At 39.2% G+C, this 72,089-nt stretch overlaps 1 protein-coding gene across 1 annotated transcript; it reads left to right on the top strand.

Annotated features, from left to right (window-relative positions):
• Window positions 1–57,743: 57,743 nt before the first annotated feature.
• Window positions 57,744–58,697, top strand: LOC120526687 (olfactory receptor class A-like protein 1). The gene has a single exon (XM_039749844.1). The coding sequence runs from the start codon at window positions 57,744–57,746 to the stop codon at window positions 58,695–58,697; it is 954 nt and encodes a 317-aa protein (XP_039605778.1).
• Window positions 58,698–72,089: the final 13,392 nt, after the last annotated feature.

Raw genomic sequence — 72,089 nt, 5'->3', positions numbered from 1 at the left:
TTTACAGAAGCTCAATAAATAAATAAATATACACACATACTTTGGTCTGAACACACACTGGATGACTATAAAGCAAGAATTCCAAAGAAAGAAAACTTCTGACTTGGCAGTCCCAGTCCCATTGAGGCATTAAGCAGACATACAGTATTGCTGTTGGTATAAAGGAGCCCACTTCTGCTGAATAATTCATTTTGCTGAAAGTCCTCAGTGTCAGTATGTCAGAGAGAGGATGTGCAGCATTGTTTGTAATTTGCCACTTAGTTTTGTCTTCATTCTCTCCTTTGCTACGACCTCCAGGAGGTGTGCCTACTGCAGCAATCAGGACTTACAACATATAAATGTGTCCACAACATGCAGGGAACAAGCTGAATTTGAGTTTAGCGCTGAGTTATCTTTTCCTGGACATAATCAGCTGCCTCTGTTCCTGCAGAGCTTATCTGGTTCGTTATGAGACCCTCACATTTAAGCATCCTTCACTGACTGGACGATCAATTTCAGGTCATTCCTTTCTTCTCCTAGTCAAATGTTGCATGGGGCTTTTATTCCAACTTTAATTTTCATTTTACTTATGGATTTCTTTATCAACTATTAATTCAGAGTGTATGAGACACTTCTTCCAGGTCCACAGTTAAGTTCTAACCCTAACTAGTTATGCCTCTGCTTAATAGAATTAACATTACAGATTCTCTACTACTTACCACCATCCTTTCCTTCTGTTATTTTTTTCCTTCTTTTTGCTTCCAGACATGTTAATGCCCTTAATGAATTTTGAAAATGGCACTGATTACATTTTGATAGATAGATAGATAGATAGATAGATAGATAGATAGATAGATAGATAGATAGATAGATAGATAGATAGATAGATAGATAGATAGATAGATAGATTATGCTAAAGACACTTTAGTAATGTTACTACAAAAGTAACGTTCATCACAGACACACTTACAATGGAGAGTGGGGTCCCCCTTGGGTCATGCACGACTGTATTGTTGTAGTTTGTTGATGGTATGCTTCAAGGAAGGGATCCTTCAGGATTGTCATGGTAATGAGCACCTATGTAAATAGATACCTCCAGGCAATTGCCTGCCTTACCTGTCCTGTCACTAAACTACACTACACTTATGATTCCAGATATTCTGACCTTCTTTAACATCATATTAGCTCTTTTAATTAAGAGTTCACTGTAACTAGACCTACTGTAAATGTGTTAAAGCCTTTTTACCAATAAAACACTCCTAGTTAAACTTGGTTTTCTTATATTCCTTTACATTGACAGAAGAACAATGGACACCAGGTCTATCATCAAAGCTTCAGCGTTCCTCATCTTGACCCTGATCAGCACTCCATCCAATATCGCCATCTGCTGTGCTTTCCTGGACATGCTGCTAACTGATGGCAAACTCATGGCCACCGATGTCATCCTATTTCACCTAGCCCTGGTTAACCTGATGGTGGCGCTGTCCCGCAGTGTCCCTCAGACGCTGACTGCATTTGGGTGCACAAATTTATTTGATGATTTGGGTTGTAAAGTTATTTTCTTCTGCTTTCGCCTTTTCCGTGGCCTTTCCATAAGCCTCACCTGTCTGCTAAGCGTATACCAAGCTGTCATCATCTCCCCTGCCATTACCAAGCTAGCAGTGCTGAAAACTGGACTATCAAAGGGTTTGGTGCCCTTAATCATATTTCTCTATGCCTTTTGCAGTGCTACATGTGTCTACCCAATTCTTTTTGCTGTGTCTAAACTGATAAACAACACTGTGCCACCTTATACGTATAACTTGGAATACTGCTTTATTCCTTACCCAGATGCAACCTCCTATGTCTCAGCAGGCCTCATAAATTTCTTTAGAGATTTTGTATTCATCTTAGTGATGGCCATGATGAGCATTTATATTCTGATTCTTCTCTACCAACATGGCAAAAAAGTCAAAAGCATCAGGAGCTCTGATCGGGGTAATTCAGAAGCAAGGCCAGAAACCAAGGCATCCCGAGCTGTGGTCACTTTGGTTATCCTCTATGTCATTTTCTTTGGAGTTGACAATATCATCTGGCTGTACTCATTGTCTGTCTTGAGGGTGGCAACACTTATTAATGATATTCGAGTCTTTTTTGCCACCCTTTACACTTCTGTGTGCCCAGTTGTTGTCATTGCCACCAATCCAAAGGTTAAAATGAAGCTGAAAAGGTTCAGCTTGAAGAGACTACCTCAATTGGTGAAGACCATTAATCCTGCTATGTAGTAGCTGAGACTTACATCATGAATAAATAAATAAATGAGATACCTGTGGCTATTATGTTCTCAATGACCATCTTAATGAAAATGAAATAAGAACTGTCATATTGGTAATGAATTAAAACCTCTCTTGTAGATACAGAGACAATACAACACAACAGACCTGGTCAGAAGAGTGAGAGGTGCATCACACCAAACAAGTGCTGGTCATTTCAGGCCTGGCTTGATGGACTGAATGTTATTCTCTTGTTTGCCAGGAGTCTTATGTTTTTATGAAACTCTGAGTTGACTTTAATGCAAGTTAGAACATCTGCAATGGAATCACAGGACGAAGATGGTATGGTGTAGTGTGTAAGCCATGGAGTTTAAAAAGCTGCATGACTGGCAGTTCAGTCCCAGGCTTCAAATGACACTGAAGATGACACTTAATTTCCCTGAGGTCCATCTTTTAAAATGTACTTTAATAATTTTAACTCATCCTGATCACCTTGCATACATGTATCAGACATATTAATAATGATAATAGCAAATTGAATGCACAGAAACATTCCCATAAGATGTAGAACTGGGGGACATCTGGGGACAGGTGTTCCCAAACAGAATGTGAATTCCTAAACCTTGAATGACTAAAGTTTGTTGTTGACCCTTAAGTGACTTGCCACCGAATCAAACTTATGGAAAACCCAATGAAAGTAAAACCAAGAGATGACATGGAAAGGAAAAATATAAGAAACTCCACCAGGAAATGCAATAAACCTGGTCAATAAGTAAAAATAGCAATCTGAAAAAGTTCCATACAAGTGACAAATAGAAGGAATTTCCTAAAAACTGATGGGAAATATTAGTGTGTGACAAAGTTTCAGAGAAAAAGCTGCCAGTGAAACCAAAATACCTCTAAAAAAGTTGCCAAAGAAAAATCTGCAATTTCTTAGTTTTAAAAATATTGCAAAATTCCACAATTTAAGTAAATGTACAGATTTTTACATTTAATCTGTAGGTATTCTCAGTCCCCTGATCTCCTGCTTGAGGCTTTCATCATTTAAATGCTTTGATTTTTTCCTTAATTGATAATTTTAAGCCTTTTAATTAACAATAAGAATTAAGGTGAAGGTTAAAGGTCATGTTTTTAAGACAGAGGTAAGACCAGGAATGATGTACAGGGCTGAGACAAGGACAGAATAAGAAATGAGAGGTACAACAATACTGGGAGAGATATCTAAGAATGGAGATGTATGTAGTTTGAAGTAGTATGGACATGTTGATGAAGAGAGACAATGAATATGTGGGCAAAAGAGTGATGGGAATGGAAATACAGGAGAATGAGAAAGTGAGAGAGGCCAAAGCGAAGGAGGAGGCCTGACTGGGGAGGGGTTGCAGGATCGAGCTCTATGGAAAAGGTCGACCAAGTACATCAACAACACCTAGAGGTGGGAAAAGACCATGAGGAAGAAGAAGAATTAACAAAAAGCAGATGTTCAGTCATATGTGGCTCAGTGAACTATGCTGCTGACTTACAGGTCTGAGGACCAGCTCTCATTTGCTATATGGAACTTGAAAATTCTCCCTGTGTCTGTGCTGGTTTTCCCTGAAGTCCTCCAGTTTTACTCCAAAACCTTAAGGATGTAGTCCTGCAGTGAACTGATACCCAATCCAGGGCTGGTTCCTGCCTTGCAAACAGTGATGCCTGAGTGATTCCAGCCTTATTGCAGATTATAGCTTTCTCGGAATAGTATGTTATGATACATATCTTAAAGACATGCAGCTCAGATAATGTGGCCTGCTGTTCATGTTGGTTGTGTCAAGCCTAGTATCCACTGTTACCAAAACAGCCCATATCCACTCCTACCAAGACAGCCTCCAGCTCCCTGTTACCCCACCACTGAACACAAAGGGTATTGATTAGATCTTTATTGTCATGAACACTGTGTGAGCATAGTAAAGTTCTTGTGTCACAGCTGCTTGGAGGGTTGATGGTAGGGCAGGGACATATATACGGGCAAGAACACAATAAGATGATGTAAAATGATTAAATACAATAAATATGAGTAGCTGAAGACTGGCTTAATATCCATTGTGCAAAACAGAACCATACATACATAGAGATCACACAGTTTAATAGTAGTGAGAGAATGGAAAAGTGGAGATGGCAGTCCAGATGTAGTATGCATCAGAATTAGCCATAAACCATTAGGTGGGTATAGTACTGGGTAGGTAAGATCAGGTTATTTAGAGTTCAGTGGGCTTATGGTCTGGCTGAAGAAGCTGTCCCTGAAGAGGGCAGAGCATGAGCATGTGGGGAGGCTCTGCTAACATTTACCAGAAGGAAGAAGTGAAAACATTGGTGAGCTGGATGGCTGGCAATGGATTTGGCCCTCTTTAGACATCTGGTTTAGAAGATTGTATAAAGCTACAACAACAACAACAACATTTATTTATATAGCACATTTTCATACAAACAGTAGCTCAAAGTGCTTTACATATTAAAGAATAGAAAAATGAAAGACATAATTATAAAAAAATAAATCAACATTAACATCGAATAAGAGTAAGGTTCAATGGCCAGGGGACAGAAAAACAAAAACTCCAGACGGCTGGAGAAAAATAAAATCTGTAGGGATTCCAGACCATGAGACCGCCCAGTCCCCTCTGGGCATTCTACCTAACATAAATGAAACAGTCCTCTTTGGATTTAGGGTTCTCACGGAAGGGCTTGATGATGATGATGGTCACGTAGACTTCTTCCTTTTAATCCGTCCATCATTGTTGGAGCATCATGAAGCTTTGAGTAGGTGGAGGTGGCGCAGGCCACCACCACAAAGAAACCGGAAAAAGAAACAGAAAAGAGAGTAGGGGTCAGTACCGATTTTAGAGCCACCATGAATAGTTGTTATGATGAATTGAACATACAGAGTATCAGGATTAAGTTAAATTACGATTAAAATGAAGTTATAAAAAGGCCATGTTAAAGTAATGTGTTTTCAGCAGTGTTTTAAAGTGCTCTACTGTATCAGCCTGGCGAATTCCTATTGGCAGGCTATTCCAGATTTTAGGTGCATAACAGCAGAAGGCCGCCTCACCACTTCTTTTAAGTTTTGTTCTTGGAATTCTAAGGAGACACTCATTTGAGGATCTGAGGTTACGATTTGGAATATAAGGTGTCAGACATTCCGATATATAAGATGGGGCGAGATTATTTAAGGCTTTATAAACCATAAGCAGAATTTTAAAGTCAATTCTGAATGACACAGGTAACCAGTGTAGTGACATCAAAACTGGAGTAATGTGTTCTGATTTTCTTTTCCTAGTTAGGATTCTAGCAGCTGCATTCTGCACTAGTTGCAAACGATTTATATCTTTTTTGGGTAGTCCTGAGAGGAGTGCGTTACAGTAATCTAGTCGACTGAAAACAAACGCGTGAACTAATTTCTCAGCATCTTTCAGTGATATAAGAGGTCTAACTTTACTTATGTTTCTTAAGTGAAAAATGCTGTCCTAATGATCTGATTAATATGTGATTTAAAATTCAGATTACAGTCAACAATCACCCCTAAGCTTTTTACCTCCGTCTTGACTTTTAATCCTAATGTATCCAGTTTATTTCTAATAGCCTCATTGTATCCATTATTGCTGATCACTAAAATTTCAGTTTCTCTTTATTTAACTTGAGAAAATTACTATTCATCCATTCTGAGATACTAGTCAGACATTGTGTTAGTGAATCAATAGAATCGGGTCATCAGGTGCTATTGATAAGTACAGCTGTGTGTCATCAGCATAGCTGTGGTAGCTCACGTTGTGCCCTGAGATAATCTGACCTAACGGAAGCATGTAGATTGAGAATAACAGCGGACCCAGGATAGAGCCTTGTGGAACACCATATTGGATATCATGTGTCTTCGAGTTGTAATTCCCACAACTAACAAAATATTTTCTCCCTGTCAGGTAGGATTCAAACCAATTTAAGACACTGCCAGAGAGGCCCACCCATTGACTAAGGCGATTTCTAAGAATGTTGTGATCAATGGTGTCAAATGCAGCACTCAGATCTAAGAGGATGAGAACAGATAAATGGCCTCTGTCTGCATTTACCCGCAAGTCATTTACTACTTTAACGAGTGCAGTTTCTGTGCTGTGATTTGTTCTAAAACCTGACTGAAATTTATCAAGAATAGCATGTTTATTTAGGTGGTCATTTAACTGCATAATGACTGCCTTCTCTAGAACTTTACTTAAGAAGGGCAGGTTAGAGATGGGTCTAAAATTTTCAAGAGCGAGGGTCAAGATTATGTTTCTTAAGTAGGGGTTTAACTACAGCAGTCTTAAGACAGTCTGGGAAGACCCCAGTATCTAGTGACGAATTTACTATGTCAAGAACATTATCAATTAGCACGCCTGATACTTCTTTGAAAAACCTTGTTGGTATCGGGTCAAGGACGAGGTGGAGGGTTTTAATTGAGATATTATTTTTGTAAATCAGGTAAATCTATCCTAGTGAAAGAGTTTAATTTGTTTATAACAGGATGTTGGGGTTTAGGGGATCCTTAGTGTTGGGGAGATATACTATGTTATTTCTAATATCATTAATTTTTGATTGAAAATACAGCGACAGCCTCACAGGTTTCACTGGAAGCACTTAGGAGGCATTCCTTTGAGCTACCTGGGTTTAGTAGGCGATCAATTGTTGAAAATAAGACTCTAGGATTACTAGCATTGTTATTTATAATCTTAGAGAAATAGCAGCGTCTCTCAAGACGGACAGTGTTATTGTATTCTGTTATTTTGACTTTTAATATTTCGTGGTGGATAGTAAGTTTAGTCTTCCTCCATTGACGCTCAGCTCTACGGCATGTTCTCTTTAAATCAGACACTCTTTGGGTCTTCCATGGTATACCAATGCTAGAAGATTTTTTCACTGTCTTTTCAGGTGCAACTATGTCAACAGCAGCTCTCACTTTAGAATTAAATCTTTCCACCTTACTATTTACATTGTCCTCGCTATTATAGCTGGCACTATAAACGGACTGATTGCTTAAAATGTTTGTAAGTTTTAAAGCTGCTGCGAATCAAAGAAGCGTTTTTAACAATATGCTTCTCATGAGTGTTTTTATCATTATTTCTATATTAAAAGTAGAAGAAAATGGTCTGATAGACCAATATCAATGATCTGTTTTATATCAACTTTCAGTCCTTTAGTAATCACTAAGTCTAATGTATGACCTGCTTTATGTGTAGGCTGATTTATGAGTTGTCTCAAATCAAAAGAATCCAGGAGGTTCATAAATTCTTTTACTTTTAGATCACACTGATTATCTATATGAAAATTAAAGTCGCCAACTATTAGGAGTGTGTCATAATTAGTAATTAAAATTGACATTAAGTCAGAGAATTCCTCAAAAAACGACGCGTTATATTTAGGAGGTCTATACACGGATAGTATTAGAACTTGAGAATCTCCATGAATAACAACGGCGAGATACTCAAAGGACTTGAACTTACCAAAACTGACATCTTTACATTTTAATCGCTCGAGTAAATGTTAGCCAATCCCCCTTTTCCCTGGCGGTTTGAATGAGTAAAACTGTAATCCGGAGGCAGATTCGATTAAAACTGACGCGCATCTGAATTCAGCCATGTTTCATTTAGTGCAATAAGATCTATTTTTTATCACTAATAAGATCGTTGATAAAAACGTTTTGTTAGTTAAAGCTCTGACATTTAATAGTGCCATATTTAATGTTTCGGAGGTGCAGAGATGAGTACTATGTGCGTTATTGTTATTTGGAATAGGAACTAAATTATTATTATTAGCCGCTCTGTGTATATTTTTGTTTAATCTGTGATCTGTTTTATAGTTTTAATACATTGTTCCTCTAAAATAGTGATTTTAATTAGATTATTGGAGTTTATGCCGTATTTCCTAGGTTTTCTACGTGCATTGAGATTGCTTATTACAGTATTAATGGTGTGAACTTTAACGGAAGACTCTATTAAACATTCATCATGTCCTGGCACAGCAGTATTATTTCGAAGGGGTTAAGAGCAGAGATAGATAGTCAAGAAAAACGAATTACCTTCGATATGTTTTCGGAGAGGACCCGGCGCAAACTGTTCGGATGCAGGCCATCACGCTTGAAGAGACGCGCCTTTCCAAAAGAGATTCCAATTGTTGATGAAACCGACATCCTTCTTCTTGCAGAAACCCTGTAGCCAGTTGTTCAACCCTAGCAGACGACTGTAGTACTCGTTGAATCGTCTGACGAGAGGTAGTGGACCCGAAACAAAGATCTTTGCCGATGGGGTCCTCTCCTTCGTGTCTCTAATCAGAGCTGCGAAGTCAGCCTTCAGGATTTCTGATTGTCGGTGCCTTATATCGTTTACGCCGGCATGCAAGACGATTGATCCAACTGCCCTCTCCTTGTGTTTCTCGTAGACTGCTGGCGCACGTTTCATTAAATCTCGGACACGAGCACCGGGAAAACAAGAAACAAACGATTTTGCATTAGGGCATGCGACATTAAGGTTTCTAACGATGGAATCACCTAACACTAATACATCACCAGGTGCTGAAGGCGAAATGGGGACGCGTAGAGGGTCAAACCGGTTCTGAGATAAAATGCTCGCCTGTGCCGATGGAGGTGCTCTGGCCTTGAACCCCCGCCTGCATAGCTGAAATCCACCGAGGTCAGCAGCGGCGTCGCTCCTACGAGACGCGGGGGTGAGGTCGGCACAACGCGGGTTTGATGTTTCGCCGGTTCCAGATGGCAAGGACGGTTTATCCAACAGCCGGGCCTTCAGATTTCTCAGGTATTTCCGTCGGGACAGGAGTTTCTGAATCTTTTCATCAAGTGCTTGGAGTTCCTCAATTACGATTTCAACGCGAGTTACCCCACTGTCGGCCATTTTCTGCCCTAGGTGCCCTAGGAGAAATGAGAGAGAGAGGTTAGCTGAGAGGTCAAAAGATAGATAGATAGATAGATAGAGCTGTGGAATGTCAGCCCCCAGTGATTTTAGAAGTACCTGAGGACACCTAGTAAGGGCAGTCTTTTGGAGGACCATCTTATCCTGGAAAGTCAAGTTACCAAACCACACCAGTCAGGATGCTCTCAATAGTGCAATGATAGTAGTTTTCCAGAATTTTCAGTTCCATCCCAAAGCTGTTTAGCCTCCTCTGTACAAAGAGCCTTTGTGAAGATGCAGGTGGTGTTGACAGACCACAAAAAGAAGTCAGTGTTCAGGACACCCAAGAACCTAAAGCCTGTAAATGGCTGGGCAGAGGAGCTAATGATGTAAAGTGGAGAGTGATTTTCTCTTTCCTGAAGTTATCAGTGACCTCCTTTTTTCTGTCACCATTCAGAAAGAGGTTGTTGTTGTGGCACCTTACAGTCAGGTCTTTTACTTCCCTCTTCTAGTCAGCTTCACCATCCTCATGAGATGACTGTATAACATTTACAAAATGAATGGATGACCCTGTGGCTAAGGTAGTGAACTAATAAACTCTAAGCAGCCATTTTGGTTCTCTGTACTAATTCAGCATAAGTGAGTCACTAAACCCAACTATGCACTCAAAACTGAAATATTGGAGACTGTGTTATATTTTCCTTATGATGCTCTCTATGAAATAATTTGCTTTCCAAATCTCACCCTTGATAACGATGATAATGTTGATGATCACTGAGGTTCACTGACATTCTTTGATAATATACCATATTTTGTATTAAGTAAATATGAAAACAAATTATTTTCTGCTTATCTTTTGTCATCAGTTTTCATTAAATATGAAAATACAATATAATAACTGGGAAGAAATGAATGGCATATCCTGTAGGCTACATTTGATGAAGGCGATAACCAACCTGTAGTATGAAGGAGACATTTAGAGAGAAAAGCTCTGCTTAGATTAAAAAGGCTGAAATCTAACAAACTACTGGAATCAACAACAACAACAACAACAACATTTATTTATATAGCACATTTTCATACAAACAGTAGCTCAAAGTGCTTTACATATTAAAGAATAGAAAAATAAAAAACAATAAGAAAACAAAATAAATCAACATTAATTAACATCAAATAAGAGTAAGGTTCAATGGCCAGGGGGGACAGAAAAAACAAAAAAAAAACTCTAGACAGCTGGAGAAAAAATAAAATCTGTAGGGATTCCAGACCATGAGACCGCCCAGTCCCCTCTGGACATTCTACCTAACATAAATGAAACAGTCCTCTTTGGATTTAGGGTTCTCACGGAAGGGCTTGATGATGATGATGGGCACGTAGACTTCTGCCTTTTAATCAGTCCATCATTGTTGGAGCATCATGAAGCTTTGAGTAGGTGGTGGTGGCGCAGGCCGGAAAAAGAAACAGAAGAGAGAGTAGGGGTCAGTACGGATTTTAGAGCCACCATGAATAGTTATTATGAGGAAATTGAACATATAGAGTATCAGGATTAAGTTAAATTAAGATTAAATTGAAGTTATAGAAAAGCCATGTTAAAGTAATGTGTTTTCAGCAGTGTTTTAAACTGCTCTACTGTATCAGCCTGGCGAATTGAGGAAAAAACTGACAGACACATCTCAAGAATAGAAGTGTTAGGGAACAGTCAGCATGGATTCAGACAAGAGAGGTTGTGTTGTACTAATATGCTGCAATTCTCTGAGGAAGCAACAAAAGGATACAATCAGAGTGGTGCATATGACATTTATCTAGACTTTCAGAAGGTTTCTCATAAGATGCCACATGATAGGTTGGACATCAAACTAAAAGGAGTGGAAATTCAAAGCACATTGTACAGATGGATGCAATATTTGATTTAACACTGGAAGCAAAGGTTTGTGGTGAGAGGAACATTATTGAAATTAAGGGATATTCAAAGGGATGTTCAGTGGAGTGCAAGTTAAGGGAAGGTGTATAATGCACAAGTCAGGCCTCTGTGTTAATTAAATTTCTTTGATTTAAAACATTTATTAATTGTAAACCTTGGCTACTGATCTGATTTTTGTGGCATCCTTGAGAACCCATCTAAAGCACTAAATGTTAATGTCATCTCAATAGTTAATCACAGTCCTTTTCTTGTTCTTGTTCATCTTATCCCCACTTCTATGTGTGCTTGTTATACCTCATCACCTTTCCCCATACAGTTCTGTCCAGCATCCCCTCACTAGTCAGGCCGTTTTCCTTCAGAGTTTCCTTTACTTTACCCATTCATCTTTGATTTGGCCTCCCTCACTCTCCCTTTTCCTGTACTTCAATTCCCATCAATCTTTTGCCCACATATTCTTTGCCTCTTCTCTTCACATGTCCAGACCATTTCACCCTACTTTTCTGCACTTTATTGGATATCTTTCCCACTTTTGTTGTACCTCTGATTATCTCACTTCTTATTCTCTCCTTTTGTGTATCTCCACACATCCATCTCCACATTCTGCCACATCCAACTGCTTCTCATGCATTCCCTTTACTGCCCACATCTCAGCTCCATACATCATGGCTGGTCTTACCACTGTTTTAAAAACCTCACCTTTATCCTTCACCTTAATTCTTTAATCGCACAATACTCCTGATATCTTCATCCAATTAGTCCATCCAAACTTCAGTCTTTGATTTATCTCTTCATATTATTCTCCATCTCGACTACCACTGATCCTACACATTTAAATGTATCCACTCTTTTCAATAGCTCTACCTAACTTCTGAATTCTGTTCATTATTAACCTCATATATTCTGTCTTCTTACTATTTATCTTCAACCCTCCATCTTCCAAAGCCCTTCTCTATTGTTTCAACTTCCTCTCCATGTCCTCTTGTCTGGTGCTACACAACAAAATATCATCAGGAAAAAGCCTGCACCGGGGCACTGGTCAGCACATTCATAACCAGATCAAAGAGATAAAAACTTAAAGAAGATCTCTGGTGCAGACCTCCTCGAACTAGCATCTTGTCAGTTATCCCAACACTGCTTTTAACCAGAGTCCTTACTCCCTGATACTCATCCTGGAGAATCCTCAAAAAAGAAATAAATAGAGAAATAAGTAAATAAATAAATAAAAGGGCGGCACAGTGGCGGAGTGGGTAGCACTGCCACCTCGCAGTTAGGAGACCCGGGTTCACTTCCCGGGTCCTCCCTGCGTGGAGTTTGTATGTTCTCCCCGTGTCTGCGCGCGTTTCCTCTGGGTGCTCTGGTTTCCACCCACAGTCCAAAAAACATGCAAGTTAGATGCATTGGCAATTTTAAATTGTCCCTTGTGTGGGTGTGTGTGGGAGTGTGTGTGTGTGTGTGCCCTGCGGTGGGCTGGCACCCTGCCCGGAGTTTGTTTCCTGCCTTGCGCCCTGTGTTGGCTGGGATTGGCTTCAGCAGACCCCCTGTAGTTAGGATATAGTGGGTTGGATAATGGAATAAAAAATAAAATCTTGTTCCTTTCAGTTTCTAAGGAGCATGAATAATGAGATCATTGCCCTACTTCAGGATGTATCCATCAGTTACTCTTACACGGAGACAACTGGGTGTCATGGGAAAAACATGGGAGGAAACCAAAAGATTCAGAGACACAGAGACAACAAGCAGACCCTGTAACCCAGGACTCAGGCACTCTTAGCCAGGTGTGCCAGCCATTGTACCACTGTGGATGCAGACTGATCATGTCTGTTAAATAATAATACAAAAAAAAATAACAAATAATATTTTACATAAGGATGTTCCTTCTCCTTCTTTGGATATGCATGAGATGAAAACTGTCACCATCTTCATCACTGGTGCTCCCCGGTGCCAACACAGATGTGGCAGAGTGTGCCAAAGTCCCTGCTGGGCCTGACATTTTTGGTGCTTATAAATCAGGATGCAGATAATGAGGAGCAGCAGACTGAAGTGACTGAAAGTCCCATTTCACTGCTGCAGTGTGCTTGATATCAGGTAAGGGTCTCCCAGAACTTCATCACAGTAACAGCCATTAAAGGGTGAATAGACAGGGGTCTCTCCAAACTCCCGTGGTTTCAGTCTCACTATTTTGCACTGTTTGTAGTAGCTTGATTTAAGAATAAATTTTGCCATCTTAAAAACCGACTAACTGAGGTTATCATACCGCAGATGATGATGCCCCTCATGTTTAAGGGGGGAGCTGCAGGTGTGAAGGGGGTGTGGGGACTTCTCCTTTGGCTTTAGGGATAATAGGGACATAAAATGACTTGGACCGTATGGGACCCTCAGATGACCATGTTAATATCTGGAACTGATCAATTTAAATGTAGACTGTGGAATCATCGAATTTATTAAACTTTGGGGCCAAAGGACTAATATGACTAATGGTTAAAGACACCAGCGTTTTTAAAGTGAAGGGGAACTTTGTGGCCTGACTCTATATAGGGGTCTCAGTGGTCACTGAAGAAGAGAAGTTTGGTTTTCAGTTTTGTGGGTATGTGTGTTTTTTTTATCAGAAGGATTAATTAAATGCAAGGGGATTTGGTTTTAAGTGGCCTGGGTTGTCTAAAAAGCTGATGGTCTTGCTGAAACTCCTAGCTGCTGTTAAATTTTTAATTCAAGTTTGTGGGAGTGATGATTTGGTTGCAATGGTTGATTTACACTAATTAGAGCTATATTTTGTTTGTTGTGTTTTTAATCCTTCAGAGTTAAGTGAAATTTGTAATTCTCTTTTGTTCAGAAAGATTCCTGTTGTTATGGAGAATTTAAAAGGGCTTACTTTTTCAAATGTGTGAGCTGTCACACTAAAATCAAACCCACCCTGTAATAAACAGGGGTGGCAGCTGCCAAGATTTAATGCCACTGAGTATTTTGCGCTAGTTGTGCATGCTCTATTATTACACTATTTTATTATAACATAATATTTACATCTCTTGATATGTGATTTGATGAAGACACCTTTCACTGATGACTAGAAGCGTTTGTGCTACAGCCATGTCTTTGGTCATTTGGCTGGCACGCTGTGACTGGGACAGTGGACTTTAGTAAACAGTTTTGAGGGGCCAGCCTGAGCCATTGTGAGCATCCGGAGAATGGCGCTCTTCTGCTTTTCTCATGGTTTTCTTATCTGAAGCATCACTCTTATAATCTGAGCTTTGCATTTCCAAGATGATGAGCAGGTATAGCGAAAAATTGTGAACCCCAAGAAAATTATGGGCAGCGCAAGGCTAAAGGCACATCCAGAGCTACAACGGGCATAAACTGATCTGGTAAAAACAAGTACAGGCATCACCACAAAGATGAGCAACAACAGACAAGACTGAGATGTTGTGTTTAATGCAGTATTTGATAGCAAAAATTACACAAAACATTTCACCTTTAAAGCTGTTATGCAATATTATTTGAAAACAAACAGCGTCAGATCGGGTGAGAATTTATGCTGGCGCTGTTAGAGTCAGATCAGGAGGGGCGAAGTGGGGTGACACTGACTCAGTTTACTATCCTGGGGAAAGTGGCTGTCTGGAACAGAAGCTTGTTGATGTTGAATCCTCCTTTTCTTTTTCCATCGCCTTTTCTAGTAAGATGCGACAACGAAGTTCCTCTGCAAGATGAGTCATGAACACTCTTCTTTTCTCAGTCGCCCACGTGCATGCCTTGCACAGTACATGTGCTTTGATCACCACCAGCATGTTGTAGCGCACAGCAACTGGCCACCTGCATGTTCTTGCGTGCACTGAATAAGCTCTTGATCTGACTCTAAGTAACAGCACCAGCATAAATTCACACCCGATCTGACGCTGTTCGTTTTCAAATAATATTGCATTAGTGTGATGATGTTTTCACATATATTGTCTCTTTCTTTCAGGTGCGTAATAGAAACCGCAGCATTGAGAGAAGTGTGTACATTGTAACAGGTACACACGTTGTAAATGTAGGAAGGACGATCCTTGCATGTGTGTGAACTGTTAACATTTGAATCTGATGATTGCATATAGCGCTGAACTTACTGCTCTGTACTATTTTGTCCTCTGCATGTCCTGGAGTACAAAAAAAAAACCACCATACATATACTAATAAAAGGTAAAGCCCTCACTCACTCACTTATCACTAATTCTCCAACTTCCCGTGTAGGTAGAAGGCTGAAATGTGGCAAGCTTATTGCTTACAGCTTACTTAAAAACGTTGGGCAGGTTTCATTTCGAAATTCTACACGTAATGGTCATAACTGGAACCTATTTTTCTCCATATACTGTAATGGACTTTAGCTCAATGGCCGTGGGGGGCAGAGCTGCGTGTCACATCATCACGCATCCCATGCAATCACGTGAACTGACTGTGAACGCAGTACGTAGAAAAGAAGGAAGAGCTCCCAAAGAGCGCTGAAGAAAAACGCCGAATACTTTATTCACGAGATACAAGTTTAATGAGAAGACATGAGGTATAAACGAGACTTTGGATCACTTTGTAACGGACTTAAAATTGCTGCAGTGAGAAACATTTAAGTGCCGGGTCTTAGCTAAAATTAAATAAAGCCGTGGACATCGCAACATCACACAAGAGAGCAGCTCACGTGAACTGACTGAACGCAGTACGAGTGATCACTTCCATGCATCAAACCTGTTCAAAAAACGCATTACACAATTGACAAGGTAGGAAAAGAATATGCTCCGAGCTGAGCTCCACAGCTAACGCGGTCTTGCGGAAGCAACTTCGTCACGCTGCCACCAAATACTCACAGAAAAATCCACAAGTTAATACACACGCTGTCTCTAGAGTTTCTCCACACTCAATGTATTCCTCGCATCCCCGTTATACCCTCTGATCTCCCATTTCAATTCAGATGCCTCCAATTTCCAGTAAGGCTCTGCTGCGTGATGACAAGTAGTAAGTCTCAGGGACAGACCCTACAAAAGGTTGCCATTGATTTCAGGCAAGATTGCTTTTCTCCTGGACAACTATACATTGCATTCTCAAGAGTGAGCTCGCGCAGCTTCGTCATATTACAACCAGAGTGCTGAACTGACAACGTGATATATGAAGAGAACTATAATAATCGTAATAAACGAACAATAAAACAGCGGAGAACCCGTGGATTAAATAAAAAGGCAGCTTCCTTGGCAAAGCAAGGAAAAAGGATGGCTTTATATGTCGTTCATTTATTAAACAGCGGAGAAGCTGTGTAATGGCTGCTTCACAAAAAACCAGCGGAGCGCCTTATATGAGCAGGCAGTCAGCTAAAGAAGGGAATCAATAAATATTTATAATCGTAATAAACGAACAAAAAATAGAGTTACAGCCGCGGATTAAATAAAGGAAATGGGTACCTGAACAGTAAAGTAAGTCTCAAAAAGCTACACAATAACTATAAGAATCGTAAAAAACGAACAATAAAACAGTACAGAACCGCGAAGCAAGGAGAAACGACGGCCTTATATGGTGTTCGTTTATAAAGCAGCAGAGAAGCTGTGTGATGGGAGCTACACAAAAAAACAGCAGAGGCCACACTCTGAGTGTATTCCTCGTATCACCGTTATACCCTCTGATCTCCCATTTCAAATCAAATGCCTCCAATTTCCAGTAAGGCTCTGCTTCGCGATGACAATTAATAAGTCTCAGGGACACACCCTACAAAAGGTTGCCATTGATTTGAGGCAACATTGCTTTTCTCCTGGACAAAACTATACGTTGCATTCTCAAAAGTAATCTCAGTGCACAGCTTGGTCATATTACAACCAGACTGCTGAACTGACAACGTGGTATACAAAGAGATCCTTAACAGATAGTTATTGGTATATTTTCCCTCAGTTTAAAAAGGTTTTCTTTTCTTCTTAATAAAAATTTAAAAGCAGTTCTTCGTTACTGCGAAGCGGGAATTTTGCTATATACAGTATATATATATGTAGATATATATATGTATGTATGTATGTATGTGTATATATATATGTAGATACAGTATGTATATATATGTGTATATATATGTGGATATGTATATATATATATATATATATATATATATATATATATATATATGTGTGTATATATATATATATATATATATATATATGTATGTGTATGTGTGTATATATGTATATTTATCGGTATGTATGTATATATGTATATGTGTGTGTATGTATGTATGTATATGTATGTATGTGTATATATATGTTGATATGTGTATATATGTATATATATATATACAGATATGTGTATGTGTACATATGTGTATATGTAGATATGTTTATATGTATATATGTTTATATGTGTGTGTGTCTGTGTGTATATATATATATATACTGTATATATATATATATATATATATATATATATATATATGACAGCAACACTCATAACAGTGACAAAACAATACAATTACATTGACAATCATGTTATGTTATTTTTAAAATGTTTCCTTCTTTTTCATAACTTTTTTAACACACTACTTCTCCACTGCGAAGCGCGGGTATTTTGCTAGTATCATATATACCTATGTCTGTGTTTTTTTTTGTTGTTTTTTTTGACATCATAGACCATGAGGTGCATACTAATTCAGCGTGAGCAGGAACACTGTGTAAAACTGAATAAAAAAAAAATCAAGTGACGGTGAGATACGAAGAAGGCAGTGTCTGTGTGTCAGCTTTTATCCCTCCAGATGAGAGAATGTCCAGTTCCATTGTCTCAAAACACCACTCACATCTCCAGTTTTTCCCAGTTTCAAATAAAAACTAACAGCGTCAGATCCCTGGGTGTGGGAGTGGTAGTACGTATCGTGATCGTGATTTAGAGAGAATGAAAGTGAAAAAAAAGGTAACTTTTACAAGTCCTATAAATGTACACCGTGTGTTACAGACGCAACCAAGTGTATGTGTGTACTGTATAATATTAACAATAAGAGCAGCTCACTACTGAAAATGGCAAATATAGGAGGGACTCTTGATTACAAGTCAGCAAATCTTACCGCTACGCCAGAGAAGCTGTTGTCTTTTCCTTGAACCTTTTGTGAAAGTGTTTATTTGATCTTTGGACTTCAGGCTTCATACATTATACAGTTTATGCCTACATTTTGTCATTTACTACTAAAATATGAAAAACGTTTCTGTATTAAAAATGTGTTTACACAGATTATTGTAGAAACGGAACACACATGAAATGCGTGTGTTCCAAATAACGACGTATTATTTCCACTCTAAAATTCCACTTCACTCCCAGATAATCAATCAAGGCATGAGCTGGGAGAAGTTTGTGCATGTTCTAAGTCGGTGGGGGGATGGAATAGCCGGCTGCTTGCCTTTATCTGCACATTTACAGGACAAAGGACGCTGGCGGAGCAGTGCAAACGGATTTAAGGTGGGCCGGATCTATGAGTTTTTTCATAGGCTCTGGTAATTCTAGTGTTAAATGTTCAATAGGGAAATAAATTTGGCTAAAAGTTTAGTTGAAAGGTGTCTACATGGAGATTCTTAACATGCGAATACGTTATTGAATAAAATTTATTATTAAAGAAGCAATATTTAATTATTGTATAATAATATGTGACGTTCTGCACTTGGGATTCTGGCAATAGCTTGACACATTGAAATGATTCCATAGACAAAATATCTTTGTTTTTAAAAGATTTAGTAAAAATTTAAAGTAAAACAGTTCACACAAAAATAGAGAAAAATGTGATATAGTAAAGAAAAGAAAAGTTCTTGTTTAAGAAAAGCTCAATTCAAAGCATATATATCTTGTTCCATTCTTTAAGTTTGCTCATACAGTGGAACCATTTTTAAACGGTCAGAAAACTGTACACCTATCCCATTTACAAACTGTCTTTCAGTCTATGTTAGCAACGAGCCTGTTCCAAACTGACTTAATTAACGCACTGTATTACAGATATAGATAAGAAAGTTCTATTTCATATTAACTTACAGAGGGTGAAAGGCTATAACATAATCTATAGCTATGAAAGAAAATTATATTCTATTCAAATTAAGCAAACACTAGAATGAGTTTAACTTAAAGCATTAACATTTTAAGATTGGTTCTTACAATATTGAGAGACCAAAGGTCTGAAGATGGCGCCGATGAATGGCAGCAGTCCACAAGTTGTCCTGCATTATCTTTTTATTTTTGCTTTTGTTTTACTCTGTGTATGCTCAAGACATGTTTTAGCCTTGCTGAGATATGATCGTCAAACTCTTCTTTCCTTAAGACAATCTATAGAAATTTGGAAAACTAATCACTATTCTGGGGAGCAGTCATCCAGGCTTCCACCACACCTGGTGTCTGTACCGGCCTACCTGTGCCGCTCACTACGCGTCATTACGCGGAGGAGACGCTCCAGAAGGCGAGGGAAGCGAGGAGGCTTTCTGGTAAAGCTTAGGACCCTCATACCGGCCAGCTGCGGGAATCCAGATCATTTTCTTCCGGGTGTATGCCCAGTGATTTGTCGCTCATTGGGGCATCGCTGGATCCAGCAGGTGTTTTCCCATTCTGCCGACCGGAGACTCGTGCTGTTCTCCAGAGGAGTTGAGTCGTCCATGACGGAATCAGAATCGGGTCCGACGCGGCGGCGTGAATCATGTGAACCTCTGATTGCTGCAGCGGGCCTCTCCACTGGCTTGTGAGGAACAAACACTTCGTATGACTCTCCTAAACGCAAGATCAATAGCGAATAAATCGTTCATATTAAACAGTTTCATGAAATCGCGTAAGTTGGATTTCATTTTTTTTTCGGAGACCTGGGTGAAACTGGGTGAGTTGACTGCATTTACTGAACTTTTGCCTACCGATTGTTCATTTTTAAACTCCCCCTGAACCTCAGGCCGTGGTGGTGGACTAGCTACGGTTTTTAAATCGGACTATTCTTGCAAACTGCTACCCACAGACTCCTTTTCCAGCTTTGAGGCTCAGATCTTTGTTGTTAATTTTAATTTTCCTATTCTTTGTGCTCTGATTTATCAGCCACCAAAATTTGACAAGGATTTTATTAAAGATTTTACGTTTTGTTTAATGGATATTTCATTGAACTATGACAGATTTCTTATTCTTGGTGATTTTAACATCCATGTCTGCTGTGAATCTAAACCTTTAGTTAAAGAATTTCTCAGTCTTGTTGATTTTTTCAACCTGACTCAATCAGTGAATACCCCGACAAATGTAAATTGGCATACGTTAGATCTTGTTCTGTCTTATGGTTTAGATCTGTCTGACATTGAGATATACAACACAGGTATATCGGACCATTTTGCGGTTTTGTTTACTGTCACGCTGCCATTCTCCCGCGTTAAACCCCGTGTACCTGCTCTACGTGTGCGCACCATTAACTCTTCAACTGCCGCTCGATTCTCTACTGCTTTTAACGATTCTGAGCTCTGTACCAGTGCATATCGTGGTGATCTCAACACGGATGAAATGTTTGAACTGTTTAACTCTACATATTTTAGTATTCTGGACTCAGTAGCTCCTATGAGGATTAAACGCTCCAAACCAGTGACTGAACCGTGGCTGAATGAGACCACACACACTCTCAGACGGTCTTGTAGGCGGGCTGAGAGAAAGTGGAAGAAGGACAATCTTCAAGTCTCACTGGACATCTTTAAAAGCAGTCTTCAGGAATATCAGGGAGCAGTTAGGACAGCGAAATCACAACACTTTTCAGAGGTTATGTCAAATAACAGTCAAAAACCACGTTATTTTTAATACTCTGAATAATTTAATTAATCCTTCTGATTCTGCTGTTATTGAACCTTCACCTGCACTCTGTGAGCAATTTCTTAACTTTTTTAAATATAAAATTGCAAATATCAGATATGTACCATCTACCGCGGGTTTAGACCCCTCCACTTCGTTTACATGCCAAGCTGTCTTTCATCAGTTTGAACCAGTCTCTCTCTCCACCTTAAGTGAAATAGTTAAGCATCTGCGGCCATCCTGTTGTCCTCTTGACACCATTCCACCACGTCTTTGTAAGGATGTGTTTAGTTCCATCGGGCCACATGTTGTTGACCTAATTAATTCATCTTTGATGTCTGGCTGTGTTCCAGTTGCGTTTAAACATGCTGTAGTACAACCGCTGATCAAAAAGAGCAACCTGGATCACTCAGTTCTCTCCAACTTTAGGCCCATTTCTAAACTCCCTTTTTATCAAAAGTTTTAGAAAAGGTTGTTTATAACCAATTACAGGCGTATCTCGATTTTAATGGGATTTCTGAAAAATTTCAGTCTGGTTTTAAGCCACGACACAGCACTGAAACTGCCCTCCTAAGAGTGCTTAACGATTTGCTTTTAGCTGCTGACTCTGGTAATTCTGCCATTCTGGTTTTATTGGATCTGACTGCAACGTTTGATACAGTAGACCATAGTATCTTGCTATCATGCCTTGAGATATGTGTTGGAATTAAAGGTTCTGTTCTTAAATGGTTCCAATCTTATTTGTCAGGCTGGAGTTTCTCAGTCCATTTAGGGTAGTACTCATCTTCAGTGTCTTCTCTTGGCTGTGGGATACCCCAGGGTTCCATTTTGGGGCCAATCCTCTTTTCATTGTACATGCTTCCATTGGGGTCTATTTTTAGAAAGCATAAAATCGCCTTCCACTGCTTTGCTGATGATCTTCAAATCTATCTATCTATTCCAGCAAATAGTCACCCAGCTATTCAGACCTTGTTGAACTGTCTCCGAGATGTTCAAACATGGATGGAGATAAACTTTCTCAGTCTGAACAAAAGCAAAACTGAAATTATTGCTTTTGGAAAGTCCAATGTCCTCGGCGGGTATGACAGTGTTATTGGATCTCTGGCACCTTTTTCTCATCAGTCTGCCAGAAATTTGGGGGTAATTTTTGACTCTGCTTTTAAGTTGGATAAACAGATCAGCGCAGTTGTAAGGTCCAGCTTTTTTCAACTTAGACTACTTAGTAAAGTCAAGCACTACATTCCCCATAAACAGTTTGAGACAGTAATTCATGCTTTCGTTACATCATGCCTTGACTACTGTAACTCATTATAAATAGGTCTCAGTCAGGCACAAATTCAGAGGCTGCAAGCCGTTCAAAATGCAGCGGCTCGCCTTCTGACAGGGAAGAAAAAGCGTGACCATATAACACCTATACTGGCCTCCCTTCACTGGCTTCCTGTATATTTCAGGATCCAGTTTAAAATATTACTGCTTGTTTTTAAAAGCTTAAATGACTTGGCACCTGTCTACTTGTCGGAGCTTCTTGTTCCATATTCTTCTGTTAGAACCTTGCGATCCTCTGATCTTCAGTTGCTCCATATCCCCAGAATAAAGCTTAAAACCAGAGGAGGCAGAGCATTTTCGGTAATAGCCCCCAGTTTGTGGAACAGCCTCCCCTTGCAGTTGAGAGCGGCCCAGAATCTTAATCATTTTAAAACCCTGCTTAAGACACATCTGTTTTCATGTGCATTTAATTCCTCTTGATTTTATGTAGTTGGTTTCATCTTATTTATTATTATTATTATTACTTATTTTGTTTTGATTTTATTGATTGATTTAGTATAGTAGTGTGCAATGTATATTGAGTATATATGCTCTGTGTAGTACCTGCTAACCTTTTTGTCTTTTAGTTGTACAGCACTTTGGTCAATGAAAGTTGTTTAAAGGTGCTTGATAAATAAAAAAAATAAAAAAATATTATCTGCAAGATGATATAGATGATCAGTAGATGCCATTGCATTGTATTAAAGCTAGGAGTCCCCCATAATATGTGTGGACTATAATGTGGCGATACATATGTTAGTTAAATTATGGTAAATTTTGAATGAGTGGAGCGATGTCTTTAAAAGAGCAATGACTTTTGTTCCACATCTTCCAAACACTGATGCTAACTGTTCATTACTAATGAAGTATTTCTTCTTAAAGGTCATTCCATGCTCATGCATACGTTATGAAGTCACTATTAAGACACTCTTTAAATAAAGTGTTACTGGAATTTCTCACATTATATTAGATAGATAGATTTTAATGTTCTCTATGCAAATTTATATAATTTCTAAAAAAAAGTCACCACTTCAAATATATCAGTGTATGCTAATTCAGTCACGATAAAATTAATATCGAATTGAATCAGGACATTGTGAATTGAAATCGAATCAAACTGGGACATCAGCACTGATGTCCAGCCTTATACATGATGCCCCAAAAAGGTTACTGAAACTTCAAAAGTTTGAATTACTAGGGGGCTGTGCCCTATCATCAACCAACCCACCCCACCACCCCCCCGCACGCATTGAGAAGGACTGAACGCACGCTAAGAAGATGCGGTCGGATCAGCTGCTGTGTTGCTGCTGCTGCCGAGCTGCGTGTTCTGCTTGTCATGCATGCGTGTCGATCATTTAAAAGCCTGAGCAGCAGCTGTCCTTTTGTCTCATGGGACGTTAAAAGTGTCTCAGAGAAAATCACGTATCGTCTCCTTCCAAGGCCTTTTCACTGCCTATCTTAATTATTTCATGGAAGGTATTAGAAAAATCAATGAGAAGAAGAGATACAGTATGCGTTATTGCTGTGCTGAAAAACAGAAATGAAGGTCAGAGACACAAAGGGTCAGGTGAGTGCCTTGTATTATTTGTGTGTATGTAACTTCTATTTCTACTTTTTAAGTGTGTAATTAGCTTTCTTTTTTTTAGTTTGGATACACACAGTTATACAACTTTTTAATGAAAACCCCTTATTCCAATTTCTGGGATGTGGGTGGCTCATTATGGAAGTGCACATTTAAATGAGAGATAGAGATATTCTGACCTCATTCATCACCATATTAGCTCTATTAAGTGACAGTCCACTGTGACAAGATCAGTGTTCAGGCCATTTACCAAAAAAAAAACCTAATTCCTAGTTAAACTTGTTTTTCTCATATTCTTTTACTTTGATAGAAGCGCTATGGACACCAGATCGATCATCAAAGCTTCAGCATTCCTCATGTTGACGCTGATCAGCACTCCATCCAACCTCGCCATCTGCTGTGCTTTCCTGGACATGCTGCTAACCGATGGCAAACTCATGGCCACCGATGTCATCCTCTTCCACCTAGCTTTATCCAACCTGATGGTGGCGCTGTCCCGCAGTGTTCCTCAGACGCTGACTGCATTTGGGTGCACTAGTTTATTTGATGACTTGGGCTGTAAAGTTATCGTCTTCTGCTTTCGCCTTTACCGTGGCCTTTCCATAAGCCTTACCTGTCTGCTGAGTGTATACCAAGCTGTCATCATTTCCCCTGCCATCACCAAGCTAGCAGGGCTAAAAACTGGATTGTCAAGGTGTCTGGTGCCCTTAATCATATTTCTTTATGCCTTTTGTAGTGCTACAAGTGTACCCACAATTCTTTTTGCTGTCTCTAAACTGATAAATAACACTGTGCCTCCTTATACATTGAATTTGGAATTTTGCTTTGTTCCGTATCCTGATGCAGCCTCCTATGTCTCAGCAGGCCTCATAAATTTCTTTAGAGATTTTGTGTTCATCTTAGTGATGGCCATGATGAGCATTTATATTCTAATACTTCTCTACCAACATGGAAAAAAAGTCAAAAGTATCAGGAGCTCCAATCGAGGTCAGTCAGAAGCAAGACCAGAAACCAAGGCATCCCAAGCAGTGGTCATCTTGGTCATCCTCTATGTCATTTTCTTTGGAGTTGACAATATCATCTGGTTGTACTCACTATCTGTTTTTAGGTTGGCAACACTCATTAATGACATCCGGGTCTTCTTTGCCACCCTTTACACTTCGGTGTGCCCAGTTGTTGTCATTGCTACCAATCCAAAGGTCAAAATGAGGCTGAAGAGGTTCTACTTGAAGAGACTCCCTCAATCAGTGAAGACCATTAATCCTACTGTATAAAGGCATGACTCGTATAAGATGAATGAATAAATGAGATGCCTACTATATGTTTATTTTGTGGCTGTTACATACTCAATGATAAACTAAATGAAATGAGAAGTGTCATTGGAGTCAAGACTTAAAAAAAGCCTGTCCTGTAGAGAGACACAACATCTCACAACAGAACTGCCCAGCAGATTGAGACAAGGATCACAGCCCAGGACTGCTGGCCATTAGAGGCCTGGCTTGATGGAATGAGTGCTCTTCTCTTCTTGGTCAAATGTCCTATGTTCTTATGAAGGCCCAAGTTGTCAGAGCAAGCAGTCACAGCCCAAGCCAAATTTGAATGTAATAGACTAGCAGCAAATGGAATGACATGATAAAGATGAGGTGATGTAATGGGTAAATCATAAGGCTTCCACATACTTTGTGACGCTGAAAGTGACACAGCCTGTGTGAGATCAATTTTTTTAATATATTCATCCATCCATTATACATGTAGTTAATCTTGATCACCATGAGTGAAGGTATCAAATGAAAATAAACAATTATAATAATTTATTAAATCATACTAACATTCTCATAAACATGTCGAGCTGGGATACATCTGGGCACCGATGTCCCTGAAGAGAATGTGAATGTACCATGGTGTTATCTTCGCTAAAGACCATTACAGTTGGCCAATAATTGGTTGTAGCCTTAAGAGTCCAATGTCTAATCTTGTGTTTTAGGTGGTTACATGGTGTGTTATATAATGTGTTATAGACAGGGGATCCTCTTAGGCCTGCAGGTAGGTCACCACTGAGGCAGAAATAAGGAAAACTTAATGGAAGAAAAACCCAGGGATGACACAATGCAAGAAACTTTATGAGGGAATACAGTAAACCTGACTATTAAGTAAAGTTATTAGTCCTGAAAAGTACCATACAATAAAATGCACAAAAAATGGTGGAACGTATCCGAGTATGGCAAGGTTTTATAGAGTAGGCTAACAATAAGTCAAAATATCCTACTATCCTATCCTATTAAAAATGTCATAATAACCCACAATTTAAATAGATGCACAGACTATTCTTGAAGCTTTTATGATTTGATTGAGCTTTTAAAATCAACAACAAAAACATTTACTTATGTAGTACATTTTCACACAACAATGTAGCTCAAAGTGCTTTACAAAATGAGCAAAAGAAAGTTACAAGAAGAGGAAACCAATAAAGATTATGCAACAATATTAAAGAAATGAATAACAACAAAGCAAGGTAAGGTCAGAGGGCCGGGAGGACAGGAAAAACAAAAACTCCAGGTAGACCGAAGAAAAAAAATCTGCAGGGGTTCCAAGGCCAAAAGTCCACCCTGCGCCGACTGGGCATTCTACCTAAGTAGAAAACTTAAAATAACAAAAAGCAGACATTCATTCAAATGATCTGTCTATGTGTCCCAGTGAACTGTGCTGCTGCCTTGTAAGGTTTGATTCCCAGAACTCTCATTTCCTGTGTGGAATTTGAAAATTCTACCCATGTCCATGCTGGTTGTTCCCTGAATTTGCACAGTTTTACTCCAAAACCTTAAGGATGTGGTCTTGCAATGAACTGTTTCGCTGTCCAAGGCTGGATTCTTCCTTGCACATTGTGATGTCTGATGGATTCCTGAAGGCCGGTTTTTAGCACAGTATGTTATGGTACGTATCTTAAAGATGTGCAGCCCAAATAAAACGTCCTGCTGTTCATGTTTGTTGGATCCAGCCTAATATCTATTGCTGCTGAGACAGACTTCAGCTCCCTGTAACCCCACCATTGAGCCTAAAGGATTTACAAAATGGATGGAGGGCCAAGATATTCAACTGCAAAATTCAAGGCTGTTCTTCCAGTTCCCAAATATAATTAAATGTGAATTAGTGCTGTCAAAGCTGAAATATTGAAAAGATTCGGTGATATTTTCCTGAAGATAATCACTAAGAGACAATTTGCTTTCTAAACCCCATGACCCTGGTCTGGATTAAGCAGGTTAGAAAATGACATGAGATGACATGAAACCATTAATAAACATGATAAAGTTGATGATCACTGATGCTCGTGGACATTCTTTGATCATACAGAATATTTTGTTGTAAATAAATTTGAAAACACATTATTTTCTGCTTATCTTTTGTCATCAGTTTTTATTAAATATGAAAATACAATATAATAACTGGGAAGAAATGAACGGTATATCCTAAGTGAAAAAGTCGATAACCTCGCTGTACTCAGAGGGACTATGAAAGAGACATTGAAGACATATGAAAATAAACTAATTTCTGCTTATTTTTTGTCATCACTTTTTATTAAACTTGAAAATACAATTTAATAATGGATGTAATGTATATCCTATAAATGATATGTGAAGAACTCAATAATCTTCCTGCAGTCACAGGGACTGTGAAGGGAGATTTGGAGGGAGAAGCTCTGCTTAGATTAAAAAGGTAGAAATCTAACAAACTGCTAGAGAAATTACTAAAGAATGGAAGCTAGCAAATGTTATTTCAAAGGTAGTTGGGCTGACCCAAGTCACTACAGGCCAGTAAGCTTAACATGTGTGGACACTGGCTCAGACACAGACAGGCAGACATTGTGTTAAGCACCACAACACACGTTTATACAGTGATCCCTTGCTATATCACGCTTCGACTTTCACGGCTTCACTCTATCGCGATTTTTTTCTCATACACGTCACTACGCATGCGCTTTCTGAGAACTTTTATCTAAGCCCTACGATGGCTTCTAAACGTGCTGCTTTTTCTAAGCCTTCTGACAATAAAACTAAGCGCCGGAGGAAGATGCCTAGTATCCAGGAGAAGGTGAAACTCTTGGATATGATTAAATATGGCAAAAGCCTCCTCACGCATATGAAAAGACAGCGCCAGCAACTGCCTATCAAGATGTTCTTTAGCCGCGCACCCAGACACCCACTGCCTACTCCTAGTACTTCTTCACTGAAGACAACAACGCACCTGCTGAAGATACTGCACCACCTCTGAAGACTCTCCTACTGAGGTTCATAGGTTAGTGGTTGTGTGCAATTAAATGTACAGTACAATAATCTACTAGATAAAAGCATTCGGGATTGTCCTTCCGTCCCATGAGTGCAAAGCGTAGCGGTATTCCGCTTATTACAGACTTACTACTTGCGGCTTGAGGTGCGAAGCGACGCGATGTGAGCAGAGTTCTGGTGCTGTCACCGTTCCCTTGCTTTTGTGCACAATGCGCTGGAAAAAATAGACAAAATTATGTCTCTGGAAATAATTAATGTTGATGGAGTACAAATGCCTCACCGCGTAGTAAATATCAGGGGAGATGGTGCTTGCTTATTCTCATCTATAGCTTATTTAGTGCATGAAACTCCGTCTTTAGCGGTACAGATTCGGGCTGACATTGTACGACTTTGGACAGGCACTTGAGGGGATAAAAAAAACTTAGGTTTTCGGGAGATGTTATGAATGGGCACTTTGATGTTCTCATTCCCTACACTTACATGCCTGATGTACACATGGAGCGCACAAAAATTGAGGATAAAAGTCGGTCGCCTTAAAAGGCGAGTGCGCCTAGTAATGTGATATTTGTAACGTCTAATATGTCTTATTTTCTCTTATTTTGTCTAATATATTGGGTAATACGAGTGTAATGGTGACTAAAGGGTGTTATTTCATGTCTAGAGGGCTCTAATAATGTTAAAAAAACGTGTTTAGAAGGTTGTAAACAGGTTTTCTATACTCTAACTGTGTAAATATTCAATTTATAAATAAAGAATCCTACTTCGCAAAAATTCATTTATCACGGTAGAGTCTGGAACGGATTAACCATGATGAACGAGGGTTCACTGTATACAATATTCTATATACAAGTGTACACACAACCCCAAAGTTCCCCCAAAGTCCAGGCCTCACAATGCCTCTCTTTACTTCAGGCCGCCTCTTTTCATCTCCTGCCGAGCTCCGTCTTTCTCTGCTCCCAACTCAAACCTTCGAATGGAGGGAGGTGGCCCCTTTTGTACACAACCGGATGTGCTCCAGGTGCCTCCCAATGAGCTTCCGCAGCCCCTTCCTGGTGTGGCGGAAGTACTGAATGTGCACCCAGAAGCACTCTCGGTGTCCCTGGTCTTCTTCCCCCCAGCAATTCTGGGTGTGGAGGTAGTCCTGACGGCCTGCGCTCTTCAGGCATCCAGGCACCCCCGGGCGGTGACCACAGGCCCCTGTAGGGTTGAGCTTCCAAGCTCCGTTCCCATGGTCCTCAAAGCCACCAGAGCGGTCGCCCCCTAGTGATCTGGAGGAGGCGTAAGCCCTCCTCCTGTCCTTCTTGGCATCCAGGCTGGGTACCACTCCCATCCACTCTCCACACATGCACCATGAGTAAATTAATGGAAGCAATTACTGAGGACAAGATTGAGCAGCACATGACAAAAGCTGACATGTTAGGGAAGAGTCAACATGGAGGTCGTGTTTGACTAACGTGCTGGAATTCTGTGAGGAAGCAACAAAAGAATATGACCAGAGGGGTGCATATGACATTATTTATCTGAATTTTAAGAAGGTATTTGATAGGGTGCCACATGAAAAGCTGTGCATCAAAGTAAAGGAAGCGGTAATTAATGGTCCGGTGTACAGATGGATGAAAAATTGGATTAAGCACTGAAAAAAAAGGGCTATGGTGATGTTAAAAATGGTGTCCCTCAAGGGCCCATCTGTGCTGGAGTCACTGGTCTTTTCAATATTAAGTCAATGAAAAACAAACTGGTTAAGTTTACAGATGATGCCAGACTACTGTAGATGAAATCGCTAATAAGTAAAAATCTTCTTCATCTTTTCCCACTTCTATGTGGGGTCGATGTGCTTACTCAGCCTTCTCCATACAATTCCATCATGCACCTCATCCCCAGACAGACCCTATCCTTCAGATAATAAGCTAATAAGTAAAAATGGGAGGTTTGGAACTTGAAATCAGACCTTATAAGAAGGGCCCAGGAGTTGTGGTGGATTAATTACTATCTCCTGTACATCCAGATAGTGCACAGAAGCTAACAGGATGCTAGGTTACATATTACAGTGTGTGGAGCACAAGTCAAAAGGAGGTTATGCTTAAGCTTTATAACAACGGATGAGGCCTCATCTGGAGTACTATGTGCAGGTTAGATCTACTTCGCACCAGATTCACACTTTTTGCTCTGCACAAGGTAGGCCTACATAGCACATTTCTGTTGAGGAGTCAATCATCAGTTAGTCGTGACTTTACATGACATCAATATGCCTATTCTAACCATATGAGCTTAAAAGAGGACAATGAAGTGTCACCAGTCACCATGACCTGCACTTGCTTGAAACATGGGAGGAACCCAAACACCTGGAAACAAAGACACAGAGATAGACACAACAAACAGTCTTGTTACATACCATGAACCAAAATTCGGGCACTCTTTGCCAGCCACTGTGCCATCCTGGTGGCACATCAAAGATTTAAAATCTTCATGATCATATCTGTTAAATAAAAAACAACAAATCAAATTTTACCTCAGGAATTTCCTTCTGTCATCACCATCATCAGCACTCACCAGTGCTAAGAGTGTGTCAAAGTGCCTGCAGGGCCTGACATTTTTGGTGTTTATAAATCAAGATGCAGGTAATGAGGAGCAGCAGTCTGAAGTGACTGCAAGTTCTGTTTCACTGCCGCAGTGCACTTGATATCAGGTAAGTTTCTGCTAGAACTTCATCACCATCATCATTAGTAATAGTCTACCTACTGCAAATAGACTTTGGGAGAAAGGCCTCTCCAAACCGATGTGATCCTTTTATTTCACACTCCAACTATTGTCATGTTTCAGCCAGCATTTTTTCTTTGGTCGTAGTTCACAGTTGTGCTTCATGTCTGTCTTTTTTAAATTTGTATCATTTTATTGTATTAATGTGCATTTTATTTATTATGCATATTTTTCTGTGTGTAGGTTAGAAAAGGGGAAGGGCATTATTTATGTCCCTTGTGCTTTATGGGTGGTCCACAAGGGGTGGATCTTCTGCCCATCACTGCTAGGAATGCCCTCCACACTATTTAAGGGAGTGACTCCCCTTGATTCCTCACTGTTCATTGAATGTGCTAGTGAGAGGAGAGTTCTTGTGAGAATCTGTGTTTTTGCTATTGCCTATTACATTTCTGGATTTCAAACCAGTGCTTTGTTTTTCAGTTATGTTTTTTGGATCCTGTATTAGGACTGTGTTGCTGATTTTTTGAACCTCTGCTCTGCCTTGACTATGATATTTAGATACTGTATAGGGACTGTTTTCTGTATTTACCCTTGCCTTTCAGGCAATTCTTTGTGTTCTTCGAAGTTTTGTGCCTGCACAGATTTATTAAAAACAAGCAAAATACCCGTGCTTTGCAGCAGAGAAGTAGTATGTTAAAGAAGTTATAAAAAAGAAAAGGAAACATTTTAAAAATAACGTAACATGATTGTCAATGTAATTGTTTTGTCACTGTTATGAGTGTTGCTGTCATCAAGGATTTGATTATCATTATTTCTTCCAATCAGGTTCGTATTTGGAGGATGTGTTGTGTTCAAGTTATATTCCGTGTTTGTCAACCATTGTAAAGACAACATGCTTCATTCATCGAAGTGTTCACTACCCAAATCAGTACTGGTGAATCTAAGATGTTTAACAGGAATTCCCGGTATTAAGTTGTGGATTTGCCTGTGAATATTTAGCGGCAGCGTGTCTATGAACGTAATTTAAACTTAAGCTTTACACCTTGCTTTCCTATTGATATGTGTACAAAGGCTTGTTCATATTCAGAGGGTTGTTCCTTTCTTACTGCATCAATAAACAGCTCGTCTTCCTCTTTATCTGAGATATCACATACTGCATGCATGGGTGTACCTTTCCCAGTCCTGCTAAGTCAGTTCACGTAAGCCGCTCGGAGTACATGCATCGAAGCTTCTCAGCTGTGCTTGTGCTGTTTCGTGCGATCTCGCGATGTCCACGGCTTTATTTAATGTTAGCTCAGACCGGCACTTAAAAGTTTCTCTTGCACTTTTGCTGAGTTTGTGCCAAACACTATTCTATCCCTGGCCATCTCATCTTCGTTGGCATAAGCACAGTCCTTCACCAGCAATTTTAACTCTGTTACAAAGTGATCAAAAGTCTCGTTTATACCCTGCGTCTTCTCATTAAACTTGTATCTCGTGAATATCGTATTCGTCGTAGGCATGACAAACGCCGCAGCCTGTCTATGAACTTAATTTAAACTTAAGGTTTACACCGTGCTTTGTTTCCGCAGTAGCTGCACTTATGAATATGCTTCTATGCGTCACTTGCTTCATATTCTTTGGCTGCCTTCTCATTTGTGTAATGTGTTTTTTGAACAGGTTTCATTCATCGAAGTGATCACTACCCAAATCGGTACTCGTGAATCTAAGATGTTTAACAGGCATTCCTGGTATTAAGTTGTGGATTTGCCTGCGAATATTTAGCGGCAGCGTGTCTATGAACGTAATTTAAACTTAAGCTTTACACCTTGCTTTCATATTGATATGTGTACAAAGGCTTGTTCAGCGTCAGAGTGTTGTTTGTTTCCTACTGTATCAATAAACAGCTTGTCTTCGTCTTTATCTGAGACATAACACACTGCATGCACGGGTTTACCTTTCCCAGTCCTGCAAAGTCAGTTCACGTAAGCCGCTCAGAGTACATGCATCGAAGCTTCTCAGCTGTGCTTGTGCTATTTCGTGCGATTTTGCGATGTCCACGGCTTTATTTAATGTTAGCTCAGACCCGACACTTAAAAGTTTCTCTTGCACTTTTGCTGAGTTTGTGCCAAACACTATTCTATCCCTGGCCATCTCATCTTCGTTGGCATAAGCACAGTCCTTCACCAGCAATTTTAACTCCGTTACAAAGTGATGAAAAGTCTCATTTATACCCTGCGTCCTCTCATTAAACTTGTAATTCGTGAATATCGTATTCGTCTTAGGCATGACAAACGCCAGCGGCAGCGTGTCTATGAAGCTAATATAAAGTTAAGCTTTACACCCTGCTTTCCTATTCGTTTGCATATGCACAGCCCTTCACCAGCAATTTTAACTCCGTTACAGCAATTTTAACTCTGTTACAAAGTATCAAAAGTCTCGTTTATACCCTGTGTCTTCTCATTAAACTTGTATCTCGCGAATATCGTATTCGTCATAGGCATGACAAACGCTGCGGCAGCCTGTCTATGAACTTAATTTAAACTAAAGGTTTACACCATGCTTTGTTTCCACAGTAGCTGCACTTATGAATATGCTTCTTTGCGTCACTCGCTTCATATTCTTTTGCTGCCTTCTCAATTGTGTAATGCGTTTTTTGAACAGGTTTCATTCATCGAAGTGATCACTACCCAAATCGGTACTTGTGAATCTAAGATGTTTAACAGGCATTACTGGTATTAAGTTGTGGATTTGCCTGTGAATATTTAGCGGCAGCCGCTCGGAGTACATGATTCGAAGGTTCTCAGCTGTGCTTGCGCTATGTTGTGCGATCTTGCGATGTCCACGGCTTTATTTAATGTTAGCTAAGACCCAGCACTTAAAAGTTTCTCTCGCACTTTCGCTGAGTTTGTGCCAAACACTAGTCTATCCCTGACCATCTCATCTTCTTTTGCATAAGCCACCTGCAAATATTTCACGGCAGCATGTCTATTGGATAGCTGCTGACGGACAGCCTTATATGGGCAGGCACTCAATTACGTGGGAGGCGTGACGATGAGGGACGCAACTCCGCCTCACACGGCCACCGAGCTGCAGGCTATGGCCGTATGTATGTACGTAAGTAGGTTCCAGTTATGACCGTTAGGCATAGAACTTCGAAATGAAACCTGCCCAACTTTTGTAAGTAAGCTGTAAGGAATGAGCCTGCCAAATTTCAGCCTTCTATCTACACGGGAAGTTGGAGAATTAGTGATGAGTCAGTGAGGGACTTGCCTTTTATTAGTATAGATAAACAATTTCTAGATGGGGTATTTTGATGGTGTTTTCCCCCTCTAGTGGACAATTTCGGAAGTGTTTTTGGCAGCTGTGCTTTTGGGACTCAAGCAGTTCATGACTATTTTCTACTGTTTTTTTGTTTTAAATTCTTGTGCCATTCTTTAAAAAGTCATTGCGCCATCTTGTTATTGGTGTTCAGCTGCATTATTTTCAATTTGTCCACATTCACATTGTAATGAATTTGCTAGTGTATGTTGTGATGGACACCACAACTGACTAACTGAAGTATGTAGTAATCATACTCCAGAGGACCCCCCTTAACTGTTTAATGAGAAACGATGAAGGTCTGGGGACTTGTCCTTTATCATTAGGTTGGAGAGGGGCATAAAAAGACCTGAACATTCCGGGGTCCTCAGATGTCTAATTTAATGGAACTGAGTTATCTTAATTTAGACTGCAGGATCACTGATTTTATTAAACTTTGGGGCTAAACAACTAATCAAGTTCTTTTTAAAGATATCCTAGAATGATGGCCTGTTTAAAATAAAATTGAACTTTAAGGATGGATGTTACAGCAAGACTCCAAAGGGGGTCTCAGAATCTCCTCAAGGAAGGAAATTTCTTTTTTAGTTTTCTATCAGTATGTCTCTGTGTGTTTATTTTTTATAAGAAAGACTGAGTAAAGGGAGAGGAGGTTGGTTTTAAGTGAAGCCTAGGATATCTCAGGGTCTGCTATTGTGGCTGAAAGTCATAGATGTTATTTTTACTTTTGCGTATGATAATTGTCCAAAAAATTGACTTCGAGATTTTGATGAATCTCAGCATTTTAGACCTCCCCGAGTCTGATTTACTTTCTCGTAGGGAAAGTATTGTAATTGTCCAAAAATTTTACCTCAGGATTTTGATGAATCTCGACATTTTAGATCTCTCTGATTCTGAAAATACCATATTTGGAATTATGTCCGTGTGTCTGTCTCTGTGTGTGTGTATGTAAACATGATAACTTGAGTACACTTTCAGTTAGGTCAATCAAATTTTGCATACAATTATTAGGTTCAAAAAACTTAGATTTCAATCAACTTCTGAGCTTTTTCCGCTAGCCGGAAGTGGTACTTTTTTAATCATGTAGCTGCATTAACTTTACTTTTTTAATAACCGTTCAATAAATTATTAATTTCATTTAATTTGTTGTTGACGGCTTTTTAATGTACATAATATAAAAATATAATCATTGTCTTGCGGTTTACTCCTCAAATATCCATCCCCATATCTGAGTATATGAGAACGTCTAGAAAATGTTTCTGCTGGTATCTGTTCAGATAAAAAAGAAAACTTATTTAGAAATGTTAACTTGCCATTGCTCAGAAGGTGCCTGTTATAATGTTGTGATTGCGGCTCTGGACTCTGAGGGTAACTTGTTTTTGTATAACAAACAAGAAAAAACGTTAATGCCCTGGCAGTGGCGAATAGCTTTGGTTTAATAGTTGATTTGATTACATTGAGGTTTACAAGAAATATTTTAACTGCTACTATGTAAAAGGAATACTGATGTTAAAATGCACCTTATTAATTTAAAGTGTTTGCAAACCAAATAATTGCAATACACTACTTTTGAGTTAATTATTGAATTTTGCGCATAACAATGTAATTAATCATGCGATTAAAATTTTTAATTGTTGCCCAGCACTATTTAGAACATTCCTGTGAAGTTACTTTTTGCAGTTTAATGTCTCCTAATCCTAATGATTATTCGTTTCACAATACTGCAACTTTACTTTGTTTTGGCATATAGGCACCACCATGTTATCATTCCTGTTACTGGTACACTGATTCAGTGTCAAGGAACATGGTTTTCAAGTGACATGTTACATACCGGTGACATAATTCATTCAAATACGTGATTAGGATTAAAACTCAAAACAAACATAGTGTGAGTTTCTCTCTTGAATACCTGGTATCTGAACTGTCATTTTCCCTCTAACTTTGATTTCTGAGTAGCATTTAGGCTTTGGTGCAACAGGTTTCATCTTCTTGGCTTCAACTTCTTTCTGGTTTTGACTATGTTTCACTTCCTGGTCCTCTGACAGACTTCGGGCAGAACAGATAAAGGCTGAGGTAGTCCTTCAGAAGTAACATAACAGTGACCCTGCCTCTTGAAGGCTCCACACATAAAGCTCAAGGAATACAGCAGAACACTTCATAACCAATAGAAAGTAAATAATAAACTACTTTAAAGGGACAGTACATAATTAATGAATAATAAAAAAACAAAGTAATAACACAGAAACATAAAAATAATGATTCAAAAGTTAACAAAAACAATAGAAATAAAGGAAATAAATGTAAGCCAAGAAACAAACACGGTCTGTGATATAACAGCCATACATAGCACAAACAATAAAAAAGTTTTGGGGAACAAAAGTTGACCCCATTTCATGTCTGGGTGAAAACAGATGAAAACGGACATCTTTAGGATCTTCTTAAGCTAAGGGGTTCTCATGTTTGCTTGAATGACGCAAGTGGCTTATGTAGTACAGGAAGTGTAAGAGGTGGGGCTTTAGTCATGCAGCAAGGAATTAATGTCAGCAGCCCCATGATAACTCCCCTCCACTCCACTCTAGAGACAAAGGAAATCTAATCAAAATGCACACCAAAATGATAAGCTTGGAGATTAAGAAGGCCTTAAATAGTCCCCCAGGGGGCAGCAGCATCTAATCTGCAGGATTAAGTAGGCCCCACCCCTTTTGGTTCAATTAGCAAAACAAATTCAACTAAAACACAAGCAGACAACAGCAGGGAATTATCCAATTTAAGCCTATTAACAAATATTAATGGAAATATTTTAAAGATCGTAGGCCCAAATACAAAGTTATAGGAATAATTAACAACAACAACAAAGCCGCAAGTACAAAAGCCAACTATGTGCATTTGTAGAATCTTTCTAGTGCAGTATGCCTCTTTTCACATTTCACTATAGGGATGTTTGCCTATAAGAGCAGCTTATCTAGCCTTTAGCAGTCCAAACTCTTCTTTAGACAATTTCTTTCCATAGAAAAAAGTAAAATACTTTTCATGTGGCATAGATTGAACACACTAAATATAAATTGCACTCTTGGATATGCTAGTGTCAAGGAATCAAGCCATTTTTGTTTTATAAAGTGTTTAATTAGCAACATGAAAGATACTGTATAGGCAATGAGATTTCTGTATTATGGATCAGTGGGGTTCAGCGATGCCAGATGTTGTGCAAAATAAAAAGTGTCCCTCAGCTGTTTAACTTGTTATTAAAATGTTTATAACAATCCATGAGTGACATAGGGACAACTCTGGGAATGTCCTTGATTGACCCAGTAACAGTCCAGACTTAAATCCAATCAAATATCTCTGAAAATAGTTGATCACTGATGGATGGTCACCATCCAATCTGACAAAGCCTGAAAGGATCTGCAGAGAAGAATAGCAGAAAATCCCCAAATCTGGGTGTGAGAAGATTGTCAAACCCAAGACGACTCCAGGCTGTAATCACTACCAAAGATGCTTCACCAAAGTACTGAATAATTAGATGAGATTTTTATTTTTATTACATTGAAAGAAAAAGTTAAAAAAAAATTAGCCTGTACATGTACTATATTTATATAAAAATCCAATTGGATTTTTTTTCTATAATTTGCTTGAACATTCTGGTTGATTTTGCGACTTCTGTCATCACACTAAGTATCGTAGTTTGCCTGTAGGAGTGACTTATTCACGCTCATCTAAGATAGAGGCTGCGGGCCGAGGGGAGTGGGAAGCGTGACGTCAGGAGAGGGGAGCCGGGCAAGGCCCTCTTCACTCATGTGCCAGCCTCGGAGTTTACCTTTCCTTCCACCTAGTTAGTGAACTACTTAACAGATTTACGTTTTTTTTTTCTATAATTTTAATATTTTGGTTGATTTTGCATCTTCTCTCATTGCTCTAAGTATCATACTCACTTGCAGGAGCGATATATTCACACTAATCCAAGACACAAGCTGTGGGCTGAAGGGAGGGGGAAGCGTTACATCAGGTGTGGGGAACCCAGGCCTCCATACAAATCAGTCTACCTCTGGCCACATTTTGGAGTGTAGCTTGCCTCTGCTTAGCTAGCAATACCTGTTTGTCCTGTTTCACCAATACGCAGGCGGAGCCACGGGGGACTACTACTACATATATATATAGATATATATATATAATGAAACAAGAGTAATTAATAGAGACTCAAAAATAGCTGGATTGCCAGCTGGGCCACCCCGTATAATTGCAAGATAACTGAAACTTTTCAAAGTCAAAGAAATAAATGGGTGCACAAGTGTGCCAAACACACATAGTGCTTATAGCAAAAGGAAAGCATCTAACTCCAAGTTGCCTTGTGCAGAAAGTCTGTGTGACAAGTGCGCAGACAGCTAATTTTATATGCTCTGGTCCAGAAAGAGGTAGGGCTTGCTTGGTGATGGGGCAAAGTTAGTTGGTTTCATGGGGCACTGTGAACTGGAACTGTGGTGGAGAGAAACAAGACAGTTAGCGTCAAGGCTCGCTCTCACTCCAGGGTGGCACCACATACCTTAAAAAGGCCAGGAAGTTGGTTCTCAAACATGCATGTGTGACTATATATATATATATACAAACTGGATTCCAAAAAAGTTGGGACACTAAACAAATTGTGAATAAAAACTGAATGCAATGATGTGGAGATGGCAAATGTCAATATTTTATTTGTAATAGAACGTAGATGACAGATCAAACGTTTAATCCGAGTAAATGTATCATTTTAAAGAAAAAATATGTTGATTCAAAATTTCACGGTGTCAACAAATCCCAAAAAAGTTGGGACAAGTAGCAATAAGAGGCTGGAAAAAATAAATTTGAGCATAACGAAGAGCTGGAAGACCAATAAACACTAATTAGGTCAATTGGCAACATGATTGGGTATAAAAAGAGCTTCTCAGAGTGGCAGTGTCTCTCAGAAGCCAAGATGGGTAGAGGATCACCAATTCCCACAATGTTGTGCAGAAAGATAGTGGAGCAATATCAGAAAGGTGTTACCCAGCGAAAAATTGCAAAGACTTTGCATCTATCATCATCAACTGTGCATAACATCATCCGAAGATTCAGAGAATCTGGAACAATCTCTGTGCGTAAGGGTCAAGGCCGTAAAACCATACTGGATGCCCGTGATCTCCGGGCCCTTAAACGACACTGCACCACAAACAGGAATGCTACTGTAAAGGAAATCACAGAATGGGCTCAGGAATACTTCCAGAAACCATTGTCAGTGAACACAATCCACCGTGCCATCCGCCATTGCCAGCTGAAACTCTACAGTGCAAAGAAGAAGCCATTTCTAAGCAAGATCCACAAGCTCAGGCGTTGTCACTGGGCCGGGATCATTTAAAATGGAGTGTGGCAAAATGGAAGACTGTTCTGTGGTCAGACGAGTCACGATTCAAGTTCTTTTGAAAATCTGGGACACCATGTCATCCGGACCAAAGAGGACAAGGACAGCCCAAGTTGTTATCAACGCTCAGTTCAGAAGCCTGCATCTCTGATGGTATGGGGTTGCATGAGTGCGTGTGGCATGGGCAGCTTGCATGTCTGGAAAGGCACCATCAATGCAGAAAAATATATTCAGGTTCTAGAACAACATATGCTCCCATCGAGACATCATCTCGTTCAGGGAAGACCCTGCATTTTTCAACAAGATAATGCCAGACCACATTCTGCATCAATCACAACATCATGGCTGCGTAGGAGAAGGATCCGGGTACTGAAATGGCCAGTCTGCAGTCCAGATCTTTCACCTATAGAGAACATTTGGTGCATCATAAAGAGGAAGGTGCGACAAAGAAGGCCCAAGACGATTGAACAGTTAGAGGCCTGTATTAGACAAGAATGGGAGAGCATTCCTATTTCTAAACTTGAGAAACTGGTCTCCTCGGTCCCCAGACGTCTGTTGAGAGTTGTAAGAAGAAGGGGAGATGCCACACAGTGGTGAAAATGGCCTTGTCCCAACTTTTTTGGGATTTGTTGACACCATGAAATTCTGAATCAACATATTTTTCCCTTAAAATGACACATTTTCTCAGTTTAAACTTTTGTTCCGTGATTTATGTTCTATTCTGAATAAAATATTAGAAGTTGGCACCTCCACAGCATTGCATTCAGTTTTTATTCACGATTTGTATAGTGTCCCAACTATTTTGGAATCCGGTTTGTATATATATATAGACTTGTGCCTCCTCCAGACCGTGAGGGGGCGTCCGTCCTGGTTATGAAGGGGGCCTTGGGTAAAGGGCTTGGAAGCCCAGCCCTGTAGGGACCCATGGCCACGATGCGGGCTGGAGCCCGGTCGGGACACCCAGGAGGACCGGAGGAGGGCTTGTGCCTCCTCCAGACCGCAAGGGGGCGATTGCCCTGGTTGTATTGGGGGCCAACCAGGTGCCTGAGGAACCCTGGAGCCCAGCACTTCCGCCACACCAGGAAATGCTGGGGGGAAGAGAACAGGGGACACCCGGCCGGCTTCCGGGTGCGCAGCCAGCACTTCTGCCACACTGGGGTGTGGCCATGACTGATTGCCGGGAAGCAGCTGGAGCCTATCCGGGTTCCCATATAAGGGGCCGCCTCCCTTCAGTCGATAGTGGATGTCAGGTGGAAGAGGACAGAGCTGGAGAGAGGACGGGAGGCGGTCGAGAGAGAGGCACAGTGACTGAGAGTGTGGCCTGGACTGCAAGAGGCACTGGGGTTTGTGAGCACGAATTGTATATAATAATTGTAAATAAATAGTGTGTGGTTGGAACTATGTTGTCCGTCTGCCTGTGTCTGGGTCCAAGTTCACAATATATATATATATATATATATATATATATATATATATATATATATATATATCACAAAGAATGAGCCAAAAACATCAATAAAGGTTTGGGGCAGCCGCCCTTATAATGTTCCCTGGCTGCAAATGGGTAATTCTTAGGAGCTGTTTACAGGTTTGATTCCAAAACAGAACTGAGGCAGGTTGTCAAAGATGGTGGCTTTATGTGCAGAGACAAGAAGTGATGTCATTAGAGAGGCTGGAACCCCTTACCATTATTCATGCCCTTTAGCTGCCTCCCAATCACACATGTGTGACAATATATATATATATATTGTCGCAGTAGGGGGCAGTAGTGCTCCCTTGAACCCTTAGGTACCACGCCAAACACCTGGTAAAATTGCCACAATAATTATATTTATTATAATAATGTGCACCAAGCACCCTCCACTCCACTATATTCATAAATCACAATAACAACAAATAACCAAATAATAATCACAATCCTCCACTCCCAGACGCGTTGCCCTCCTACCACCCAGCTCAGCTCGTTGTCTGGGAGTTCCCAGAGTCCTTTTATTCCTCCTGACCCGGAAGTCTTTCTGCCCAACAGTTCCACAAGTCCTTATTCCTTCCGGGTCAGGGTAAACAGTACTTTTCTTCACCCCGGAAGCCCGTCGCTCTTCCTGTGACGAACTTCCGAATCATGGTGCCCGACAGCGACTCCCAGTGGCCCCCAAGGTATCCAGCAGGGCTGTGTATAAAAACTACATAATCCATGAGGCCCTGCTGGAATTCGGGGCCCGTATATGCTCTCAGGAGAGCTCCTCCTAGCGGCCAGGGGGTGAGGGCCGGAGTAAAATGCCGGCAATCCACCACAATATGTATATAGATAGATAAATATATATATATATATATATTTATACATATATATATTTATACACACATACACAGGCATTAGCTATGTTCAACTTAGCTGATAATTTATTTATATTACTATTTACCCCAACAGTGTCAGCCAGCATGGCCTTTGTTCAACTCTGACCAAATATTTATAACATATTCCAGTTAATAGAGTGACAGAAGTATTTATTATCAACATATAGCACCTTTTTTAAAAATATATCATTATAAGGCTCTTTGCAAAGCATTTATTAATATAACTAAAATCAACAGAAATCATCTGAGACTTGAAACAGTAACGTCAGCTCAGTTCCTCTTCACTAAAACATGAGGTTCATCTGTGTTCATCACGCATTACAGGATTAATTGCTTTTACAGTCTTTGCTGTACAGGGTGAAGAGATCTTTGTCTTCAAGTCATCTTTCATTTCCTTCTTCTTTATCAAAAGGCTATTATGTCTGTCAGATTTTGAAGTGTTTGTATCCTGAGCCCATCTTGTCTTCCCTCATTTGGAAGTTAGATAAGTGAATGTGTGTGAGGTGACATTATTACCTTTCTGCCAGCTTGCACATTATGCAGCAAGACAAGAAAACAGCATATCAAAGTCAAAAACAAGCCAATGTCAGTGTCAAAATGCAGCAGTTAATATACTGTACTATTCTGAATTTTATAATAACCTCTAGTCTTTTTCCACTCTTCTCTAGTCTTAGCTCATCCTTCTTCCAAAATGCCACTGTCAAGTGAAAAAAACAAGTCTCCAGTGCCTTAACCAGACGTGTGGTTTTCAAACTGACCCACCTGCCTTTGATTCTCCTCACCTGCCTCATTGTCACACAGCATTCACTTCTTTGTGCTGTGAGCCATGCTTAAACAGTTACATCACTATCTCAGGAGGCTCCCCTTGGTGCTGGAGAGTATAAATGAAGGCTCACAAGCACTCAGAAGGGGAGAAGGAATATTTCTAGGCTTGGATCGTGTTCACACAAAGGTAAGAGCTTTTTGGGACAGAAAGTTGAGGTGAAGTGGGGTCTGGTCAAAAAGTCTCAAACATGTCAGGATGAGATCGCAGCAGGCATTAAAGTAGATCAAATCCTAACAAGAATTTCCACAGCATGTAAGGGATTTGTCTTTCATTTTTCATTGCTACTCTCACACTATTAATCCAAAAGAAAAAGTAATCTTACAAAGTTCAACTCCAGAACATTCACCAACCATTCCTTATTTCCTAAAATAGGAATTTAAGCAATAACACTTATTGTGTACAGAGACATTTGAATGAGATCCAGGATTGGATTCTAGTTGAATTCATGGCTCTCACATAGACACACACACAAGTCATAAGAAGATATCTTTGTTTTCTGGAAGAAATGTGGGCAAGACAATTTTTGCAATATGGTGAGAAAATGTAAAAGACTGAAAAAGTCAAAATTTACACGAGCCAAATGGCTGTCATTGCAAGAGTATTTCTGAAAATAAGCACTCCATCTATCAGACACACTTCATGTTGATTATATCTCCTTGATCAATATAATTTTGAATTTGTGTTAATGGACAGTACTATTCTGTAGTACCTAGTTCATGAGCATGTACAGTACTTTATATATATATAACTGCTCGGGCAGACACAGGACCTGAAATCTGACTTCCTTATTTTATGATTTTTAGATAGCAGACCACAATTACTTGTATCCTGCTTTGCAGACCAGTAAAAATCATATCAGGCTAGTCTGAATAAACTATATAGGTAGTTTGTAGTGATAAAGATATGAAATAGTGATCTTTACATATTAAACATAATTTTTTATGCAAGCCATTCTTATACCAGCTTGTATATTATATATATATATATATATATATATATATATATATATATATATATATTACGGCAAAGTATAAAAAGCCGGCATCCTATAGAATACCTAGGCATTGTATATAATGCCCGGCGTTTTTAGGCAGTGTATGAAATATGTGAATTATTACACACTTTCCCTAGGCATTGTATATAATACCTAGGCATTCTATAGAATGACAAATGCTATTTAGGCAAAGTATGAAAAACGGTTCTGATAAGGCTATTATACAAATGACGCGCATTCCTCAAAAATACAAATGTTATTCTGAAAAAAATAATGAGAGTGCCATTAAAAAAAAATATTCAAAATACGTAAAGAAAAATGAAAGTAGTACAAAACAAAATGTATGCCTTTCTTATTAAGGGAAACAAAATTTTCATATAAAAAATAAGAAATTAAAATTAACCTACTTGTTGCAACATGGTAGGCTTGAATGACATTTTGAATTACATTTCATTACATTTTTCACGCAAAGACATTTCATATTTTGGCACTTTGTTTTACACATACATTTGACAAATCCTTGGCCGCTTCCACTGGACTGAGCAATTGCAACTGACCGGAGAGAAATTTCATGGTCAGGAATATCTTCAATTCTAAGCAAGTTCTTAGGGCATAAAGTGAATTGTGATCTCGCATATACTTGTTTTAAAACTCCTTCAGAAGTTCTAAGTCTGTAAAAACCATCCTCTGTCACACTCATTACAACTGCCAATATATTGCGTGAATCACCTTCATGGAGCACAGTAAAAAAGCAAATTTTTTGTTGAACAAATTTAAGTAAAATTGCGTATTTTGACACTCCCGAACAAAACGCAAAGTGCAACTGGCAAATTGTAAGCCTGAGGCGCGCATTAAAAGTCACGTGCCTTGCCACTTGATATTCAAAATGAATCGGAGATGTATTTCATGCTTTGCCGGTTTCTCATTTGGCATTCTATAAAATGCCTAGGAAATGTGTGAAATATGAATCGTTTCATACATTGCCGGCTAGTTTTGGGCATAATATACAATGCCTAGGCATTCTATAGAATGCCGGATTTCAAACTTTGCCGGTTATATATATATATATATATATATATATATATATATATATATATATATATATATATATATGCTTACTCTATAATGTTATTCATTAGATCCTGCCAGGTTTTAAAAAAATTTTGCACAGATCCCGCTGAGTTAAAAGAGGTGGGATAGGATCCTTCCAGTTGAGCAAGACAAGTCTACTTGCCAATGCAGTAGTGAAGTAATGGCAATTAGTTTGTTTGTTCTTCTCCACTTTAAAACCATCTGGGAGTCCACCACATTGCACCACCAAACACAACTGTTAGTGAATTAGGTGGGATTGTAACACCAAGGCTGTCTGACAGGCATTTAAAAATTTTCATCCAGAATGATGTTAATTCGGTACACGCCCAAAACATGTGACCCAGTGAAGCTGGGGCTCGATTGCAATGTTTGCAGATTGGATGTTGCCCTGGAAACATTTTGGACAATTTCAAATGAGACAGATATGCTCGATAAAAGAATTTGAATATTTTGCACTTGTGGAGCTCAAGTGAATTCAGTGTGTGGCTGCCTTCCACTCCTTTTCCGAAATGTTGAGTAAGAGATCCTTTCCCACTGTTCTCTGGGATCTTTGAAAGAAATGACTTTAAAATGTTTACATACATTATAGAAATACTATCTGAGTCCTTAAGACCGATCAATATTTCTGGAATAGAAAAAGGTGTGAGGTGTGATGTTGACCCCCAGGTATTTAAATTGATCTGCAATGATAAAAGGGAAGGTGTCCAAACTTATTTTGTTTGCTACAGAATTCACTGGAAAGAGCACACTTTTTTTCAAATTAATTGCAAGTCCAGATATCTTTTGAAATTCTGCTAGCGCTGTTAGGGCTGTAGACACAGAATTTAATGGGTTTGATATATACAGTACTATAGCATCGGCATACAGTGATATTTTCTGTTCAAGTCCTTCTCAGAAAATCCCCTTTATCTCTGATGCATTTCAAAAATAAAAAGCCAATGGCTCAATTGTGATTGCAAGTAGCAGTGGTGACAAGGGGCATCCTTGTCTAGTATTGCATTCTAATATGAAGTAGTCTGAAATAATGTTGTTAATACAAACTGAAGCTTCAGGACTGGTATAGAGTAGTTTGATCCATGCACATGCAAAGTGTTGAACAGGTCAAATGAAGACCTATCCAGGTCTAGATTTAAAACACTGGCATGTCAGAGAACTTTGTGAATTGTGGTCTAGCCTCACTTGGGGAGGCAAAATGGGAGGGTATGGGGTCTGGGATGAGGGAGAAAGAGAGGAAGCTAGTTTTGATCTATCCTTTTTATTCCCACAATTTTAAGTGCCAACACACTTCATAGCCATAACTCCTCGCAATATTGGAAATCAAGGTTAAAACTATCATATGTAATAATGTACTACCTTAATTTAGGACTATAAAATGAGAATAGAAGTTCAGAAGCAATATCTCTATGATCACACTGTGAACCTTGTAAGCTGGAATGTCAAAGGTCTCAATCATGAATTAAAAAGAAAGTATTCTCTCACCTAACAGGTCTAAACATCAAGATAGTATTTTTACAGGAGATTCGCTTAATCAGCAAGGATCAGTTTTGATTGCAAAGAGATTGGACTGGCCACATATTCCACTCCAGCTATATAAAGTATCTATCTATCTATCTATCTATCTAAAGAAAACCAAAGGTGTGGGAATCTTAATACATAGAACAATTTCATTTGTAGTATCAGGTGTAGTATGTGATTCTAAAGGATAATATATGACCTTTATGGGTAATTTATTTTAAAAGATTTGTAAAGAGATTTTGATAAATACCTACTCACTCAATAGGGATGATAGAGACTTCATCCAAACACATTGCATCCAATCTTAAAGTGAACATTCATAAAATTATAGTGGCCAGAGACTTTAATTGTGCTTTTGTTATTCATCTGCTTCTGCTTGCATCTCACCCTGTACTTGTCTCTGTGGCTGTGCAACATCCTACATAAACCATGGTCATAGTCATAGCAGCTCACTTGTTCTCCACCTTGAAGGCGATGCAGGTCAGTGACAAGATGTTTATATCTGTAAAAGTAAAAAATGTAAAAAAAAAACAACTAACAGAAAAGTTAAAATTGTATGAAAGATGGCTTGATGACATTTTCTGCTACAATTACTACTTGTGTAACTTATCGCTGTATTATCTAAAGATTTCAATGGTTTAGTATTCATCAGACAGTTTAATTTATAAGCAAAACACCATAATGATGTGCTATCTGTCATGTCAGTAGCAGCCAACATTTTTAGGTTGAGACTAGCAGAGATTTGAAACTTCCATGGGTTATTTCTTTGAAGAATGTTACGTTTAAAAAATTTGAACTCCAATTAGCCACTGAGCATCCACATGCGACATCTAACAAAAGCATAGAAGTCTTTAAGCCACTTGGGTTGGACTCTGCTGTCTGTGAAAACAACTTCACTCAATTGATATTGTAAAATGGTATTAAGAGATGTTTTATGGACACTACAGACACATGAACTTACATTCTTTTATCACTGTTATCTTCTAATTTGGCTCACTATCACAAAATACATAATAAACAAAAAATAAATGTAATCATAAAACATTTTAATGAAGTAAATGCTCTAACTTTCAACCCAGCTAACCAAGTCTATGAATACACCAGAATATTGGTTTAAACCACAACAGAGGTGAAGAAAGGCCAGAGCCTGCAAGACACAAGGAAGGAAACTGTGACAACAAACTCTTTGATTAAGTAACCAGAACATTTAAAATTGTCCCAACGTTGAAAAAAGCTAACCAAGTCCGTGAACTAATTTATGTCCATATTCTTTCTTGTTTTCATTCTGCGGCATTCTTTATCTCCAAGAATTTTGATTTTGCTCTCAAAACTGCACAAGCAGTATCTTCTGATAAGTGACTAAAATGAAATAAGTAGTAAAATTCCAAGATCATTTTCTCATATTTTCAAATATTAGTAATGTAAAATTTGTGCGAACCTTTCTTTTACTGCAGGTTCTTGTGATCCATCATAAAAATAAAATGTTAAATTATTTTCTCTTTAAAACTGTGAAAAGCTTCTTCAAAGGTGTAAAAGGAATAACATTTTCCATCCTGACTTATGGCCACAGATGAATGGCACTTTTGCCTCTGAAGCACTGGATGCCAGGTGTCAATGACTTGCCTATAGAAGTTTGATATCTTATTACTATATTCATTTTTCCTCACACAATTAAAAGTCAAACTATAAGATTCAAAAATGATCAAAGTGAGTATTTTACACTGTTTATTCAAACTTGAAAGACCCCAGGCAGGCTCAGAAAAAGAGACTTGATTAATAGTGGTACAGTGCAGCCAGAATCATTAAAATCTTTGGAATGGAATGGAATCACATTATTAGTAAGGTATGTTTACACGTACAAGAAATTTAATTTGATGATTGCTTCCACATTAAACACACAAATATAACATAATTATTGCAAGAATAAAAATAACTTTAAAAGTAAGAATATAGATCAAGAACTAAATATCATAATTGTTAATAACAATGTAGTGACCGGTGAAACATGACAAGGAAAATTAGAAGCTAAGCATTACCGATATGTAACTTACTAAACTAATAACACTCACCACCCTTGAGGCAAAGTAGAAGCAGCAGCAGATAAACACACAGTAAAACAAACTGAGGAAAAGCCAAAGTGCAAAAACACATCAAGACAACTGATGACAACCACAGGTGGACTTCAAACCTAAAAAGATAACTGATGAAGACCACAAGTGGACTTCAAACCTAAGTACTTTACACCAAAGTTATACAAACACCTCCACACTGATGACTTCTTGACTAATCTGCAGATTTTATAGACTGGTATCCATTTCCCATAAAAAAAAAAACTACCAGATTACCAATTTATATAAATGAAGGTGACCCTCACACTGGAATCAGCTGCTCAGAAGCACTGTCTCATCTGGGCCAGGTCTAAGAGGTTGGATAGATTCTTCAGCTGCTGCTATTCATGGCATTTTTCAAGTCAGGATTTAAAACTTGTTTGCCTCTAATTGCAGTATCCTCAAGTAAGGGTGTAGCCCTGTTTTATTTCATCAATGCATTTTTCTAACCTGCTTATCCAGTTAAGGATCATAGGGAGGTCGTGTCTCTGTTAATTTATTATCTTTGATTAATTCATTTTTTATTTCTTAATAATGATTTATTAATTGCCATTCCTTCATTGAATTTCTTATGTGTTGTGCCTGCAAGACAGGCACTATATGTAATATATACAGTAGATAGCAATCTATTCGTATCCAGGGGGCTCATGCATAATACCATGCGTAGAATTCACATTAAAACATGGCATATGGCAAAAGCGGAAATGTGCGTGTGTACAAAAAAATCCAGATGCATAAATCTGTGCGTACGCCAACTTCTACGTTCTTCCGCTACATAAATCCCGGTCTGCCTTAAATATAACGCTGATGCATGTGCCTGTCGCCCCTCCCAGAATAATTTCAGTGAATACCAAGATGAGGCAAGGAAAAACTTACTATTTGTTGGGTTAAGCAGTGATTTAAACAACAAAAGGAAATTGATTGAATAACAGAGTGGCGATGAAACTCAAAAGTTCAAGTTCAGAAAGTCACAAAGTGCCCGAAATAAATAAGAAGTGGTCAGATATCAAAGTGGCCATGAAAAGGTGAGTCGTAATTCACCGTCTAAGTGTCATATGGAAGCGTATTAGGGTACAGAGAAAAGAAAAACAAAATAGGGACACAGTTGAAAAAAATGTCCAAATGTCAACTTAAACCTAGAAATTTCCACTTTAATCACATAATTTATTTTGTCATTAAAGTAGTACGTTATAAACTTCATCTTAAAATCATTTAAGAATAGACTAGAATTACCAGAGCCTACGAAAAAACTCATACATCCCTCCCACCTTAAATCGCTTCTTAAATCAGTTCACACCTCTCCGCCAGCATCCTCTGCCCTCTAAATGTGCTGATAAAGACAAGCTGCAAGCAGCCGACTATTCCATCCCCCCATTGACTTAGAACGTGCACAAACCTCTCCCAGCTCATGCCTTGACTGATTATCTGGGAGTGAAGTAGAGTTTTAGAGTGGAAATAATAGATCGTTATTTGGAACACACGCATTTCATGTGTGTTGTTTCTACAGTAATCTGTGTAAACACATTGTTAAAACAGAAACTTTGTTACAAAATGTAGGCATAAACTAGAGAATGTGTGAAGCCTGAAGTCCAAACATCAAATAAACACTTTCACAAAAAGTTCAAGAACAATACAACAGCTTCCGTGGCGTACTGTTAAGATTTGCTGACTCAGAGCGCAGCAGACTTGAGTTTGATTCCCCGCTGGGGAGAAATTTTTTTCTTTTTAACCTTCGCCGCTCTGCCTGCCTGCCTGAATTCCCTGTCTATCTATATAGTAATAACAGTAATTTTATTATTATATAGCAGCTTCCCTGTCTGACTATTATATAGTGCCTTTCCTTCCTATCGATCTATATATCTATCCCTTTAGCTATTTTTTTATATATCTATTATGCAGTGCCTATGGGGTGCCAAACAGGCAATTAAAATGATTTTTGGAATATATAAAGTCAAAATGTTAATATACTGTATAAAGTCATTCCCGAATATATAAAGTCAAAACTTGAAAATATAAAGTCAGCGTCAGAATATATAAAGTCATTCCTGAATATATAAAGTCAGAGTTAGAATATATAAAGTCATTACCAAATATATAAAGTCAGCATCTGAACTAATAACCTCATTCCTGAATATATAGATTTAAAGTCAGATTATATAGATATTAATTGAAATGACTGAGGCACATTTTTAGTAAACTCAATGAGTTCCTAATACAATGTAATGAAATAAGTTAACAAAATAAGATACTGTATATAAATTAACAGGTAAGGCACATGTATTGAAAGAAAAAAAATATCAACATGTGCGTTGATTCTGGTGCACTGAATAAGCTTACGCGCTCTAACACCCCCACCCCAAACCCACGGACCCCTGACTCCAAGTATAGGCGCAAACCAAGTGTAATCAAGAGTCCCTGGTTCGATTCCCACTCACTCCTACATTTGCTGTTTTCAGTAGTAATTATCTGCTCTTTTTGTTAATATTATACAGTACACACATTCACTTGGTTTGCATCTATACTTGCACTGTTACTTAGAGTCAGATATTTACCTGTGCGTTGTTCAGCAGGATCAATGCACATGTTGATCTTTTTTTTCTTTCAGTACATGTGCCTTCCCTGTTTATTTATATACTAGCAGAATACCCGCGCTTCGCAGCGGAGAAGTAGTGTGTTAAAGAAGGTACGAAAAAGAAAAGGAAAAATTTTAAAAATAACGTAACATGGTTGTTAATGTAATTGTTTTGTCATTGATATGAGTGTTGTTCTCATATCTATCTATATATATATATATATCTATGTATCTATATATATATATATGTTGTTCTCATATCTATCTATATATATATATCTCTATCTATCTATATATATATATATATACCCGCGCTTGGCAGCGGAGAAGTAGTGTGTTAAAGAAGAAAAGATAAAGAAAAGGAAACATTTTGAAAATAACGTAACATGATTGTCAATGTAATTGTTTTGTCACTGTTATGAGTGTCGCTGTGATATATATATATATAGCAAAATACCCGCGTCACAGTGATGTCATGTGTTAAAGAAGTTATGAAAAAGAAAAGGAAACATTTTAAAAATAATGTAACATGATTGTCAAAGTAATTGTTTTGTGTATTTGGCGGCAGCGTCACGAAGTTGTTTTCGCAGCTACATCAGAAAATGTACCACGACGTCTGACACGCCTCCTTTTTACTGTTTTCTCACAGCTTGGATTGCTGCTGTCATATATACACACACACACACACACACATACATACATACATACATACATACATATATATATATATATATATATATATACATATACATATATACACATACATATCTTCATATATACATACATACCTATCTACATCATATATACACACACATACATACACACACACAAATTATATATATGTGTGTATGTATGTATGTATATGTGTGTGTGTGTATATATATATATACACATACATATACTTGTGTGTATGTTTGTATGTGTCTATATGTGTGTGTATAGGTTTGGTCACTGAGTGCAAAGGAAAAATAATAAATTATAGTCTATAAGTTATTAAACAGTAAAACATTAACGTTTTAAGAAGTACAGGTACATTGAAATTACATGTTCTATGTGAACGTTCAAATTTGTGCCTCTGGTAATGTGCCTTACCGGCATTTAAAGAAAATTAGTTTTGTGTCCTCTGCAGTGTTAAGAGAGAAAGGCTTTGGTTTGGGATAAAAGGAAAAAGGTGTAAAGAAAGGAAAGTTGCCTTTTCTTTTATATAGTATAGAGATGTGTTTGCTGGCGTTATGATCGCCTTTTGGGGACAGTCGCGGTGGGTCTTGTGTAGACTGGTGAGGCGTCCCGCCATTAATCGGCTGTGATGGCACTGTCAGTCCTGCACTCGTGTGCGTGTCTTCATAATTCGAGGTGAGGACCTGATAATCGATATCGTGCAAAGAAAGTGTGAATCGCCTTAATATTATTTTGCCGTGGTGTAGAAAAGGGGTCCGTGTTTGCACTTGTCTGGGCTATAGCGCAGGGGAGGATGAAAAAATTAAAAGTGCTCACTTTGACTTAAGGCAGAAGCGCAGTCAGCGTCTCAAAGGCGGCACAGCTATGCAGCGCTGGCTGCTCGACTTTTGCTGGGCAGGAGACCCCAGTTTGCAGACACGTTCATGATATCAAAAGTCTCAGCGCTCTTTGGAGGTCATTCATATATATATATATATAGCAAAATACCCGCGCCTCGCAGCGGAGAAGTAGTGTGTTAAAGAAGTAATGAAAAAGAAAAGGAAACATTTTAATAATAGCGTAACATGATTGACATTGTCATGAGTGTTGCTGTCATATATATGCCTGCCTAAATAAGTCACCCTCGCTTTGCTCTTACTTTTTACCGTTCATTTAATCATGGCTAGTGGCGGAAAAATTATAAAATGGAAGGAGGATGGCTTTACCAAAACAATTATTGATGGCAATCGATTATTCATAAAGCTTGAATTGGTGATCTGTTTTCTGTGTTAACCTCATATTTTTCATACTTCTTCTCAAACTAAGGTGGTGCGAGGGTAAAATGAATCGGATGCGCTGATCAATGTAATCCGTGTACCAGGAAATCATGCATTGACAAAAGCTCCCCTTTGCTTGTAATGCAAAGTGTGATTAAATGCATTATTTTTAGCGCGTTATGGAGCACATGCATCGAAGCTTCTCAGCTGTGCTTGTGCTAAGAAAAGGAAAGATTTTAAAAATAACGTAACACGATTGTCAATGTGACCTTTTGTAAGTAGTGCCTGGAGGATTCAGTGTGTAGAAACTCTAGAGACAGCGTGTGTATTAACTTGTGGATTTTTCTGTGAGTATTTGGTGGCAGTCTGACGAAGTTGCTTGGAAAGCGAGATGAAATGAGGATGGGAGGGAGATGGCGTGACTCCCCACCCGCCTTAACTGTCAATCCCCACAAACACAGTCTCTCGGAATTTGCATAAGCACACCCCTTCACCTACAATTTTAACTTAGTTACAAAGTGATCAAAACTCTCGTTTATATCCTGCGTCCTCTCATTAAACTTGTATCCCGCATTACCTGTGGGTATGTGAAACGCCAGCGGTAGCCTGTCTATGAACTTAATTTAAAGTTTAGGTTTACACCTTGCTTTCTTTCCGAGCTGGCAACACTCATGAATATGGTAGTATATGTCACTCGCTCACTTCTTATTGTTTCGCTGCCTTCTCAATTATAAAATGCATGTTTTCTTAAGCGCTTTTTGGAGGTCTTCCTGGTTTTCTACGCACTGCGTTGACAGTCAGTTCACGTGATTACGTGGGAGGCGTGATGATGTCACACAAAACTCCGCCCCCCCACATCATTCCAGCTCAACTCCATTACAGTTAATGGAGAAAAATACCTTCCAGTTATGACCATTAGGCGTAGAATTTCGAAATGAAACCTGCCCAACTTTTGTAAGTAAGCTGTAAGGAATGAGCCTGCCAAATTTCAGCCTTCTACCTACACGGGAAGTTGGAGAATTAGTGATGAGTGAGTGAGTGAGTGAGTGAGTGAGGGCTTTGCCTTTTATTAGTATAGATCTAGTGACTTCTCTGCCTGTCTGTCTCTCTATTACGCAGTGTCTGTCTGTGTGTTATGGATCTTAAAAATAACAGTTATAAGGACACTTGTTCATGTTAATTGCAGTCTCAATTGTTAAAAAATATTTTAAAAGGAGCATGCCACATGAAAATATAACGATCTCATTAACTGACAGTGCATACCAATTTATAAATTTTATGTCTATTTGAGGTTAAAAAGAAAAAAAAGTAACACTTTCTCCCCAATGGGGAATCAAACTTGGGTCTTTGAGGCACGTCAAGACCTGCAGCGCCTGAGTCAGCAAATATTATGACTAAGCCACAGAAGCTTGAACCTTTTGTGAAAGTGTTTATTTGATGTTTGGACTTCAGGCTTCATACATATTATAGTTCTACATTTTGTAACATTTATTACTAAAATATGAAAAAGTTTCTGTTTTAACAATATGTTTACACAGATTACTGTAGAAGTGGAACACACATGAAATGCGTGTGTTCCAAATAACGATCTATTATTTCCACTCTAAAACTCTACTTCACTCCCAGATAATCAATCAAGGCATGAGCTGGGAGAAATCTGTGCATGTTCTGAGTTGGTGGGGGGATGGAATAGCCAGCAGCTTGCAGATTGTCTTTATCAGCATATTTAGATGACAAAAGACGCTGGCGGAGAGGTGTGAACGGATTTAAGAAGAAATTTAAGGTGGGACGGATCTACGAGTTTTTTCGTAGGCTCTGGTAATTCTACTGTTAATTTACTAGTTTGTCAGATCCCATCTAACTAAAGTAGCATGCTAAATGCTTCTTTCTATGTGTTCTATATGTGTGTATCACTATGTGCTTCTTAAACGGGCTTTCTTTTCTGCCAACAGGACACAGAATACATTACATTCATATTACAGCTCTCCTACCAATTTAAATATTAAAATGTATACTTGATATCATTTTTATAATAATAGGAATTAAAGCATGTATTAAACATGGGGACACGGTGGCACAGTATTAGATGAGCTGGCGCCTTGTCTGAGATTGTTCCTGCCTGCCACAAGATGCCTGCTCTTATTTGATGAAATAATTTACTGCAGCAGTACTGTTTCTTTCAAACCTACTAATCCCCAATTCCACTCCTTCGTTTTCTTTCTCCAAGTAACCAATCACCATACGATCAGCTCTTCAATAGATGTCAAGCCATCTGTAAGCTTATATCGCCGATTCTTCAAAACTTTTACGAAACATTGAAATATCTTCATAGTACATGTTTAATTATTCCATCCATCTATCCGTCTAGGGTCGTGCCAATCCCAGCAAGCATGCAGCACGAGGCAATAACAATCCCTGAATGGGATGCCAGCTTGTCACTGCCGCTGTCCACCATATCCTCACATGTTTAATTATTAACAATATACATTATTTTAATGAAGCTTAAAATGTTTCTGTATAATGTAATAAACATGCTGTACTGCGTTTCATCTTAAAAATGAAATCAAGAGCTCCAAAAATATAGCACATTTAAATCTAAATCGACTTAAAATCCAGTTGTCACCATATGTAAATACGCACTTTATAAAGTGACTCAAGTTGTGCAATATTATAACTGTAGTGCAAGTTTACAGTGCGGTGATTGTACTTGTAAGTACAAACAGTTCTACCAGGAACACTTGATGGTCTGACTGAGTGTGTTTAGAGCTCTTGTGATGAAACTGTTTCAGAATTGCGAGGTTGCTACAGGAAACGCTCTGAAGTGTTTGCCGTACTGTATGGAAGGAGTTCAAATAGACTGTACGCATGGCTGAGACAGCATGTGCTTGATGCTGTATCCCAACAATCCGATTAGCTGCTGCTGTGCAAAGTGTGCATGCACGAAGGCGGCCGAACATAGGCCACCCTCAACAAAACGCAGGCTCGGCGCGGGTCTTGTCTTTTCCTGTTGAATGTCGGTAACTTGCCCGTATTACTTTGAAGCAAGTCACAACACGTGAATTGTGGCAGCTCAAGTACGCAGTACATCAACCAAACATTTTTGTAGTGTTCAGTGTTTAAATGGGTGAAGGAATTATAGGGTGAGGGGGCGGCTGAAATAAAATGGCACGATGGCGGCTTCGCCTCTAGAACCGGACCTGTGTACATCTGTGATTCCACACTCAAATGTAATGGGTTAAATACTCAGCGGTGCACTAAGAGTAACAACGCAAAAGCAGCTACAGTATTTGGAATAGTTTGGCCATTCTGTGCACCATTATATGATTATGGCTTGATTACAAAGAGATGTCTTAAGCTAATAAACAATATGTGGTTATAGTCGCTCCAGGGATGTGAATCTAAAAAATAAAGGGAAACCACACAGGAATAGTAGCACTGCTTTGACGCTGGGTGCCTCCAGCCTGCAAAACCGAGCAGAGAACTTGCGTACACCAGAGATTGAGCTGGTGTGAAAATGTGCTTTATACCAAGTTTAGTTTTTATACATCACGATGTGAGTGTGGAAACGGGCGTACGCAACATTTTTGTGCATATGCACCGTTTATACATTAGGTCCCTGGTTTCCAAAATGTAAAATCTGTTGCTCTTGCTATACTTGCTCTACTCTTCTTTCTGTGTAGGCTCAGTGTTATTTGACCATAAGTGCATGTCAGTAGATGCTGCTTTATATATCTCACACCATAAGAACAATAATAAATTAAACAAATTGTAATCTAAGGCAGTCATTTTACTAACATATAAATTAGTATGTCCCTTCACTGCTTAAGTACTAGCTTGTTGTTCCATCGGTGACAGTGCCTCAGTGATACTGCTTGACACATTTTGACTGTGGTACAGATGGCACACAGAACTGCTTAAAAGGATGTGACGAAATATGAAAAGAATAACGGTTAAGTGTGTTATGGAAAGAAGGCCTGTAACATATTACATATTTGCTTTTATTTGTTGCAACCTTAGCATTAAGAACAAAAACTAAGCATTGTCCCATTTTAGCAGTGAAAGTATTATTTTACAGCAGCCTGCTGTCACCGAGCTGTGTCACGTACATGTTTGAAAGACAGCCGACTAGATTTTGTAAGACACAAGCCTCTATTATGTTTTTCATAAGCTTCACTTTTAGCCATCAGGCTGCAGATTTAGGCTCCCAAGGGTAAAGAGCAGTAGGTTGAGGAAACGTTTCATTCCCAGAGATATACCGTAAGCATTGTGAATTCCAGTTGTTGCATGGATCCCACTGAATTGTGAATTATTATTGTGTATTGTTGAAGGGAATTTTAATTATTTGCACAGACTTTATGGATGTGTGTGCTGACTGTAACAATTTCTGTCATACAGTTTGTTGTTATCTTATCTGTGTAACCAATGTCCTATGTTTTTTGTAGTTTTATGGTGTAAATAAATTTCTCTGTAGGATAATAAAGTCAAAGTTTTCCCCCCAAATTATCAAAGATGCATGTCAAGCTACAGGCAGTTTCAAATGTGTGAGCGTGGGTGTACGTGTGAGTAAGCCCTGAGATGGACTGTGTTCTTTTTTTGCCTTGCACCAAGTGTTGCTAGGATAGACCCCAGTCCCCAATGACCCTGAATTGGTTTAAGTGGCTCTGAGAAAGTATGAAATGAATTCCACAAACCTCTGCATTGTGTAAAAATGCATTATATTTTAAATTCATTCTTGAAACCTTGTCTACAACAACAACATTTATTTATATAGCACATTTTCATACAAACAATGTAGCTCAAAGTGCTTTACATGATGAAGAAAGAGAAAAAATAAAAACTAAATAAGAATTAAGATTAGGGAATTGGACCCAGAGTTCTGCAGTCCTGTCTGAGGTTGACCTGTGTGGCCTAAACACTAACAGTGTAGGCTCAGGATAGCTGCTCCCTCATCCTCACTCACTCTCTTATTGCTCTATTTTGATTGTCACAGGCTGAACACAAAATGGATTCCAAGCAAGTCTTCAAAGCAGCTGGCTTCCTCATCTTGGCGGTCATCAGCATTCCTGCCAATCTGCTCGTCTGTAGCGCCTTCTTGCACTCCTTACTGACGGAAGGCAAATTGGTGACCACTGACATCATCTTGTGCAACTTGGCCTTTGCAAACCTGATGGTGACGTTCACACGAGGCATCCCACAGACATTGACTGCCTTTGGTTATAGAAACTTGTTTGATGACATTGGGTGCAAACTGAGTCTCGTGTGCTTTCGTATTTTTCGAGGTCTCTCCATCAGCCTCACTTGTCTCCTCAGTGCCTACCAGGCTATAGTAATCTCCCCAGCATCCTCCAAGCTTGCCCTGCTAAAACTTCAGATCCCCCAATACCTCATGCACACCATAGCTTTTCTGTATGTGCTCTGGTATGCTCTCAATGTTGATGTGGTCTTGTATTCAGTGTCCTCCCTTATGAACAATACAGTTCCTCCTTACACTTTTAATTTAGAGTACTGCTTTGTCATCTACCCAGATTATGTCATTTTGTACATTGAAGGACTAATCAGTCTCTTTAGTGACCTTGTGTTTATACTGTTAATGACCGTAATGAGTGTGTATATCCTGCTTCTTCTTTATTACCACAGCAAAAAAGTCAAGAGCATCCGGAGCTCAGATCGCAAGTCAGGACAGACACCGGAAACTAAAGCCTCCCGAGCTGTGGTCACCTTGGTCATCCTCTACGATATCTTCTATGGGATCGACAACGCCATTTGGGTTTATTCTCTGACTGTTGTGAGAGTGGTGCCACTTTTATCTGACATTCGAATCTTTTTTGCAACCCTCTACACGTCAGTGTGCCCCATTGTGGTCACTGTCACCAATCCTAAGGTTAGAAACAAAGTAAAATTGGTCAGACCAGAGAGACCAGTTCATACAGCAGACAGCAGCCTTCAAGCAATATAGGTATACGAGAAGACAAAGTATTGGTGACGCTAAAAGATGGCAGGCCAAACTAAGTACTTTGTAAATTATTACATTCAACACAAGGCAAGTTAAAATAATTTTTCAAATGATAAAATGCTTAACCAACATGTCAAAGTGAAATTGAGTTAATGAAATAAACTCATTCTTTAATCATTTTGAAATTCCACTGGAGACATCCTTATGGTGGTGGTTGGCTTCATTCATCAAAGATTTCACTGGCTTATCTAAGCATTTGAAACAGGGTTTTGGATTCAGGTGGGCACTGCAACTACCCACCCAAAAGAGATTTGTTTACCCAATGAAAATTTTATGAAAATAAAAGGTTAATGCCTTTGGACATTCAGTTGACCTCCCTACATATATAAACTTCCAGCTCAGGATGACATCTTGCTTTGAAAATCCTGTCGGAATGTACCCACCATCATGTGACCAGTGATATTCATTTGCTTTGTTCTCAATAACTGCAGTATAGATACAGTATAAGTCAAGTTAAACTGCACCCTTTTTTAGTAATTTAAACCTTTTGGAATATCAGATATCCTTCCCTTTGATCCGTCTATTCCTTTTCTCAGTTACATTTTTCTTTTCAATACGACATTAAAGAGAACTGCAGCCTACCCAGGCAGCAGTGAAATCGAGGCCAAACCTGAGTGGGAGGCCAATCCATTACAAAGAACCTTATTCATACAGAGCCAGGTTAGAATCTGTGATCAGTCTAACTGGCATGGCTGAGGGATGAAGGAGAAGAACTGGGAAAAAAAGACACATAAGGACGTGGGTGTAATACGTATATAAGTTTAATATTTCACTGTGCTCTGTGCAAATATTTTATAAATATGCCTTTTTCTACTCACATGCACAGTTGACAAAGAGACAGATTTAGCACAGGGATTCACCATTTAGAACTGCTAGGCAAGCATTATAAGACAAGACAGAAAGACGCAACTGTGAAACGGGCAGTCAGACTGAAGACCATTGTATATTATTTGTATGTGTCAGAGTCAGCATGAAACTGTATCCTCTGTTTGCCTTGTTTGGAATGGCATGATTCACCTAAGTGAGGGCCTGCACGTGAAGAAAGAGTATAAAACTTTTAAGCCGACATATGGATGGAAGATAACTTCATCAGATCCTGAAAATCCTACCACTGCATGGCAAAAATGGCAGACTCTACACATCGGGCCCCCACTCTTGAACTGTTTTTTTGCCATTGACTTCCTTCATCAGTTATGCAGCATAAGCTGTCATTAAACAAAGCTAAGTTATTTCTCCTATGTGATTTCTTACCGCCATATCATATCTACAGTATATAGACAGTATATAGATTAGGGTTATGTAACACTCCGCAATTACAAAAAAACTCATTCACAGGGAGCTAATGCTCTCTGCTGGATACAGTGGGGAAAATGGAAACACACTGTGAGTAAGGCCCATGTCAGGCAGTTATTTATACTTGAAAATAGAAGCTCAGGCTGTATTTTAAAAACTTCCAATTCCATAATCTTTTGGGACAAGATGTAACCCTAGTACATGCCACATTGTAGTGTTAACCAAGATAGAAAAAAGTGCAGAAAACTGGTATTTCATTACACAAGCTACAGCTTAATATGGCTGGATTAATGATAGCTAGCTAGCTAGCTAGTTTAATAGATAGATAGATAGATAGATAGATACTTTATTAAAGGGGAAATTCATATACTCCAGCAGCAGCATACTGATAAAGAACAATATTAAATTAAAGAGTGATAACAATGAAGGTATAAAAGACAGACAATAACTTTGTATAATGTTGACGTTTACCCCCCCGGGTGGAACTGAAGAGTTGCATAGTGTGATCTCCTCAGTCTGTCAGTGGAGCAGGATGGTGACAGCAGTCTGTCACTGAAGCTGCTCCTCTGTCTGGAGATGATCCTGTTCAGTGGATGCAGTGGATTCTCCATGATTGACAGGAGCCTGCTCAGCGCCCGTCGCTATGCCACAGATGTCAAACTGTCCAGCTTCATGCCTACAATAGAGCCAGCCTTCCTCACCAGTTTGTCTAGGCGTGAGGCGTCCCTCTTCTTTATGCAGTCTCCCCAGCCCACCACCGTGTAGAAGAGGGCACTCGCCACAACCGTCTGATAGAACATCCGCAGCATCTTATTGCAGATGTTGAAAGACGCCAGCCTTCTAAGGAAGTATAGTCGACTCTGTACTTTCTTACACAGAGCATCAGTATTGGCAATCCAGTCCAATTTGTCATCCAGCTGCACTCCCAGGTATTTATAGGTCTTCACCCTCTGCACACAGTCACCTCTGATGATCACGGGGTCCATGAGGGGCCTGGTCCTCCTAAAATCCACCACCAGCTCCTTGGTTTTGCTGATGTTCAGCTGTAGGTGGTTTTTTAAATCGCACCATTTAACAAAGTCCTTGATTAACTTCCTGTACTCCTCCTCTTGCCCACTCCTGATGCAGCCCATGATAGCAGTGTCGCCAGCGAACTTTTGCACGTGGCAGGACTCTGAGTTGTATTGGACGTCCGATGTATATAAGCTGAACAAGACCGGAGAAAGTACAGTCTCCTGCCGTGCTCCTGTGTTGCTGACCACATTGTCAGACCTGCAGTTTCCAAGACGCACATACTGAGGTCTGTCTGTAAGATAGTCCACGATCCATGCCACCAGGTATGAATCTACTCCCATCTCTGTCAGCTCATCCTTAAGGAGCAGAGGTTGGATGGTGTTGAAGGCGCTAGAGAAGTCCAGAAACATAATTCTTACAGCACCACTGCCTCTGTCCAGGTGGGAGAGGGATCGGTGTAGCATATAGATGATGGCATCCTCAGCTCCCACCTTCTCCTGGTATGCGAACTGCAGAGGGTTGAGGATGTGACAGACCTGTGGCCTCAGGTGGTGAAGCAGCAGCCGCTCCATGGTCTTCATCACATGTGACGTCAGAGCGACAGGCCGGAAGTCATTCAGCTCACTAGGACGTGATACCTTTGGGACTGGGGTGATGCAAGATTTTTTCCAAAGCCTCGGGACTCTCCCCTGTTTCAGGCTCAGGTTGAAGATGCGCTGTAGAGGACTCCCAACCTCCAACGCACAGGCCTTCAGCAGTCGTGGTTATCAGCAGAAGGATGGGTGGAGGGTGCAGTACTTCGAGGTGAGAGTGGGTTAGGGTGGGCAAACCTGTTAAAGACGTTGTTCATCTGGTGTGCTCTCTCCACTTCTCTCTCAATGGTGGCATCCCGCTTCGAACTGCAGCCAGTGATGATCTTCATCCCATCCCACACTTCCTTCATGCTGTTATTCTGCAACTTCTGCTCCAGCTTTCTCCTGTACTGCTCCTTCGTCGCCCTGTGCTGGACTCGAAGTTCATTCTGCACGTGCTTGAGCTCATGCTGATCACCGCCTTTAAAAGGCCTTTTCTTCTGGTTCAAAAGGCCCTTGATGTCAATTGTAATCCATGGCTTGTTGTTAGCAAAGCAGTGTACTGTTCTTACTGGAACTACAATGTCTTTACAGAGGTTGATGTAGTCAGTAGTGCAGTCAACAACCCCATCAATGTTCTCACTATATACTACCTGCAGGATATCCCAGTCCGTAGCTCCAAAGCAGCCTCTCAGAGCCTGCTGTGCCTCAGGGGACCACTTCCTGAATGAGCGTGTGGTTGTAGGTAACTCTGTCACTCTTGGTTTGTAGTGAGGCTGAAGCTGCTTTCCCAAGCGCAGGCAGAGGGGTGGCACTGTATGCGTCTTTAAAGTTTGCATACAGTGGGTCAATAGTCCTATTTCCCCGGGTGTTACAATCCACATACTGGGAGAAGGCAGGTAATGTTTTGTCCAGCATCACATTGTTAAAGTCTCTAGTGATTAGCACAAGCGCCTTGTGGTGCTGCATTTGTAGTTTAGCAACAGCGGAATGGATGATGTCACCTGCTATCTACATGTCCGCCCAAGGACGGATGTAAACAGTAACAATAATGATGTGTACAAATTCTCTGGGCAAGTTGTAGGGACACAGACTTACGGCCAACAGTTCGATGTCCCTGTAGCAATGGAATGATGGAATAATGGAACCCCACACAATGATTAAAATAGTCCTTCACTCCTCCAAAAAGAAGCCCCCTCAAAAAAAACTAAAATTAAACTGTAATATTAACCAAATAAATAGTTTATAGACTCAAAGACTTTGAGCAACACAAGGAACAGTCCTGTCTCCTTTTCTCTTCACTATATATACCTCCCACTAAAAATATAACACCATCCCATGCCACTTTCAGAAATTATCAGATGATTCTGCACTTATGGGGTGTATTGATTAGGGGGATGAGATGGAGTAGAGGTGCCAGAGGGAGAACTTTGAGAACTGTCTACACCTTAACATCAGCAAAAACAAGGAACTGCTAATTGACTTTCACCGCACCAAAGAGTCTCCATGTCTGTTTACTATTTAAGGAGTGAATATTGAGATGATCCACTCCTACAAGTACTTGGGGGTCCACATTAATGACAGACTGCACAGGTTTCATAACACAGAGGAACTGCAGAAGAAAAGGCAGATTAGGAAACTGCTATACTTTAATGTGGGAAGTGACACCCTTCACATCTTCAACAACTCTCTGATGCCCAGTGTGATCTTCTGTGTTGTGGTGCACTGGACTGGTAACATCACTTCAAGAGAGGCCTACCGAATCAACAAGCCAGTTAAAAGTGCATGTTGAGTTATGGGGCACACTCTGGACTTCTGGGAAGTAAAGAGAAGAAGACAAAACTGAGTGCTGTCGAAGAAAAAAGTGTTTAATATTAACATAAATAGCAAATTAACGTACTGTAAATAGCCATAAAAAAGTAATTAAAAGCTTCTAAAACATTACATTAAGCATCAATTAGAATATTAAGCAAATAAGATAGGTCAAGCAAATAGTTAACTAAAAAAATCAGTCATATTGCATTATTTTTTAAGCTTGAAGCAGAATTGCTAGTGTGGGAAAGGAACAGCGCAAGAACAAAAGTGATGTGCAGAAACTAATTTAGGATAGGATAAGGAGAAGGAGAACATCTGTGTTCAAGGCTGGGAAGCTAAGGAACGATACCACGGAGGAAAAAAAATGGATCTGGTAGGCACGTAAGAAACCAGCTGGATTGGTGAATCAGCAAAAAGGCAACAAAAGGCTCTTGGTATGAGTAAGGTCACAATGATGTAATGCATGAACAAAAAATTTGTATATTCAGGCATTAGCAATAAATTTAGAAGAATATATTAGAAATTAACTTTAGCATAGAAATTAAGACAAATCAAGCATGCCAAGCAAATGATTAAATAAAAGCACATATCGTATTTCTTTTAATTAAAGCTTAGCTTTGGACAACAGACAACCCGGATCAAGTCCGAGAAAGTGGAAGTGATGAGAGGAAAGCCCATATAAGGAAGATGAATGTCTGTACTGGCCTTGGCCAATGAAAGAAATAAGCAAAAACAGAAACTAGAAATGAACAAAAGAAAGTGAAATACCAGGGACCCAGTTGCAGGAGAATGAGAAATTGGCCAGACAGGAGTAGAAGGAAGTCAGAGAAAAACAGCAAATAAGTTAATTGAGTAAGGTCGGAGTGATAAGAAATTGTTATATAAACCGAGTTTTGAACTGTTCGGGGCTCAGCTCAATTTGGCTGTATTGGGTTGAGTCTGTGTTGTTTTTTGTGTTGTTTTATTAAAATAAAGCTTTAAAAATCTGTCTGTCAATCTCGAGTCCTAATAGCCTTCATTGTCAGGTAAAAAGCCTTCTAATGACGACTTTTTTGCCACGACAGTACCTTTATGAACAATACTGCACATCCTCTCTCCAACTTTCATCCAACGATTATTATTCAGCAGAAGTGTGTCAAGATACACTACTGGGGGTCCTTTATACTAAAAGCCATATACTTGCAAAGTGCTTCACTATGACTATGACTGCCAAGTTAGAAGTTTCTTTCTAAATTTTGTTCCTCTTCAGGTATTCTCGTGTGTGTTCAGACCAAAGTGTGTGTGTGTCTATATATACAGGGTGAGTCAAAATTATGTTAACATTTGAATGGCAGAAACAATTTATTCACAAAACATACTGTACTTCATATGTAAAGATGATTTAAAGGAATGTCTCAAGCTGTTCGCCATCATGTTCAACACGCGAAAACCAATTAGCAACAGTACCATTTAAAGCCCGGACACACATTTTGCAGGAAATAAATGATACCACAGTCCATATTCTGTCCTTCAGGTCATTGATATCACAGACTTTCCTGCTATACACACGCTCCTTCATCATAGCCCTTAACCAGAAATCACAGTGTCAAATCAGGGGAGTGTGGTCGAAATACAAAATAATCTATTAACATAATTTTTACTCACCCTGTATTTATTTATCTGTTTATGTATTTATTCATTTAAATAGATTCTGCAAAATGCCAAATTACCCCCTGGGGACAAATTAATTCTATCTATCTATCTATCTATCTATCTATCTATCTATCTATCTATCTATCTATCTATCTATCTATCTATCTATCTATCTATCTATCTATCTATCTATCTATCTATCATATAGTGCATTTCATATCTATCTATCTATCTCACGGCACTGAGGCCTACAATAAAGTTAATTTAATTGTTGTAATGAAAAAAACTGAAGAGCACCTTTTGCTTTAGCTTCAAACAGGGTGCAAATGTCAGAAACAGTCTACTGTAGCCAACTGCTGTTAAGCATAAAAAACAGCAGCAAAAATGATAAGAGAACTGAAAATCAGAAGACATTACCGAGCAATGTTCATGAATGTGCATGGTCTAACATGCTGCTATTTCGAATCAGAGATACAAAGTTATGGCACACGTCCCTCTGGGTTTTTTTTGTATTTTTCCTCTGTGTTTGTTTCCACCACTACCAGCTGCAGTCCTGTGGGTATGGGCTGAAACAACTCCCCTTGGATATGGAGGGTCTAATTGACTATATAAGGGGGAGCAGCCAAAAGCTGTACAAGCAGGGTGAAGGAGCCCATTGACACCACTGCAGGTAAGAATGAAATGCTTTTTACTTTCTGAAATCTGTTCTTTACCTGAACACTTTAGTCAGTGGTGCAGAGCACTTAGCAGTGAATAGTTCTAAATGTAACAGTGCCAGTCACCAAATCTTTTCATTCTAAATTCATAACACAACCAGCTCACAGATGGTGACTTCACCAGACAAACCCAAGTGTGAATGTGACATCAGCACTATGTGGCAATGCGTTTTGAAATCTACTGTTGACTACAAAAATAATGTTCTCTTTCTGAGGAACAACTTGCTATGATGAACCCTTGATGCATGGGACTGTAATTAACTTGATTTTCTATTTTTATTCACTGCTCAAAATCAACTTTTTTATATTAAAAATTTTTAGGCTAATTATAAAAATGTAATGTATGTTAAATAGTTGTAGCTAACCGTACCCTAACCAATTCATTTTGAAAAGCTGTTGTTTTAACTCATAATGGATGGTTGGTAGAGCACGTTGATGCACCAACAACATGACAAACCACCTCAGGATCCCAAATTAGGACCTGAGTGCAGACGTCCAATTGGTAACACCTCAGCACCACTCTAGTTTGAATGGGATTGGACAGAGTGAGTAGCTCGTATTATTTGTTTAATGCTACAATCTCACAGCTCCACAGACCTTAACCCATTTTCCACATGGATGATCATCTCTGTAGGCTTTGGATAGTCTTCCAGTTTTCATGTGTTAGCATACAGTCCAGAATTCAGGATTTGTCTTCCAGAAATATTAATATGCATGTTCTCCTGAGCTGAGCTTATCGGTGAATTTAAATTGTGTGTGAGTGTGTGAGGGATTGTGCCCTGTGAGTTAATGTTGTCCCATCCAGGGTTGGATCCCACCTGGAACATAAAGATGCTGGCATTTGCTCTAGACGCATGGAAACATTTTTTGGAATAAGTAGGGTCAGAAATCAGGTGAGAAGATAGTGAGTGGAGACCACCTATGTTTAGGTCCTGTTTTATACCTGATGCTGTCCAGATAGGCTCCCGAGCCCCATGACCACTGTAATGGAAAAGTGGGTTTAGACTGAGTGAATGTAGGTGCAGATGTGAACCTGAGTGTGCCTTATTATGAAAACCAGAGTCATCTTTTGCTCTGAAATCTATGCTGTTAGAATAAGCAGAATCAGAAATTAGATGAGATGCTAGTGAGTGCAGTCCATCCATATTTGAGCCCTGTCCTGCTCCTGATGATGCCCAAATTGGCTCCAGACCCCTATAATACTTTAATGGAAAAGTAGGTTTAGGTAAATTGGATGGCTGGCTGAATGACTGAGTGAAAGTAAGTGCACATGTGAAATTGTGAATTCCCTATGGTGAATACCACCTCCGAGAGTAACTCCCTGCTTCTAACCCAATGATGTTAGAACAGACTCCAGACCCCTGGAAGCCTGTACTGCAATAAGAAATGTTCAGCAAAAGCATTACTAATGAAGGTGGATAGGTTATGGTCATCCTGTTCAGGCTGCACTCCTGTATACAAACAAAATAATGTAATTTTGACATAAATCTGGACAGCCCCGCTTCTCTCGAGTGCTGCCCAAACATCTTCACATTTCTATGTCTGTATGGATTTGTCAGCCCTGAACATGCATGTGCAGCAAATGGCATGTCACAAGCACTCAAAAAGAAACACGTGTGCAAACTGTGTGGTAATTACTTCAGTGTGAGAAGTGTAGGTGTGAGCATGTCAGGCAGGTGAAGTATTCGGAAGACATTACTGTCAGGATCTGCATGATCTTGTAATGAAATAAGCAGGTTTAGAAATGGACGGATGGAGCAATGAGCATGAAAATGTCTGAGTGTTCACCTGTCTTGAACCTGATGCCTGTAATACTGAATGGAAGCAAGAGGGTTTAGTAAATCCTTGGAGAGATGAAAATGTGAATGGATGAATGTGTCATGTTATATGAATGATGTCCGACACCTAAAGTAACGAGTTGGGATCGGCTCTGCATCCCTAGGACCCCTGTAATGGATATCTTTAACTCAAAAAAAAGAGAAAGAATGGATTTTTCCTTTATAATTCAATGATTTCATTATTTTAAAATATAAATGTAATTTTATACTGAAATAATGCACTATTTTTAAATTATTAATATGTAGGCACATCTAAGCCTGATGATGTACTGTAATGTAAAATATACTTGATTAGCAAGATAACTAGTCTATTTTTTAGTAACTGAAATGTAGTGCCAACAAAGATATATGTTTTTTACAGAGATGAAACTTATTATTATATATTTTTTTGTGATCACATTTTTATTGATAAAATGAAAAAGGATTAGAGTAAATGGAAACTAACAATGATTTTTGGGCTGTGCAACAACAACAAAAACAAAAGAACTCCCCATAGGTGCCAACATTATTATTATTATTATTATTATTATTATTATTATTATTATGCAGCCATTTAATACTCACCAAATATCCTGCTGACTCATAGACTCCAATATATTTTAATATCACAGAATTTAACTTGCGCTATTTAAAATGTAAGGAGCTAAGAAAAAATATTACCTCTGTTCACAGTAAAAATTGCAAATTGTGTTCTTACGACTGAAAAAATGTAGGCTTCTATGCCAGAAAAAAACAAAAACAAAAACCCCCCAGAAGTATATTTGTTATTACTGCAGCATTCCAGCACTGGGTCCCCTGTTATGCCTGAGTTGAGTTTGTATGTTCTACCTTTGACCGTGTGGGTTTTCTTCTCACATACCTGAAGAGGTTAGCAGCTAACTGGCTGTGTGCAAGCGTGAGTGTGAGTGTGTGTGTGAGTGAGACATGCAATGGACTGGTGCTCTGCATGGGGCTGTTTCTTTGATTGCGCCCTTCAGGCTTTGGACTTCCTGCCGCCCTGTTCTGGTTCAAACCAAGTAAAAAATGTTACAATAATAATAATAATCGTTTTACCATCATCATTAGCTAGGCATGCTAAAGATACAGCAATCACTGAGCAATAGCAAATTACAAATGTAAGTGTCTGCACAGTGAAACAACAAAGAAAATGCATTAACTTGTTTTTAAATTTTAATTGTTTATGAGTAGGAAGGCCACAGTAGGACACTGATGATTAATGTTATATTATTATTAGAAAATTACAGTGTCAAAGAAACATTGAGAAATTTGTTTTTAGTGTAACAGAAATGCTGAGCACACACGTAGTCCCCGCAGCATAAAATGTCACCTTACCTTCTCCGTAAGTTGAGCTGCTTTCATTTTTTTTACTTTTGTTGGACATGAACACAATGACAATTACTTGCTTTGATTTCAAGGAGCAGGACAAGTGAGCTGCTCTGACTGAAGGCTTTGTAAGATGCAGCGCAGCTGCAGCGACAAGAGCAGGATGTGGCAGAGATAGAATCAGACTCTTAATATGTAATGACACGTACTTCTTCTCCTTTCTGGTACAGTAAGAAATGGTGATGAATAAATAAACAGTCTAATTACTTAGCATTATTATCATTATTAGCAAATTGAATAAATACATATACATCTAAAGTTGTTCCTTCCTTACATGGCAACATTTGGACATCCAATCCCTCCTAATCCTGACTCCGCCCCATCATGTGACCTGTTCCATGTGCACTTGTTTCAGTACAAAAGGTGTTTCCCTGCTTTGCTGTCAGGAGCAGCTGTTGAATAACTAAAAGAAAAAGAAAAAATACACAAGTTGAAGTAACTACTCTCAAGGTAATTTTGGAGCAGTAAACTAATTTGTAGTTGAAGTTGTGCAGAATGTTTCTTTAGTTTCAGGTATATGAGTTTGCAAATTTGCCACTGTTTTTCTATGGGAGATTTAAAAAATTTTAAAAACTTGTACAGCATGCTGTATTCAGGGTGTCTCAATTAAAACTGAACCATCCTGAGAAATTCCCTTGAAGAAAACAGTATCCATTTATCCATTTTCCAACCCGCTGAATCCGAACACAGGGTCACTGGGGTCTGCTGGAGCCAATCCCAGTCAACACAGGGCACAAGGCAGGAACCAATCCCGGGCAGGGTGCCAACCCACCGCAGGAGGAAAACAGTATGTCTGCCAAATTTCAATAACATTGGTCCACTAGGAGCCGAGTTCTTTCACGTGGACAGACAGAGAGAGAGGCAGACGTGGCTAATGCAGTAGTTGAAAATCACACACAGAAAAACTTCCAATGTATCTAATCCCACAAACAGTACTGCTGCCATACATTTTTAGATCTCCAAATATAATGTAAAATACAAGGCAGTGGCGTAGCTCAAGTTCATGCCACTTGGGTCAGGCCGGTGCTTCAATTTGCTGCCCTCCAACATATCTGAATATGTTAACCTATTTAAATAGAAAATTAAAATGACGTATAGCGAAAAATTAATATACATTTTGCACAGATTTATTCATATATAGAGAAACAGCAATAATTTTTCACATATAATTATTTATAAGCATCATTAGATAAGAATATCATATAGACGCACTGATAAGCCGTGTTCTAATTATTAGTTTAATATAATTACGCTGCGAAAACCAGAACCAGTGTAGTGTACAAGTGATAGGTGGGGATTATTGGTGTAATGTTTATGTTTATTTTCGTTATTGCCTCATAAATTTCAAACTGCTGTGTCTGATGTCGTCACAGAAGGACAGTCCGAAAATTATTTTTGAAGCATTTGTGGATAAAAATCAGAGAATTTTACTTTTTTCATTCATGAGTGATATTTTTCCGAACCCTGCTGCTTACACATGAATTGTACTGAGCCTTTTGACCAATAATGCCGCCCCCAAAAATGTGCCGCCCGGGGCAGACCGCCCCTCTGCCCATCCCTAGCTATGCCCGCTCCTAGCTACGCCACTGGTACAAGGTGCTATAAAATACAACTTCTTGTGCTGATTTTTGGAGAGCATAGTTGGAACTGTCAGACATCTTACTTTCACTCAGTTATTCAGCCATCCATCCAATTTACCTAGCTGCCCAACCATGGCTGTCTGCACATTATAAATATAAATAATAAAGAACCATGGAATGGGCACTAAGGCTCCATCCTATTTAAGACTTCAGGATTTCTTGAATTATCAAGAGGGACTAGCAGAGCAAATTAATTTTAGTAAAGCACACAAAGACTATGAGGAGAAATGAAAGGAATTTGTCACTACAGCTAAGGGAATAGGTATGGCAAGTACAGCCATTGGATTAAATATTTTTCAGCAAAAGCTAAGAATTTCTTTTTACCTTAGTGACAAAATGTAATCTCTAATATTGAAATTGATAGGCCATTTATTGCTCTTGATTTTTACAGTCCCACGGATATATTCTACATACTATAAATCCAGCAAAATAAGAAATTAAATTACACCCGTGAACTGCACTCCTGGAGGAGCCTGACTGCTGCTGCAGCTCTTGTTGTATTTATTCATCCAAAGCTAATACCTGAAGTTTTAATTTAACCTGTGCTAATTCCATTTTCTTGAATTCCCATTTATAAGTTTGGTTATGTTAGGCATCTCCTGTTCAGCGTTTAGCACTGACACACCATGAAGTTGAACCCTGTGCCCAGTCCCTGTCTGTGTCACGTGTGCATGTTTGACTTTTCTCTGTGTAGGTGTCTTCTTTAGGTACATTGGATTCCTCATATCTCCCAAACATGTGCATGTCACATTATTTTCAAATTTAAATTGGCCCACTGTGGCTGTGTGTGTGAGTGTACCCAGCCAAAATACTGATACCTTGTCCATGACTTATTTATTTATTTATTTGCTTTAACTTTCTTCATAATTCATCCCCTGTAGTGATGGATTAAGCCTACTCGTTCATCTCTGGACCTTTTCTAGCACTGCTATGTCCTTTTTGTAGCCTGGAGACCAAAACTGCACACAGTACTCAAGATGAGGCTTCACCAGTGTGTGATAAAGCTTGAGCAGAACCTCCTTGGACTTGTACACTACACATCAAGGCACTATATGACCTGACACTCTGTTTGCCTCCTTAATGACTTCTGAACACTCTCGGGAAGTTGATAGTCCACTACGACTCCTAAATCCTTCTCAAAAGGTGTACTCTCAATTTTCAGACATCCCATTCTGTATTCACACCTCAATTTTTTACTTCCTGTGTTTAATACTTTACATTTATTGACATTAGATAGATAGATACACATCATATCAGGATGGTGTGAGTGTCTTCATTTTACTCAATTGAATAGAACAACGTTGGGATGAGATGAGACAGGACATTAACAACATAAATATAAGACTGAAAAATCTGCAAGGAAAATAAACGGTGCTGTTGAGTTAGTTTGGACCAGACCTACTAAGGAATATTTTTAGCACCTTGTCAAATT

This window comes from Polypterus senegalus, chromosome 3 (genome assembly GCF_016835505.1).
Source record: "Polypterus senegalus isolate Bchr_013 chromosome 3, ASM1683550v1, whole genome shotgun sequence".
NCBI lineage: Eukaryota > Metazoa > Chordata > Cladistia > Polypteriformes > Polypteridae > Polypterus > Polypterus senegalus.
This window is presented reverse-complemented; position numbering and strand designations above follow the sequence as displayed.

What these genes read in the sequence shown, in the direction of transcription:
- LOC120526687 (XM_039749844.1), top strand. Translation starts at nt 57,744, where the DNA reads ATGGATTCCAAGCAAGTCTTCAAAGCAGCTGGCTTCCTCATCTTGGCG.